Source organism: Coregonus clupeaformis, chromosome 14 (assembly GCF_020615455.1).
Source record: "Coregonus clupeaformis isolate EN_2021a chromosome 14, ASM2061545v1, whole genome shotgun sequence".
Lineage (NCBI taxonomy): Eukaryota > Metazoa > Chordata > Actinopteri > Salmoniformes > Salmonidae > Coregonus > Coregonus clupeaformis.
In genome coordinates this window covers 13,808,962-13,880,325 of record NC_059205.1, presented here as the reverse complement: position 1 = coordinate 13,880,325, position 71,364 = coordinate 13,808,962, and the positions used below count along the sequence as shown (strand labels likewise).

General features: G+C 45.8%; 2 protein-coding genes, 2 long non-coding RNA genes and 2 pseudogenes across 6 annotated transcripts; 4 read left to right on the top strand and 2 right to left on the bottom strand.

Moving 5' to 3' along the window:
- Positions 1–1,238: 1,238 nt before the first annotated feature.
- prmt5 (protein arginine methyltransferase 5) lies at positions 1,239–14,900 on the bottom strand. Of its 2 annotated transcripts, none has more exons than XM_041896516.2 (16): positions 14,685–14,900; positions 11,344–11,462; positions 11,096–11,181; positions 10,684–10,818; positions 10,448–10,560; positions 10,160–10,209; positions 9,895–10,058; positions 9,629–9,790; positions 7,249–7,326; positions 5,504–5,562; positions 5,267–5,389; positions 4,836–5,011; positions 2,769–2,972; positions 2,521–2,631; positions 2,355–2,425; positions 1,239–2,253 (listed from the first exon to the last, which is right to left on the bottom strand). In XM_041896516.2, the coding sequence occupies exons 1-16, from the start codon at positions 14,783–14,785 to the stop codon at positions 2,101–2,103; spliced, it is 1,905 nt and encodes a 634-aa protein (XP_041752450.1). In that variant the 5' UTR covers positions 14,786–14,900; the 3' UTR covers positions 1,239–2,100. The 2 variants fall into 2 exon arrangements, with proteins under 2 accessions (XP_041752450.1, XP_041752451.1); XM_041896517.2 differs by having other exon boundaries at positions 2,355–2,419; positions 14,685–14,897.
- Positions 14,901–17,974: 3,074 nt separating this feature from the next.
- Positions 17,975–18,800, top strand: LOC121581121. Its single transcript, XR_006003166.2, has 3 exons — positions 17,975–18,234; positions 18,340–18,461; positions 18,576–18,800. It is a non-coding gene; the product is annotated as an uncharacterized LOC121581121 (long non-coding RNA).
- Positions 18,801–21,446: 2,646 nt separating this feature from the next.
- Positions 21,447–25,954, top strand: LOC121581120 (G2/M phase-specific E3 ubiquitin-protein ligase-like). 2 transcript variants are annotated; one of them, XM_041896512.2, is made up of 8 exons: positions 21,448–22,179; positions 22,259–22,326; positions 22,448–22,537; positions 22,637–22,950; positions 23,097–23,275; positions 23,507–23,679; positions 24,800–25,014; positions 25,090–25,954. In XM_041896512.2, the coding sequence occupies exons 1-8, from the start codon at positions 22,105–22,107 to the stop codon at positions 25,323–25,325; spliced, it is 1,350 nt and encodes a 449-aa protein (XP_041752446.1). In that variant the 5' UTR covers positions 21,448–22,104; the 3' UTR covers positions 25,326–25,954. The 2 variants fall into 2 exon arrangements, with proteins under 2 accessions (XP_041752449.1, XP_041752446.1); XM_041896515.2 differs by lacking the exons at positions 23,097–23,275; positions 24,800–25,014; positions 25,090–25,954 and having other exon boundaries at positions 21,447–22,179; positions 23,507–23,594.
- Positions 25,949–26,468, bottom strand: LOC121581122. Its single transcript, XR_006003167.2, has 2 exons — positions 26,379–26,468; positions 25,949–26,284 (listed from the first exon to the last, which is right to left on the bottom strand). It is a non-coding gene; the product is annotated as an uncharacterized LOC121581122 (long non-coding RNA).
- A 14,103-nt stretch (positions 26,469–40,571) lies between these two features.
- LOC121581339 lies at positions 40,572–44,244 on the top strand (annotated as a pseudogene).
- Positions 44,245–45,924: 1,680 nt separating this feature from the next.
- LOC121581338 lies at positions 45,925–71,058 on the top strand (annotated as a pseudogene).
- The last annotated feature ends 306 nt before the right edge of the window (positions 71,059–71,364 follow it).

The following is a 71,364-nucleotide window of genomic DNA, read 5'->3' as shown; positions in this document are numbered from 1 at the left end:
GACTTAATAAATGAGGATCGGATGTCGTCAATCTTTTCAAAATGGTTGACGAAGTCATCCACAGAGAGGGAGGAGGGAGGGGGAGGAGGAGGAGGAGGAGGATTCAGCAGGGAGGAGAAGGTGGCAAAGAGCTTCCTAGGGTTAGAGGCAAAGGCTTGAAATTTAGAGTGGTAGAAAGTGGCTTTAGCAGCAGAAACGGAGGAAGAGAATGTAGAGAGGAGGGAGTGGAAAGATGACAGGTCCGCAGGGAGTCTAGTTTTCTTCCATTTCCGCTCGGCTGCCCGGAGCCCTGTTCTGTGAGCTCGCAATGAATCGTCAAGCCACGGAGCAGGAGGGGAGGACCGAGCCGGCCGGGAGGATAGGGGACATAGAGAGTCAAAAGATTCAGAGAGGCAGGAGAAGGAGGGTTGAGGAGGCAGAATCAGGAGATTGGAGGGAGAAGGATTTAGCAGTGTTTTGTCTATTTCTCTTGGACCTGATCCCTACATGACATGTGCAGTTTAGCTACCAACTAAAAAAATTAAAATAAGATGTTTTATTGTCATGCACCGGATAGGTGCAGTGAAATGTGTTGTTTTACAGGGTCAGCCATTTAGTACGGCGCACCTGGAGCAAATTAGGGTTAAGTGCCTTGCTCAAGGGCACATACAGATTTTTCACCCTGTCGACTTGGGTATTCGAACTAGCACATTTTTGGTTACTGGCGCAATGCTCTAACCGCTAGGCTACCTACCGCCCTTTTGATAGGTTTACCTCTAATGCACATTACATTCAATGCCAATATGGCATCCTGCCCTCTCCTATGGTGACACCTACTGGACACTACACAAAACAGTAGTACATTCCATTTTTTAAAACATTTTAGTCATTTAGCAGACGCTCTTATCCAGAGCGACTTAAAGAAGCAATTAGGGTTAAGTGCCTTGCTCAAGGGCACATCGACATATTTTTAATCTAGTCTCCTCGGGGATTCGAACCAGCGACCTTTCAATTACTGGCCCAACGCTCTTAACCACTAAGCTACCTGCCTGCCACAGTCTGTTGAGAAGACACTTTAGGATGAGGAATACATATAATTTATTTTATAGACATACATTTCTTTGTGTACAAGCATGCATTCAAGTTTTAGATTCCAAATAGCTTTTGATATTTGCTTGGCAATGGAATAGGGACCTTGTCACATGCTAAAGTAAGTAAATGCAAGAAGCACATACACAAACGGTGCAGAGAACAGCAAGTATCTAGTAGTTTTGCCTTTATTGATAACATGGTTCAGACAGAAACAGTAACAAAACAAAGAAAATGAACAACTGAAAAACATACAACCTGAAAAGCCCGTCTCCTACACCCTGCTGTATCGGAGTTGTAACCAGTTAAGTGTTGAGTGACAATTTAGAGCCATCTCATCCGAGTTGTAGCTTGGAACGTGTGCTCAGCAGATCTAGATCAAATAAATACTTGTACTCTTTCAGATACTTGCAGTGCGCTTGATTTAGTTTGCTCAGAATGCCAGAGTTCACATTTTTTAACTATTCAATTGGGTCGTGCACGTTAAATCAAGCGCACCTAAAGTATTTGAACGAAAACATGTACGTTTGACCCAGGTGTGGTAGTCAGTAAGGCAGAGGTCCTGTTGGTGAATGTGTCTGTGACTACGATGCCAGGTGACTGACAAACAATATAAAAACAAAAATTCTCTTCAGAGGGAGGATGGATGACGACCCACATAAACAGAAAAGGCTGACATCTTTAGAGTGGATCTCAGAGGGTATCTTGACTGCCTGCTATATAAGTAACTTCAACTCAGTAAACATTGTATGTGAATGATAGTCCATGTCTGAAACTGACTCCTACCTATCCTGTAAAATAACAGAGTCAAAATCGGTCCCATCTAAACCATTGATTGGATTCTCATTTGCAGATCTAAAGCTTCACTGTGACTCTGGTCTGTATGTTTCATGGTATGAGCAGGCTCATTATTACAGGCCAATTGGTAAAATGCTGGACATTTTATGAGCAAGACTACCTCCACTTCATTAGCAACTAAGTGCCTGTTTAATTGTTTGTGTATATGCGAGTATGAGAGTGTGTGCGAGGTCTTCACAGGCCGATGGTGTAGGATCGTCCTGCTGGGTTGTGGATAGCGGAGCATGAGGGCTCTGTCACGGCCCACTCATACCACACCTTCTTCCCATTGTTACACCTCCAGAACCTCACCACGACATCATCATCCCGCATCACAGGGATTGGTTGCTGGGGGGGAGAAAAGGGTCAATACACTACATTATATTGGGTAATAAAATGTGCTAAATGTAAAGTATACATTTTACATGACTGTATGACAGTCAACTTACTTTGAGAGGGAACAGGATGGGGAACCAGGAGAACATTCCGGGAGAGTGGGTCTCTGGCTTGATACCTTGACCAAACAAACACACACATTGATGTTAATGATATCCATCCCATCCATGATATCCATTTCATATTTCAAACATCACCATCCCCATTCTTGGTACTTACTGAGTGTGACATCTCCGTAGAGTGTGGTCTCAAAGTATCCAGCAAAGCCGTGCAGCACTGTGTTACATCCCACAGAGAATCTAAGGCACTGATACCTGTTGTTGTTCATATCTAAAGGAAAGGAAAGATAAGTGCATTTATTACATATCTTGTGTGATTGTTAGCTGTGTTTGCTAGGGTGTGTGTATTACCTATGGTGGGATGTGTAAGCACTAGCCATGTAAGGGTGTTTGATGCGTGTATGTTACCTGTGGTGGGGTGTACGAAGGTGAAGCAGGCCTTGGGCTCAGCCAGCTGGTGGAAGTTGTGGAGTCTGACGACGTAGGGGGTCTCGAAGTGGCATTCAGGGTCCTTGTCCCGCTCCCTGCACCCCCTAACCTCATTATACAGCTTGGAGGAGGAGAGGGGGGCCAGGAAAGAGGTGTAGGAACAGGGGATGCTAACCCCACCATCTGAGAGAGGAACAAAATAATTGGGACAAGTTTGGATGAGCGAGGGTAGAGGCAAAAAAGGGCATTGAATGACAATTAAAATGATATACAGTACCAGTAAAAAGTTTGGACACACCTACTCATTCAAGGGTTTTTCTTTATTTTTTACTATTTTCTACATTGTAGAATAATGGTGAAGATATAAAACTATGAAATAACACATATGGAATCATGTAGTAACCAAAATTGTGTTAAACAAATCAAAATATATTTTATATTTGAGATTCTTTAAAGAACCCTCCCTTTGCCTTGATGACAGCTTTGCACACTCTTGGCATTCTCTCAACCAGCTTCATGAGGTAGTCACCTGGAATGCATTTCAATTAACAGGTGTGCCTTGTTAATTTGTGGAATTTCTTTCCTTCTTAATGCGTTTGAGCCAATCAGTTGTGTTGTGACAAGGTGGGGGGGTGCTTTACAGAAGATAGCCCCTATTTGGTAAAAGACCAAGTCCATATTATGGCAAGAACAGCTCAAATAAGCAAAGAGAAACGATAGTCCTTCATTACTTTAAGACATGAAGGTCAGTCAATACGGAAAATGTCAAGAACATTGAACATTTCTTCAAGTGCAGTCGCAAAAACCATCAAGCACTATGATGTAACTGGCTCTCATGAGGACCGCCACAGGAAAGGAAGACCCAGAGTTACCTCTGCTGCAGAAGATGAGTTCATTAGAGTTACCAGCCTCAGAAATTGCAGCCCAAATAAATGCTTCACAGAGTTCAAGTAACAGACACATCTCAACATCAACTGTTCAGAGGAGACAGCGTGAATCAGGCCTTCATGGTCGAATTGCTGCAAAGAAACCACTACTAAAGGACACCAATAAAAAGAAGAGACCTGCTTGGGCCAAGAAACACGAGCAATGGACATTAGACTGGTGGAAATGTGTCCTTTGGTCTGGACTCCAAGTGTTATGGTGTGGGGGTGCTTTGCTGGTGACACTGTCTGTGATTTATTTAGAATTCAAGGCACACTTAACAAGCATGGCTACCACAGCATTCTGCAGCGATACGCCATCCCATCTGGTTTGGGCTTAGTGAGACTATCATTTGTTTTTCAACAGGACAATGACCCAACACACCTCCAGGCTGTTTAAGGGCTATTTTACCAAGAAGGAGAGTGATGGAGTGCTGCATCAGATGACCTGGCCTCCACAATTCCCCGACCTTAACACAATTGAGATGGTTTGGGATGAGTCGGATCGCAGAGTGAAGGAAAAGCAGCCAACAAGTGCTCAGCATATGTGGGAACTTTCCAAGACTGTTGGAAAAGCATTCCAGGTGAAGCTGGTTGAGAGAATGCCAAGAGTTGAGCAAAGCTGTCATCAAGGCAACGGGTGGCTACTTTGAAGAATCTCAAATATATTTTGATTTGTTTAACACTCTTTTGGTTACTACATGATTCCATGTGTTATTTCATAGTTTTGATGTCTTCACTATTATTCTACGATATAGAAAATAGTAAAAATTAAGAAAAACCACGGAATGAGTAGGTGTGTCCAAACTTTGACTGGTACTGTATATCGTCACTGTCGGGTGAAAACCTCTCATCTCAAAAACAGAAACTTTTCAGTAAATGGAGAAAAAAAAGTCACATTTTTCCATTAACGAACATACAATTATGACATTTCAGAAGCTATTTTTTAATTATTGTTCTTGGTCCTAGTAATGAAATGTTCAGAGTACATTGAGGGGAGTTACTGCTTCCGAGGTTTTCATCTGACAGCGACGATATGGCCCTTTCACAGCTTTAGTAAGTACAGTGTGACATTTCAATATCAACGAGGTACACTGCAGAGGTGCAATGAGTTTACCCCTACCTTTGAGAAAGTGCTGTGCTCCATCTAGACACTCTGGGGACAGTTCGTTGTCCCCGAAGGACCCGAGTAGCTCGCTGACGATGATGTCCGCCTTCTCAGGTGCCGCCCACTCCCTCATGTCACATGACACCACGGTCACCTGATCGCCCCACTCCTCAAATTTCCAGTTCTGAAGCCTGGGAGAGAATGGCAGGATCAGTCTCACAGACAGACAGGAGGGTGGAGCTCAATGGAGATTAACGTTGCCAACCCTCCCATTATTGTCTTGTAATTTACCTGCCAGAAACTATTAAACCTAACCGGGGAGAATACTTGTAATACCTGAATTAAATGATTATATTAATGAAACTATGTTGAAGGAGTTCTATAATCTCCTGGAATGAGGTTGGTGAAAGTTAGAAACCCCATTAGAGATCAGAGTTTTCACTCACGTGACGACAGCGTTGGGGTTCTTTTCCACAGCGTAGATACGGAGCTTCCGGTCAGCCTGCTTGGCAGCACGCAGGGAGGCATTGACCAGAGGACCTCTCCCAGCCCCCAGCACCATCAAAACTCTAAGGTTACAGAGAATACATACTGTTACACACCAGATACAGAGGGGGAAGGTCATTGTCAGGAGAATAGATACTAACAGAGATGACAGACCGGTAGGTATTGGAGCTACTCACTGTGTATTGGTCTCCTTCTGCTCCTCCGGGACTCTGTCGAGCAGACACTTGTACACAGCCTGCAGAAAGATCAGGAGACCCCAATCAGTACTTAATTATACACTGCTCAAAAAAATAAAGGGAACACTTAAACAACACAATGTAACTCCAAGTCAATCACACTTCTGTGAAATCAAACTGTCCACTTAGGAAGCAACACTGATTGACAATACATTTCACATGCTGTTGTGCAAATGGAATAGACAACAGGTGGAAATTATAGGCAATTAGCAAGACACCCCCAATAAAGGACTGGTTTTGGAGGTGGTGACCACAGACCACTTCTCAGTTCCTATGCTTCCTGGCTGATGTTTTGGTCACTTTTGAATGCTGGCGGTGCTTTCACTCTAGTGGTAGCATGAGACGGAGTCTACAACCCACACAAGTGGCTCAGGTAGCGCAGCTCATCCAGGATGGCACATCAATGTGGCAAGAAGGTTTGCTGTGTCTGTCAGCGTAGTGTCCAGAGCATGGAGGCGCTACCAGGAGACAGGCCAGTACATCAGGAGATGTGGAGGAGGCCGTAGGAGGGCAACAACCCAGCAGCAGGACTGCTACCTCCGCCTTTGTGCAAGGAGGAGCAGGAGGAGCACTGCCAGAGCCCTGCAAAATGACCTCCAGCAGGCCACAAATGTGCATGTGTCTGCTCAAACGGTCAGAAACAGACTCCATGAGGGTGGTATGAGGGCCCGACGTCCACAGGTGGGGGTTGTGCTTACAGCCCAACACCGTGCAGGACGTTTGGCATTTGCCAGAGAACACCAAGATTGGCAAATTCGCCACTGGCGCCCTGTGCTCTTCACAGATGAAAGCAGGTTCACACTGAGCACGTGACAGACGTGACAGAGTCTGGAGATGCCGTGGAGAACGTTCTGCTGCTTGCAACATCCTCCAGCATGACCGGTTTGGCAGTGGGTCAGTCATGGTGTGGGGTGGCATTTCTTTGGGGGGCCGCACAGCCCTCCATGTGCTCGCCAGAGGTAGCCTGACTGCCATTAGGTACGGAGATGAGATCCTCAGACCCCTTGTGAGACCATATGCTGGTGCGGTTGGCCCTGGGTTCCTCCTAATGCAAGACCTCATGTGGCTGGAGTGTGTCAGCAGTTCCTGCAAGAGGAAGGCATTGATGCTATGGACTGGCCCGCCCGTTCCCCAGACCTGAATCCAATTGAGCACATCTGGGACATCATGTCTCGCTCCATCCACCAACGCCATGTTGCACCACAGACTGTCCAGGAGTTGGAGGATGCTTTAGTCCAGGTCTGGGAGGAGATCCCTCAGGAGACCATCCGCCACCTCATCAGGAGCATGCCCAGACGTTGTAGGGAGGTCATACAGGCACGTGGAGGCCACACACACACTACTGAGCCTCATTTTGACTTGTTTTAAGGACATTACATCAAAGTTGGATCTGCCTGTAGTGTGGTTTTCCACTTTAATTTTGAGGGTGACTCCAAGTCCAGACCTCCATGGGTTGATACATTTGATTTCCATTGATAATTTTTGTGTGATTTTGTTGTCAGCACATTCAACTATGTAAAGAAAAAAGTATTTAATAAGATTATTTCATTCATTCAGATCTAGGATGTGTTATTTTAGTGTTCCCTTAATTTTTTTGAGCAGTGTATTACCCTACCAGCCACAGCACCAATGCTAGTTGTTACATGTATTATAATGAGAGTACATGTGTGTCAAAGGCAACTTACCTGCTGGTACTGGGAGTATTTGATGGGATCCTTCTCAAACACTTCATATGTCTGAGACTCCAGATTGTCCATGAGGGGCTAATGGGAAGAGAAGAGAACAATTAGAGACAAAGAATCCAATGCATACACACAAACAATATAATATGGCTGGGAATTGCCAGGGACCTCCCGATACGATATTATCACGATACTTAGGTGCCGATATGATATGTATTGCGATTCGATAATGCGATTTTATTGTGATTTGATGTTACAAACATATCGCTCTCTATATGTCTGCTGCAGAGACGAGAGAGCATGAGAAAATGAGTTTTGATCAGTCATGGAAATTAAAGTGCTGAAAACATGTTGGCTCACTATTTAAAAAGACTGAGAACAAGCTATAGGATGAAAAATACCTACGTTTTGGCGCAGGTACAGCCGACTAGCGCTAGCTAACGCTACCTAGCTACAAATAATTAAATTGACTTTTTATTTTGACAAATCGATACTTGGGAGTCAAAGTATCAATATAATATCGTCCAACTATCGATTCCCCGCCCATCACTACAATATACAGCTCTGGAAAAAATTAAGAGACCACTGCAAAATTATCAGTTTCTCTGGTTTTACTATTTATTGTTATGTGTTTGGGTAAAAAAAACTTTTTTGTTTCATTCTATAGACTACTGACAACATTTCTCCCAAATTCCAAATAAAAATATTGTAATTTAGAGCATTTATTTGCAGAAAATGACAACTGGTCAAAATATAGTCCCGTGTAGCTCAGTTGGTAGAGCATGGCGTTTGCAACGCCAGGGTTGTGGGTTCGATTCCCACGGGGGGCCAGTATGAAAAAGAAAAATGTATGCACTCACTAACTGTAAGTCGCTCTGGATAAGAGCGTCTGCTAAATGACTAAAATGTAAATAACAAAAAAGATGCAGTGTTGTCAGACCTCGAATAATGCAAAGAAAATAAGTTAATGTTCATTTCTAAAAACAACACAATACTAATGTTTTAACTTAGGAAGAGTTCAGAAATCAATATTTGGTGGAATAACCCTGATTTTCAATCACAGCTTTCATGCGTCTTGGCATGCTCTCCACCAGTCTTTCACATTGATGTTGGGTGACTTTATGCCACTCCTGGCGCAATAATTCAAGCAGCTCGGCTTTGTTTGATGGCTTGTGACCATCCATCTTCCTCTTGATCACATTCCAGAAGTTTTCAATGGGGTTCAGGTCTGGAGATTGGGCTGGCCATGACAGGGTCTTGATCTGGTGGTCCTCCATCCACACCTTGATTGACCTGGCTGTGTGGCATGGCGCATTGTCCTGCTGGAAAAACCAATCCTCAGAGTTGGGGAACAATGTCAGAGCAAAAGGAAGCAAGTTTCTTCCAGGACAACCTTGTACGTGGCTTGATTCATGCGTCCTTCACAAAGACAAATCTGCCCGATTCCAGCCTTGCTGAAGCACCCCCAGATCATCACCGATCCTCCACCAAATTTCACAGTGGGTGCGAGACGCTGTGGCTTGTAGGCCTCTCCAGGTCTCCGTCTAACCATTAGACGACCAGGTGTTGGGCAAAGCTGAAAATTGGACTCAGAGAAGATTACCTTACTCCAGTCCTCTACGGTCCAATGCTTTTGGTCTTTTGCAAACCTCAGCCTGGCTCTTCTTTGCTTCTCATTGATGAAGGGCTTTTTTTCTAGCTTTGCACGACTTCAGCCCTGCCCCTAGAAGCCTGTTTTGAACCGTCCTCGCTGTGCACTTCACCCCAGCTGCCGTTTGCCATTATTTTTGTAGGTCACTTGATGTCATCCTACAGTTGCTGAGTGACATTCGAATGAGTTGGCGGTCATCCCGGTCAGTAGAGAGTCGTTTTCGCCCTCTGCAGCTTTGTTGTCCCCAATGTCTGCTGCTTGACCTTGTTCTTATGAACCGCCGTCTTTAAAATTTTAAGGATGGAAGCAACCTGACGCTCACTGTATCCCTCTGCCAGTAAAGCCAGAATTGAACCCTTCTTTTCCTCACTCAAAACTTTCCTTTTCAACTCTTTTGGCATGGTCAATAGTTATTTTTTGATTAATATTACTTTTGAGGTACTATTAGCACTGTTTTTACCATCCAGCTGGTCCCATTGCAAGAGGATAGTGATGACCACAGCAGTGGTTTTTATACTTTTCCTCATTAAATAAGATTTGGTTCAGGTGAACACCTAATCAGTGCCTAATTCAGTAGAATGAGGTGTGCCTGTGCTGGAATTCAACAGACACTGGAATGGAATGGCTGTCATAACATGTAGAGATGCTGATTTAAGAAAAATCTGCAGTGGTCTCTTAATTTTTTCCACAGCTGTAGGTATGACTATTCCCAAACCTCAGTAACACACACACCTGGAGAGGAGACTGTAGGTAATCCTCGTAACCCTTGGCAAACAGTTCATAGGCATTGGGGACAGGGCGGTTCTGGTTGAGGTATTCAAGGTACTGCAGGTAGGAGCGGAAGTCCTTCTCACTGTGACGACTGGTGCCAGTGAAGATGAACTGGGCTTCAAGCTGGGAGAAGAGAAAATATTTTGTAAAATACACATTCAAGGACAGAGTGAAGAAAAATAGTTTTATTTGCTATAACAATTGCCATAGCCTAGAATTTACAGTACCTTGAAGAGACGGAAGATGATTTTCTGGTGGGCTTTTGACAGGACTGGGAACCCTTTCTTATTGGTCAGAAAGATGCTGGTGGGAAGAACAGCTGCTTTGATAGGCTCCCCAAGCCACTTGTCAATCACAGCATCGGAGGGCATGTTTTCTCCAACCTCAATGGCTTCAGCGAAAGGAAGGGAAGACAAATCAGGAACAATTGTGACCAAAACAATTCCTTATCAGTTTGTCAACACTACCCCAACCATGTTTCCCTGCCCTTACCTAAACAGATTCTCTTGTTGTAGTCACAAAGAGTTCTGAATGAATGCCACCTGAAAAAGGAAAAACCGAAGGTAGCTTAGTGGTTAAGAGCGTTGTGCCAGTAACCGAAAGGTCGCTGGTTCTAATCCCCGAGCCAACTAGGTGAAAAATCTGTCGATGTGCCCTTGAGCAAGGCACTTAACCCTAATTGCTCCTGTAAGTCGCTCTGGATAAGAGCGTCTGCTAAATGACTAAAATGTAAAAAAAACTAGCAAAATCTGCAGGCCCTGGGCACAACACAATACTTACCAGGCCCAGGTCTTCTCGTCATCACTGCCATCATCTGTGCGTTTCGTAGGCTCGTTCTCGATGATGTCATCCCGCATGTTGTCAGTGGAAATCAGGGGGACGCGGATCCAAAACTGATATGAAACGTAGTTTTAAGTTAACCGATTTACCTTAATATGGCTTGTATTGTGACTGGCTAAGAATTAGTTATAATTCTTATATGCTATAGATAGAGAATTCTTGTGTGCTGTAGTTACCATGCAGGAGTGGTGTCCCGTCTGGATGTGGTTGAGCAGCACGCGGGCCAGGTTGGCACAGTGAGGGCCCTTCAGAGGGACCATGAAGGCTGGCAGACCCAGATATGCTGAGAAGTTCAGCTCCTGGACAAGGGCCTGAGACAGGACAGAGGGATGGAAGGACAGAGCAACAATTCAACTTGTGGCGAAAAATTTTAAAACGTTCTGCTTGAGCGTTTCTTAGTTCACGAACAAGGCCAGGGGAGTATTTACTCAAACAAACAGAACAAAATGGGGAGGGATCTCCCAGAATTTTTCCAATAGAAACAGTCATTCTCATTGCAAAAAGTTATTTTGTGAAATGTTTTGGAACTGTTTGCTACGGTGGAAGTTAATGAACACACCCCAAGTCTGATCATGATGTCCAACTCACCGCTTCTGAATTCCTGCGTTCTGTCTCCACCTCTGAGTCGGTCTCGATCCATGGAGAAAGCTTTCCAACAACCAGAGTGTTCCAGTCTGGGTAAGGAGGAATTGAAATTCTTAATTAAATATACATACTGTAGAGCCATTAGATGGCCCTGTAAGTAGATGCTCCTTTGCTCAGTGGAACTGGGCATGTGCATGAACTGTCTACCATTGAGGCCACTAGGCCAGTATGAATACAGGTAGCCTCCTCACCTCTCCCACAGAGCAGAAGGTCAGAGCGTGTATGTGCTCCTGATCGGACTTTGGCGGGGTCCAACTCAAACTCCCTCCTGAACCTCGGGTGGAAGAGGGGCATGCACAGGAAGTCAAACCTGAAAGAGAAAGTCACAAGTGGGACACAGTTTGATCTAACATTAGTTTAGTTTATTAGGATCCCCATTAGCTACTGCACATGCAGCAGCTACTTTTCCTGGGGTCCACATAAAACGTACAAATACATGAAAAAGTACAGAACAGGCATAGACAAGAACATCAAAAGATATTACAATAAATTCAATAAAAATAAAACTTATGATGAAAAGACACGGAGACAACAAAAATTATATTTACACTATTCATATATACAGTACTGTTAAAGTAAAGAGGCACTGTGATACAAGATGTTGTTTTAAAGCTAAACTTGTTTTTTTGCCTGAGTAACCTCTGGTGGCAGAGCATTCCATGATGACATGGCTCTATACATACAGTTGAAGTCGGAAGCTTACACACACCCAGGTTGGAGTCATTAAAACTCGTTTTTCAACCACTATAGTTTTGGCAAGTCGGTTAGGACATCTACTTTGTGCATGACACAACCAGTATGAAAATGTATGCACTCACTAACTGTAAGTCGTCCTGGATAAGAGCGTCTGCTAAATGACAAAAATGTAAGTAATTTTTCCAACAATTGTTTACAGACAGATTATTTCACTTATAATTCACTGTATCACAATTCCAGTGGGTCAGAAGTTTACATACACTAAGTTGACTGTGCCTTTAAACAGCTTGGAAAATTCCAGAAAATGATGTCATGGCTATAGAAGCTTCTGATAGGCTAATTGACATAATTTGAGTCAATTGGTTGTGTACCTATGGATGTATTTCAAGGCCTACCTTCAAACTCTGTGCCTCTTTGCTTGACATCATGGGAAAATCAAAAGAAATCAGCCAAGACCTCAGGAAAAAAATTGTAGACATCCACAAGTCTGGTTCATCCTTGGGAGCAATTTCCAAACGCCTGAAGGTACCACGTTCATCTGTACAAACAATAGTACGCAAGTATAAACACCATGGGACCACGCAGCCATCATACCACTCAGGAAGGAGACGTGTTCTGTCTCCTAGAGATGAACGTGCTTTGGTGCGAAAAGTGCAAATCAATCCCAGAACAACAGCAAAGGACCTTGTGAAGATGCTGGAGGAAACAGGTACAAAAGTATCTATATCCATAGTAAAACAAGTCCTATATCGACATAACCTGAAAGGCCGCTCAGCAAGGAGGAAGCCACTGCTCCAAAACTGCCATAAAAAAGCCAGACTACGGTTTGCAACTGCACATGGGGACGAAGATCGTACTTTTTGGAGAAATGTCCTCTGGTCTGATTAAACAAAAATAGAACTGTTTGGCCATAATGACCATCGTTATGTTTGGAGGAAAAAGGGGAACGCTTGCAAGCCGAAGAACACCATCCCAACCGTGAAGCACAGGGGTGGCAGAATCATGCTGTGGGGGTGCTTTGCTGCAGGAGGGGCTGGTGCACTTCACAAAATAGATGGCATCATGAGGAAGGAAAATTATGTGGATATATTGAAGCAACATTTCAAGACATCAGTCAGGAAGTTAAAGCTTGGTCGCAAATGGGTCTTCCAAATGGACAATGACCCTAAGCATACTTCCAAAGTTGTGGCAAAATGGCTTAAGGACAACAAAGTCAAGGTATTAGAGTGGTTATCAGAAAGCCCTGACCTCAATCCTATAGAAAATGTGTGGGCAGAACTGAAAAAGCTTGTGCGAGCAAGGAAGCCTACCAACCAGCTCTGTCAGGAGGATTGGGCCAAAATTCACCCAACTTATTGTGGGAAGGTTGTGGAAGGCTTCCTAAAACGTTTGACCCAAGTTAAACAATTTAAAGGCAATGTTACCAAATACTAATTGAGTGTATGTAAACTTCTGACCCACTGGGAATGTGATGAAAGAAATAAAAGCTGAAATAAATCACTCTACTATTATTCTGACATTTCACATTCTTAAAATAAAGTGGTGATCCTAACTGACCTAAGACAGGGAATTTTTACTAGGATTTAATGTCAGGAATTGTGAAAAACTGAGTTTAATGTATTTGGCTAAAGTGTATGTAAACTTCCGACTTCAACTGAACAAAGTATTACATCGGGTTTTGGTACAGTGAAGAAACCCATAGCGGCGTGTCTGCTGGGGTATGTATGTCTGTTTGAAGTGTATGCAAATAGATTATACAAGTTAAGAATTTAACACAAATGTTTCTTAAAAAGACTAGAAGAGAAGTAGGGCAGCAGGTAGCTTAGTGGGTAAGAGCGTTGTGCCAGTAACCGAAAGGTCGCTGGTTCTAATCCCCAAGCTGACTAGGTGAAAAATCTGTCGATGTGCCCTTAAGCAAGGCACTTAACCCTAATTGCTCCTGTAAGTCGCTCTTTAACCCTAATTGCTCCTGTAAGTCGCTCTGGATAAGAGCATCTGCTAAATGACAAAAAAAAAAGTCAATTTCCCCTCAACCATGAACTACTATCATGCATGTTGTTGATGTTAGTTATTTGTGTGCAGTTAAGGGCAAGGTGTGCTGCTTTGTTTTGAGCCTTTACAATATCTTTCTTTGCTGCACCTGACCATTACTGGTCAGTAATCAAGATGAGACAAAATCAGAGCCTGAACAACTAGTACAGCTGATCTGTGTCCAAAAATATTTTTATAAACATACCTCGCCCCATCTTCACAACAACTTTGTCAATATGACTTGACCATGATAACCGGCCATTGAGATACAACTTGTTTGACGCTCTTGCACAAAGTTGACTGTAGCTAGGAACATTGCTGAAGCTACAAAAATGTTAGGTTATTTAGTTGGATAATAAATTCAAGTAACGTCATGGCTCCACAGTCAAATGTATTCTCATCAAATCATATTGAGGTCGTGGTAAGGAGGAGCATTTAATTGTCAGCCATTGTGATGGTGCACGTGCTAATTCACCATCACCGGCAAATTCACCTAGCTAACCAGCTAGCGAGTTACTACTAGCAAAATAGCTAAAATACCTAGCCAGTGACATTTTACATTTTAGTCATTTAGCAGACGCTCTTATCCAGAGCGACTTACAGTTAGTGAGTGCATACATTTTCATATTGGCCCCCCGTGGGAAACTAACCCACAACCCTGGCGTTGCAAGCGCCATGCTCTACCAACTGAGCTACAGGGTACATCACATGCAGAAATGAAGCCGAAGGGTATATAGCCTTGTCGGCTCCTGTATTTACCTCCACCTCCCCCCAAATAACTGCTGGAGCGAAACAGTTTACTTACCCAAGTTTAGCCACTGCCGCAAGTGTGTCAGCAACCTCGGGCACACAATTCAAATCTCTCCCGCAGGACACCCTGCCTCCTGTGCTGTGGGACGCCATCATTAGCCGAGTGAATGGGAAAGAGGAGAGTTGCAGTTTAGTAAAAGGGAAACTGACGCCATTTTGGCTCTGGTCAAGTATTTGCTATCATTGGAGCTGAGACTCAAAATGACTTCCTCTAGAATGCAGTTTCGAGAACTGTCGCGATACTTGCACGTCCAGTGAGATTATGGTAGTTTGAGGCCGTTGTTGGAAAATCATTTGGGATCATCTTGATCACCTATGCTGCGTTCAAACAACTGTGAGCTCGGAAATCTTCGAATTCATTGCGTTCAAGACAACGGAACACGGAAAAAAACGACCTCCGACTGCGAAAAATCGTTTTGAATGGTCATCCAACTCGGAATTCCAATTCGGTAACTCAGGCCTCTTTCTAGAGCTCAGACCAATGACTGTATATATGAGTTCCCATGACATGTTCAAAACAACTGGGAACACGGAAAAATACAAGGTCAAATCATGACGTCAGTGAAAGAGTTCTCGAGTTGGAATTCCGAGTTGGATGATCGTTCAAATCGATTTTTCCAGGTCGGAGTTGTTCCCAGTTGTTTTGAACGCACTGAAGATGGAAGTCTGAGATTTCCAAGTTCCCAGTTGTTTTGAACGTGGCACCAGTTGTCTTGAAAGCACCAATAGAGATGGTTGGCTGACAATGTCACGAAAACGATGGCAGGCTTCAATGGGGCAAAAGGCAGTGGCCGTGTTCGAGAGGATCAAAACTGCAATGTGTCATGGGTAAATTGTGACTGACTGACTGATCTACAAATAATAATGAGTCCTTATTTATGATGCAAGGTGATTTGTAGATCAGTCAGTCTGCAGTCGTTTTGATGCTCTCAAACACGGCCGTTGTGTTGTTGTGATTCTGGATGGCAATGTAGCTAGCAACAATGACAATAATTAGTTGATGTTGCTCTACGTGGTCCAACACGTTCATAAAAGCGTACTGAACAGAAGACCAACGGCACGCTCTGATAATCAAAGCAACTAGATCACATGCATTTGACTGACTGGTCATAATAGCTCACAGTGTAGAACACCTAGCTCCTCATAATTGTTGCAGATTGTGGCAAGGGTTTGAATCCCACATTCGTTTTTTTCCCCCTTTAAAATGTAGAATTACATTTATTGTGTTAGTGTGTTGAATGGATAAATGGCGCTGGAGGGAATAGCAGCTGTTTTACGGGCTCCTAACCATTTGTGACTGAAAAGAGCTTCTGGACATCAGAAAAGCGATCACTAACCTTGATTTGGATGAGGATTTGTACTTCAATGAGTCGGAGGCGGAAGATATACTGCTCATCCCGGACAAGGCCCAAATCCCCGACACTCGGAAAAGGAAGAGGCGGCATTATAGAGGCCGGCGTGCGGGATACCTGATGAGACTACGTCAGTGAGTGGATAAAACGCCTTTACCCTCCGTTCTATTGGCGAACGTGCAATCACTGGAGAATGAACTGGACGAACTCCGTTCGAGACGATCCTATCAACGTGATCTGAAGATATCCTATGTTTCTCCAATTCGTGGCTGAACAAGGACATGGAAAATATTTTTCTATACATCGGCAAGACAGAACGGCAGTGTCGGGTAAGTTCAGGGTTGGTGGTGTGTGTATCTTTGCTAACAACAGCTGGTGCTCGATCTCTAATATTAAGGAAGTCTCAAGGTTCTGCTCGCCTGAGTTAGAATTCCTCCCGATAAGATGCAGACCATACTATTTACCAAGAGATCTTTTCATATATATTTTTTGTAGCTGTCTATTTACCACCACAAACTGATGCTGGCACTAAGAACGTACTCAACGAGCTGTATAGGGCCATAAGGAAACAAGAAAATGCTCACCCAGAGGTGGCGCTCCTAGTGGCCGGTGATTTTAATGCATGAAAACTGAAATCCGTTTTACTTCATTTCCACCTGTGCAACTACAAGCGAAAAAACTCTAGATCACCTTTACTCCACACACAGAGACGCATACAAAGCCCTCCATTTTGGCAAATCTGACCATAATTATATCCTCCTGATTCCTGCTTACAAGCAAGAACTTAAACAGGAGGTACCAGTGACGTGCTCAATACGAAAGTGGTCCGATGAAGCGGATGCTAAGCCACAGAACTGTTTCGCTAGCACAGATTGGGATATGTCCAATGACATTGAGGAGTTCACCACATCAGTCACCAGCTTCGTTAATAAGTGCATCGACGACGTTATCCCCACAGTGACCAACCAGAAGCCATAGATTACAGGCAACATCCGCACTGAGCTAAAGGCTAGAGCTGCCGCTTTCAAGGAGCAGGACACTAATCCGGACGCTTAGAAGAAATCCCGCTACATCCTCCAGCGAAACCATCAAACAGGCAAAGCGTCAGTACAGGACCTAGATCGAATCCTACTACACCGGCTCTGACGCTCGTCGGTGTGGTTGGGCTTTTAAACTATCACGGATTACAAAGGGAAACCCAGCTGTGAGCTGCCCAGTAACACGAGTCTACCAGACGAGCTAAATGCTTTCTATGCTCGCGTCGAGGCAAGTAACACTGAACCATGCATGAGAGCACCAGCTGTTCTGGACGACTGTGTGAACATGCTCTCCGTAGCCGATGTGTGTAAGACTTAGAAACAGCTTAACATTCACCGCAGGCCTCAGGGCCAGTGGGGAAAAAAGTACCCAATTTTCATACTTGAGTAAAAGTAAAGATACCTTAAGAGAAAATGACTTAAGTAAAAGTGAAAGTCACCAAGTAAATTACAACTTGAGTAGAAGTCTAAATGTATTTGGTTTTAAATATACTTCAGTATCAAAAGTAAATGTAATTGCTAAAATAAAAGTAAAAGTATAAATAATTTCAAATTCCTTATATTATAAACCAGACGGCACTATTTTCTTGTTTTATTAATTTACTACGGTGGCCGGGAAGTGCAAAGCAACATTACAAAGAATGAAACACTTTTACAAAGCTCGAGACAAATTAACATTTTGGAAAACAAATTAACATTTTATAAAACAAATTTACATTTTATAAAACAAATTTACATTTTATAAAACAAATTAACATTTTATAAAACAAATTAACATTTTAGAAAACAAATTTACATTTTAGAAAACAAATTAACAAGACGCAAAACACTTTTACCAGTCCCGAAACAAATTTACAAATGACAGATTCTTCACGGAAAGGGAACGTACCACATACTGGAAGTGACACGGAAGTGATGAGCGTGGTCTTTTCGTGTTGTTGTTGTGGAGTTTATGGCGTCAAAGAAGTTTATGGTGACCGCCCGAACATGGACTGCGGCCGAGGGATGTTTTGCCCGTTTTGTGGCAAACACATGAACAGCTTAACGCGGTTTTGCTTTACGTGTGGTCGGTGTTTGGAGTTTTTAAAGGACGCGGACAAGACGGAAACATTGGAAACACAGGGGACGTCTCGACAGCCGGACAGTGCTATGCAAAGTAAGTTTAGCAAAACCAAAACGCTAGCTATCCAAGGACAGTAACGCTAATGATTTTTTGAGCGGCTTCTAACTTTCTGTTTCGGAACTCTGTCCATTTCTGCAGAACAACCATGCCCATCATACAAACAGTTCATGGAGTACAGAAGCTCGAAATCAAAAGAACGACAGTCTTTTAACTATGGGCCAAAAGGAAGATATAGGCCTAAAGAAAGAAAACACGTCCAGGTAAGGTGTACTGACCGTCCTATACAATTTTGCAATGCTCTATATGTATTTGTGTGTTTGTGTATATTTATTTTACCTATGTATACATTAATTATATCTTTGTTATTTTACTAGATAAACGTAGGATTGATGGTGCCAAGTGGAACTGCTTTGCTTTATCTTGGCCAGGTCGCAGTTGTAAATGAGAACTTGTTCTCAACTGGTTACCTGGTTAAATAAAGGTTAAACAAAAAAATAAAAAAAATAAAAACCTCTAAGAGGGAAAAACATTACCGTTATTTACAGACCCAGAGGTAGCAGCACCTGATCTACTGAAACAAGCTGTCCAGAAAATGACAACATTTAACAAGGACATGCACGAAGGACCTTATGTCCTTTTGTATCCAGACTGCTCAGAGGTGGTTCATGTGCCTGGGTCAGAAAGGCCATTCAAATTGGCAGAATATAAAAAGGAAATAGGAAAGGCATATTCCAGGATCACTTTTTTCATTTGCCTAGAAAAACACTATAAAAGAGGTTAGTGGATCTCATGATTCAATATTTTTACATATTTAGATACTCTGCTGGAGGATAGATAATGGTTGTTTGAATTATTTTTTTCAGTGGATGATACCTCAGACTCTGATTCTGAAATTGTCATCACAACAAGGAGCACAGCTGAACTCAATCGTGCTGACACTTTGGTACATCAGTTATTTCTCTTTTTTTAAATATTTATGTATGTTTGTATTTATTCATTTTCATATAATTTATTAATTAGATGTACATTGGATTTTAAGCATAAAATCAATGTCCTGGTCAATATTTTAGTGGAAAAAGGCTTGTTTTGATTATTTTGCAGTAACTATTTTACAGTAACACAGACAACCATTCAGCATTGATATATACTGTATGTGGTAATGGAAAAATAATGGAACCTGTTGAAAGTTGTTGATCATTTTATCCGTTTCCTCTCAGGTTTTTGAACCACAAAATCGAAGTACTCCCAAACACAAGCTGGACGATGAAAGGTACAGTGGGGGAAAAAAGTATTTAGTCAGCCACCAATTGTGCAAGTTCTCCCACTTAAAAAGATGAGAGAGGCCTGTAATTTTCATCATAGGTACACGTCAACTATGACAGACAAATTGAGATTTTTTTTCTCCAGAAAATCACATTGTAGGATTTTTTATGAATTTATTTGCTAATTATGGAGGAAACTAAGTATTTGGTCACCTACAAACAAGCAAGATTTCTGGCTCTCACAGACCTGTAACTTCTTCTTTAAGAAGCTCCTCTGTCCTCCACTCGTTACCTGTATTAATGGCACCTGTTTGAACTTGTTATCAGTATAAAAGACACCTGTCCACAACCTCAAACAGTCACACTCCAAACTCCACTATGGCCAAGACCGAAGAGCTGTCAAAGGACACCAGAAACAAAATTGTAGACCTGCACCAGGCTGGGAAGACTGAATCTGCAATAGGTAAGCAGGTTGGTTTGAAGAAATCAACTGTGGGAGCAATTATTAGGAAATGGAAGACATACAAGACCACTGATAATCTCCCTCGATCTGGGGCTCCACGCAAGATCTCACCCCGTGGGGTCAAAATGATCACAAGAACAGTGAGCAAAAATCCCAGAACCACATGGGGGGACCTAGTGAATGACCTGCAGAGAGCTGGGACCAAAGTAACAAAGCCTACCATCAGTAACACACTACGCCGCCAGGGACTCAAATCCTGCAGTGCCAGACGTGTCCCCCTGCTTAAGCCAGTACATGTCCAGGCCCATCTGAAGTTTACTAGAGTGCATTTGGATGATCCAGAAGAGGATTGGGAGAATGTCATATGGTCAGATGAAACCAAAATATTACTTTTTGGTAAAAACTCAACTCGTCGTGTTTGGAGGACAAAGAATCCAAAGAACACCATACCTACTGTGAAGCATGGGGGTGGAAACATCATGCTTTGGGGCTGTTTTCTGCAAAGGGACCAGGATGACTGATCCGTGTAAAGGAAATAATGAATGGGGCCATGTATCGTGAGATTTTGAGTGAAAACCTCCTTCCATCAGCAAGGGCATTGAAGATGAAATGTGTCTGGGTCTTTCAGCATGACAATGATCCCAAACACACCGCCCGGGCAACGAAGGAGTGGCTTCGTAAGAAGCATTTCAAGGTCCTGGAGTGGCCTAGCCAGTCTCCAGATCTCAACCCCATAGAAAATCTTTGGAGGGAGTTGAAAGTCCGTGTTGCCCAGCGACAGCCCCAAAACATCACTGCTCTAGAGGAGATCTGCATGGAGGAATGGGCCAAAATACCAGCAACAGTGTGTGAAAACCTTGTGAAGACTTACAGAAAACGTTTGACCTGTGTCATTGCCAACAAAGGGTATATAACAAAGTATTGAGAAACTTTTGTTATTGACCAAATACTTATTTTCCACCATAATTTGCAAATAAATTCATTAAAAATCCTACAATGTGATTTTCTGGATTTGTTTTCCTCATTTTGTCTGTCATAGTTGACGTGTACCTATGATGAAAATTACAGGCCTCTCTCATCTTTTTAAGTGAGAGAACTTGCACAATTGGTGGCTGACTAAATACTTATTTTCCCCACTGTAGGTGTTGCACACTTGGACACGAAGGAATTTTCACACGTGCAATAATAATTCATATTTTGTTGGGCTACAGTGCTTTCACTACCAGGTAAAGTGCAATTTCACCTTTTTTTTTTTATTTAACTCACAAAACTGATAAAACTACTAGAAGATATTTCACTACTTATTCACATACACATTATACATACATTTATATTGCTGCACATAAGCTCAACGTTGCTACATGCTATCAGCTGTTTCTGTAACTGACTGCGGTGCCCCCTCGCTCCCTACCTAAAGGACCCACAGCTGCCTGTGTGAGCAGAGCTTTACAGAATAAACCCACTGAAATACAGTTGCTCTTGCAGTTAAATAAACAAAAATTAACCAAACCATTAAAAAAAACACGTGAGAATGAAGTGGGAGGTATCCACTGTCCATTCATATGTCCCACATCACTGTCGATCCTGCATAGGTACTATAGGCCTTTACTGAAGTGGCACGGTCATCCAGAACCAACTTAAAGAACTCCAACACGTTTCGGCATCTAGCCTTTGTCAGGGAGTCAAATAGATGTAATGAGAGACACTGGGTTTTTTCTAGTGGTAATCCACCAATAGGAAACATGGGACACATCCATATACATAATGTTTACATGATTTGACTATTGTAGGCCTGAAGGACACCTACTGGTTTTAAGATGTCTACAACACCCACTCTAGCCCAGAACACCTTGGACACTAGAAAAGACCCATTGTCTCTCATTTCATCTGTTTGACTCGCTGACGAAGGCTAGATGCAAAAACGCATTAAAGTTCTTTTAAATTGGTTCTGTATGGCTTGGCCACTTGCAATACAAGCATTTTAATAGTTAAAAAATAGTAGTTTGAGCTTTATTTTATTTTATACCTTTTCCATTAAAAAAGAAACTCAAACTAACTCAGATTTGAGTCCAGGAAGCGCTCCTATCCACATGTTCTCAAAATAATCTTTTTTTTAAATACATCTTTCTGTTCCCTCTACTACTACATGCTACTCAAAGCTACATTATAGCCTTTATCATGGAGCTAATCATTTTAATATGTTTTATCATGTTTCAGAGATGCACAGGACAATCAACAACTCAGCCAGGACAGGTAATAAGGCAGACTGTGGCAGCATGACATTTCTTGCTTTCAGTGTTGTTGTTTCAGACATTTTAATCTTTTTTTTCAGATAGTAATATCTGATGCTGAGGATCTGGATCCACCGGAAGCAAATCCAGAAAAAATGTCTTGCTACAGGTAAGTAAAAAAAAAAGAAAAGATAATGACTGACATAATTTAAATGTATTGAACTGATTACATGGGGAAGACATTTTTATTTGTAAGATGTTTTAACATGGAAATGGCAATTTCCCAACAGTAAATACACAGACCTGTATTCACCAAATGTTGAGCAGGAGGACGAAGAGCCGGTTGCTGTCAATGTGAAGAATTTCCAACACACAGCAATGTAATATGATTTTGACTATAGCACTCCAGTTTTTTCACTGTACAATAGTTCTTGTATATCTGGAATATCCACAAATGAATTAACTTTTTGTCATTACAGGGAGGAGACGGACATTGCATTACCTGACATCGTAGCAAACCTGTCTCTTCCTATTGATCATAAAAAAGTCAGCCGGTTTAACATCTCAAGGGCTAATGTTTGGGATGGGGCAGTCAGAGGTTTCAAGCGTACAACATATTCTGAAACCTGTGACATGCTGGTGAAATTTACTGATGATACTGGTGTTCTGGAAGAGGGAATTGACACTGGTGGTCCAAGACGAGAGTTTTTAACTCCACTGATGAAACACCTAAAAGACCGGCCCATTTTTGATGGACCAGAAGGACATCGGTTCTTGGTCTACAATGCAAAGGGTATGCATATTGGTTGGATGTGTACTATAGGCTACTAATGGTTGGTTAATACTCATTGACCATATATATCACATGACATATGCTTGCATATTACAGTATATACAGTAATGCATTGTTTTAATTTTGCAATATGAATTCATTCACAGCTGTTAGGGAGGATGAATACTACTTGGCAGGAAAGATGATTGCTGTGCCAGTTGTGCATGGAGGTCCAGGACCCCATTTCCTGTCAGAAGATCTTGTACATTATCTTGCAGGCCAGCCTTCATTCAAAGCAACAAATAATTTAATAACTGATGAAGAAATAGGGAAAGCTTTGCAAGAGGTGAGAATAGCATAAGGGTATGGTAGGGCAGAGTTTTTCATACTTACTGCAGTGTTATTTTGAGACAACGTTTACTTCCTATATCACGTGCGGAATATATTTAATTAATTTATTAGTTTTTGATAGTGTAAGATTACACCTTGCTATGTACGTTATTAAAAAAATAGGCAAGGAGATACAGTGCATACAGTTATTGACTGGGGTGTTTTTGCCCATTTTCATGTCTTTCAGATTGAGAATGCTGCTTCATTGGATGCTCTGCAAGAATGTATGATGAGACACAGCACAATGTTACAGACAGCAGGTTGTCTGAGACATGTGGCTACTGTGGAAGAAAATAAAGAAATCGTGTCAGACTACCTCCAATGGTATATCATTGACTGCAACTCATCTGTAATTGACAGGTAAGATGATATTTGTAGTGAATTTGAAATGCCTCATGGTCCCCATCTTTGGTTTATGCAAGTATGTATATCTGTTATCAATTTGTCCTTAATCAGAATTTGTACCTTAGTGTATTTCAACGGATATGTGATGTCACTTCATTCTGTGTCAAACTACAGTGCCTTCATTAAGTCTGCACACCTTTATAGATTCAATTTAAAATATATTTAAATCCTTTTCCTCATCAATCTACACACAATACATCATAATGACAAAGCAAAAACAGAAATTAGATCTTAGGTTTCTCCTCCTGACTAACTCTTCCATAGAGGAAAATCAGTCCAGTTACCCCTTAAAGTGATCCATCCACCTCTGCTGCACATCTGGCAGCAGAGTGATGGTTTGAGGCTCACTTTACCCATCAAACCCTTGATGACTTGCTGCTGTTTATCCAACCACCTGCTCCATACTGTAGCAGTGTCATTTACATATGGATCTATTTCTGCCCTCAGTTCTCATAGAGATCCTGACATGCAGAGAGGTTTTAGTATCTCTTGTAAATGTCCCTGAAAATCAGATATAAAGAATGTGGTGATGTTGTGTGTAAAGCCTGTAGCTTCATACACTAGGAATACAGGCTGGAATTACTTCCAAAGGTGCTTCAACAGTGTACTGAGAAAATGGTTAATTAACTTGTGCGAATGTGATATTCCAGTTTTTAATTTTTATTAAATTTGCTACAATTTCTAAAAACTTGTTTTTGCTTTGTCATTATGATGTATTGTGTGTAGGCTGATGAGGAAAAAGATTAATATTACTATTTTAAATTGAATCTATAACGAAACAAAGTTGTGAAAAAGTGCAATGGGTGTGTAGACTTTCTGAAGGCATCGTGTGAGTGCTCAAGCCACCCATCCGTCTGTGTCATTCCAGTCTTTTGTTTCTGTGTGTTATACTTACAGTTTGTAACAATTAACGTTTAATGTGCAATGCAAAAATAGGGTTTTTGAAATCAATTTTCAACTATGTTAAGGTGGATAGTAATTGTAGAGAAGATAATATTTAATAGTTTTCTTTAGATAATTTTAAATTCAATTGGCACTACACAGCAGTGAAACAATGTTTGTGTTCACTCTGTAGATTCAGAGATGGTCTTTCAACCCTGGAGTTTTTGACTGCACTACAGCAACACCCTACTTTGCTGGCCCCTGTCATGTGCCACTCTGAAAGGCGACTCACTGCTTTTGAACTTGAGAGACTCTTCAAACCTGACCTCAGTCCTTCGGGGAGTAATCGAAGACTTAAAGAAAGTCAAACCATGGCCTACTGGGCAGACTATCTCCTTGATTGTGAAGGTTTGTTAGTTTGTTTTTTATAACTAGTTAAGAAAACACATGGCAGTGATGTATCTGAATTGTTTTTCTTTGCAGAAGGCCAGGCTGCTGTGTCTGTGGAAGATGTTTTGATGTTTGCTACTGGGCTGTCTTCACTTCCCCCATCTGGCTTGGAACCACTGCCACAATTAGAGTTCCTGGAGGACTCTGCATTCCCAATGGCAAATACATGTTCAAACTCCTTGAGATTACCACTCCTAGACTCATACACTTTGTTTAAGTCACAAATGGACTTTGGAATTCAAAATAGTCCAGGATTCGGCTGTTTCTAAGCTATATGATGGATGACCCCTAGAGTTAAGACTCTGAAAAAGTTGTTGTTGTTAAAGGTTAGGGTTGGACATCATTTAGATTTTAACGATTCTGATTCCAATTCCGATTCTTCCTTTTGATTCCGGTTCTTATCGATTCTCGATTCCGATTCTTTGAGTGGTGGAGTTGAAACGGGTCACATGCTTATTTCACAAATAAGAGGAAAGTTTTATTTTGATTCAAAGGTGGGTTGCAGTTTGACGGGGCTTTTTCGATGTAAAATAAAGCCACACTAGAGCACCGCTTACTGTGCTCCATGGCTGCAACACAACAAGCACCTGGCCGCTACAGAAACCAAAACTTACGCATGTTAAATTTGGAACCCATGATCAGATTTGAAACCCAATCCTCCAAAACGATTCCAATAAAGAAACAATTCCGATGGAATCGTAATTTTTAACTATTCCAAGTAGGAATTGGTTCTTGATGCCCAACCCTATTAAAGGTGCACTTTTAAAGTGCAGTTGCCAAAGTTGTTTTTATAATGTTACTGTATGTGAGCATGTTCTTTTCTCACAGTAAACATTTTGAAAATGTTTTAGATCCATTACTCTCAATACTACAAAAGTGTAATAAATACTGATTACTATTTTTGATTAATTTACTTCACACTTAAAAACAATTAAGCTTTGGGTGACAGATTCATAAATATTGTGTTCAGACAGACAGCAGTATTCCACCACTACAAAAAACCCTCCCTTTTTGATCATTTCATAGCTGAGCCATTTCTTTTAGTTTCATGTACAGTTCGGATGCAGACTCCCAGTTGTCTGGCTTCTGTAACTGATTGTGTTCCATGGCAAAGTCCAAGTACTCCTGCATGTTTGGGTCCCCACAAGGAGTCATTGACAGGCTAGCCTCAGGAAGGGCATCCAGTTCAGCTTGTTCACTTTGAAATCCGCAGTCTCTGGAGCCAAACCTATGTTAAATAGAATACATAATTGCATTTATTTTCATTTAAGCTAAAACATTACATTAATGCTTTTATCTGTTTATTATCACCAATGTATCACCTGTGTGGTAAGTAGTAGAGTTCATTGGGCACTCCTCCTGGACATGCTGCTGTTCTGGAAGGGCGAATCCTGTGGCTGTTCCACAGTCTCACACACAAGTCCTTCTGAATAACATCACCAAAGCAATATCTCAATAGGCATTGATGCTCATGACTCCCGTTGAAGTATCCGGCATCTCTAAGGTCGGCAAATAACTCCATCCAGAACTGAGACCTATAGAAATGGATACAAATGTTTAGTTATACTATAAATAATAAAGGTTAGTTATAATGAAATGTATGGTGTCACAGTCCGGGTTAGAACTCCGGTCTCAGAAGTGTAGAGCTGGGGGTACTACCCTTAGCCACAGAGGAGATGTTGTAGGACCCAAATGAAACACCAAGGCAATACTCCAGGTAAGTAGATTTAATGTTCACAAAACAGGAGGCATAAACAAAACAACTCCACGAGGGGAGAAAACAAACTAAAGATAACTTCAAAAACTTACTAGGACAGACACGGTGAGACAAAGCAGGAGACACACAGTCAGGACGCAATAACCAAGTGACAAACAAGGGGAAAACACACAGCTAAAATACACAAGGGGAAACAAGGCACAGGTGACCTGGATAAGCTAATTAGGACACATGAGGAAGAACTAAGGCAAAGGGGAACACAGCTGACCTCTAGAGGCCAGGAGACAAACAGGGGAAGCAGGAAGCTGACAGGACCCCTCCTCTAGGAACGACTCCTGACGTTCCTTCCAGAAACACCCTGGCCCCAGGGTGCGAAAATCTCGGATCAACCCTGGGTCCAGGGATGTCCCTGGCTGGAACCCAGGAGCGCTCCTCTGGCCCGTAGCCCTCCCAGTCCACCAGATACTGCAGAGAGTTCTGGACCCTCCGGGAGTCCAGTATCCGGCGGACTGTGTAGGCTGGCTGGCCGTCTATGATCCTGGGAGGTGGCGGGGGTCTGTGTAGGGGGGCAAAAGGAGAAGACAAGACAGGTTTAAGGAGTGAAACATGAAAAGTGGGGTTAACTCTAAGGGAGCGAGGCAGAACTAAACGATACGAAACAGGGTTAACCTTTCTAGCAATGCGGAAAGGGCCGATGTATCTCTGGGGAAAGCTTCTTGGATTCGACCCGGAGGGGCAAGTTCTTAGTGGCCAACCAAACTCTCTGACCAGCTCGGAAACTAGGGGCCGTCCGGCGGTGGCGATTAGCCTGACTTTGGTATCTCTGGGAGGTCCGGAAGGAGGGTACACCTGGCCTTCTTCCAGGTCCGCCTACAGCGTTGGACAAAGCGCTGGGCCGAGGGAACACCAACTTGCGCCTCTTCCTCTGGAAATAATGGAGGGTTGTAACCGAACTGGCATTCGAAGGGGGACAATCCGGTGGCTGAGGACTGGAGGGTGTTGTGGGCATATTCAGCCCAAATGATATAGGTGGCCCAAGACGTGGGATTACTGGCCGCCATACACCGCAGGGTGGTCTCCAGATCCTGATTAATCCGTTCCGTTTGGCCATTAGACTCTGGATGGAATCCTGACGATAGGCTGGCTGTGGCCCCAATAAGCCTGCAGAAGGCCCCCCAAAACCGGGACGAGATTGGGGACCTCGGTCAGAGACCACGTCCAGGGGAATGCCAAATATCCGGAAGACATGGTTCATGAGGAGCTCAGCAGTCTCCTTAGCCGAGGGCAGCTTGGGCAGGGGGAATAAACCGGGCAGCCTTCGAGAAACGGTCTCACCACCACAAGGATGACGGTGTTGCCCTGGGATAGAGGAAGTCCCGTAACAAAGTCCAGAGAAAGGTGTGACCATGGCCTTCGAGGAACAGGTAAGGGATGGAGCAGTCCCTGGGGTCGCTGGCGTGTCGACTTTCCCTGGTTGCACACAGGGCAGGCCTCAACATAGACCTGCACGTCCTTCTTGATGGACGGCCACCAAAACCGCCGTCGGAGGAACTCCAGTGTGCGAGCACTGCCAGGATGGCATGTCAAGGGGCGACTCATGACCCCACTGCAAGACGCGGGCCCGAACCGAGAGAGGAACGTACAGGCGACCGGCAGGACCACCGCCTGGATCGGGCTCATGGGCAAGAGCTTCTCGTACCCCTCTTTCTAGTTCCCACTGAAGAGGTGCGACGATCCTAGACCTCGGAATAATCGATGCCAAGGGCTTCTCTTGTACCTCGGGAGAATAGACTCGAGACAGAGCATCCGGCTTGACGTTCTTGGTGCCAGGTCGGTAAGTCAGGAGGAACTGGAATCGATTAAAGAAAAGGGACCATCGTGCTTGCCGAGGGTTCATCCGCTTTAGCCTGTTGGAGATATTCCAGGTTCTTGTGGTCTGTGAGAACCTGGAAAGGGTGCTGAGCCCTCAAGCCAATGGCGCCACTCTTCCAAGGCCAGTTTTACCGCAAGCAACTCTAGATCCCCCACGTGGTAGTTGCGCTCGGCCTCAGACAGGCGGCGAGACATGAAGGCACACGGGTGTAATCTCCCATCCGCACCCCTCTGTGACAGGACGGCTCCCACCCCCCACCTCTGAGGCGTCCACCTCCACCACGAAAGGTCTCTCTGGGTCAGGGGTCACCAGAATCGGAGCAGAAGTGAAGCGGCGCTTGAGATCCTCGAAGGCCCCTGCTGCTTCGGACCCCAGTGAATCTTGGTCCCTCCTCCCTTGGTAAGCGTCGTCAAGGGGGCTACCACCGAGCTGAAATTCTTGATGAACTTCCGATAGAAGTTAGAAAAGCCAATGAACCGTTGAACCTCCTTGACCGTGGCAGGTGTGGGCCAATCGTGGACCGCCTTGACCTTCTTGGGATCCATCTCTAGGTGCCCGGGAGTGACAATAAACCCGAGAAACTGAGTCTGAGAAACATGAAATTCACACTTCTCGAGGCTTAACGTGAGGTGATTGTCAAGGAGCCTCTGGAGAACCCGGCTAACATGCCCCTCATGTTCCTTCAGTGACCTCGAGAAGATGAGGATATCGTCCAGGTCACGAAGACGAACAGATTAAGCCATATCCCGGAGAACATCATTAATCAGGGCTTGGAATACTGCGGGGGCATTGGTGAGCCCGAACGGCATCACCCGATATTCATAGTGTCCCGTGGGCGTGTTGAACGCCCGTCTTCCATTCGTCTCCTGGCCGGATCCGCACGAGATGGTAAGCATTGCGGAGATCCAGCTTAGTAAAAATGGAAGCCCCTTGAAGCAGCTCAAAAGCAGTGGCCATGAGAGGAAGAGGGTGTCGATTCCGAACCGTGATCTTGTTGAGTCCCCGGTAATCAATACAAGGCCTCAGACCCCGTCTTTCTTTTCAACAAAAGAAGCCCGCCTCAGCCGGGGAAGTAGAGGCATAGATGAGGCCGGGCTGCCAAGGACTCCTTAATGTAGGTGTCCATAGCTGCGTGCTCGGGGAGGACAAGGAAAAGATCCGACCTCTAGGAGGGCAGCACCCAGGGAGTAGATCAATGGCACAGTCATAAGTGCGATGAGGCGGTAAGGCAGTAGCCCGGGCCTTGCTGAACACTGCCTTGAACCGATGGTAAACACTGGGGACTCGGGAGACGTCAACAGACGCTTGAAACTGGGTACTAGGGGCTGAGGAACTCTGAAGCATGCAGGTGAGTTGTGAAGTGGGCCCCCAGCTAAGAATGGTGCCAGTAGGCCAGTCGATCTGGGGATTATGTCTGCATAGCCAAGGGTGACCCAGGATAATAGGATACTCGGGAGAGTCAATGAGATAGAAGGTCTCCTCCTGCTGGTGTTGAGAGATGGTAAGTCGCAGGGACTGAGTCGCCTCAGTAACTTTTCCTGGTTCCAGAGGTCTGCCATCTAAGGCTGTAACTGCCTGGGGTTGAGGAAGTAGTTGGGTAGGGATCTTAAGTTCCTTAGCCAAGGTTACATCCATAAAATCACCTGCGGCACCGGAATCGATCATAGCCTGGACCCGATGCTGGTGGCCCTCCCAGGACAGAGTGGCTGGAATAGCTAGGACCGCGTTAGTAGGAGGAGCTCTAATTTTCCCCATCACAACCTCCTGTAGCTGGGCGGGGACAGGCGTTTCCCAAAGCTTGGGGCAAGTGGAGCGGAAGTGGCCGGCAACCCCGCAGTAGAGGCACCGACGGCTCCCTCATGCGACGTTCCCCTCGTTGGAAGAAAGCCTGGAACGGCCTAACTGCATGCTCTCCGGGGGAATCCTGGGGCAGTTCAGGAGCCGGGCAGCTCTGAATGACGGAGTCCAAACAGGAGAAACAGAGCTGCTCAGAGGAACTTGGGACTGAGACACCTGAACGGGAGCCGTTCTCCGCTCTCTTAGACGATTGTCCAGGCGGATGGCCAAGGCTATGAGGGACTCGAGATCTTCAGCTGGTTCACGGGTGGCTAACTCATCTTGAAGGGGCTCAGATAACCCTCCCTGAAAGCAGACCCTCAGCGCTTCATCATTCCATCCGCTCCTTGCTGCCATGGTTCGGAACTCAATGGCAAAATCTGCCGTGCTTGGGGGCCCTGACGGAGAGACAGTAGGCGCTGGAAAGAAGCTCTCATGTCGAATGATCACCGCCAACAGGTCCTGGGAACTGAGTGTTTCTGGGTCCATGATTGACTTGGTTATTCTGTCACAGTCCTGGGTTAGAACTCCGGTCTCAGAAGTGTAGAGCTGGGGGTACTACCCTTAGCCACAGAGGAGATGTTGTAGGACCCAAATGAAACACCAAGGCAATACTCCAGGTAAGTAGATTTAATGTTCACAAAACAGAGAGGCAAAACAAAACAACTCCACGAGGGGGAGAAAAACAAACTAAAGATAACTTCAAAAACTTACTAGGACAGACACGGTGAGACAAAGCAGGAGACACACAGTCAGGACGCAATAACCAAGTGACAAACAAGGGGAAAACACACAGCTAAAATATCACAAGGGGAAACAAGGCACAGGTGACCTGGATAAGCTAATTAGGACACATGAGGAAGAACTAAGGCAAAGGGGAACACAGCTGACCTCTAGAGGCCAGGAGACAAACAGGGGAAGCAGGAAGCTGACAGTATGGTCTGTGCATCTTTTGGTCATTCGATTTTCTTTTCAGGAACAGCTACTTTTCCTGACGGGCAGGATTTGCTTTACAAATTTGTATTGATAATTATTGTGCTCGTTTTTCATTAATCGTTCCTGAGAAGAAAATCGAATGACCAAAAGATGCAATGACCCTTTATGAAGACAACTCACCTTCCCTTTCTAAATATAGACCACCAGGACTCAATACGCTGGTTATTTATAGATGAGCCGTACATGTGGCTGGACGCTCCAGAGTAGTAGTCACTGTGATGGTGGCGTAGGGTACATTGAATTGCAGCCATTATGCCGTTCTCAGTGCCGCAATCAGTCCTCAGTCTCATGGGGATGACACCGAGGTTTCGCACACATGACATGAAATAGTGAGCAATCACTGTTGGGTTATTATTTGTTGGTCCACATTGAAGCCACAATACTTTACGTGAAAATCCATCTATGCATCCCGAAATGGCCAAACCGAATGGCTTAAGTTTGTCATAACCATCTGCGTGCCACATATAGTTAGGTCCCATTGAGTGGTAGGTTCTTCTTGTAAACCTTCTGCGTGCTCTGCTCTCACACCCTCGAGGATTAAGCTCCCCGGAGCAAATTCATCACATCATCTCTCTTCACTCGAAGATTGTACTTTTGTTTAAGTACTTGCCACATCGTGCGGTAACCAAATAGTTGTCCAGGTCCACGAAGTTCAAATCTGATGGCGTTACTCACGGCGTTTGGCGAGGAATAATCCTTTCTGCGGTACAACCCGGCTTCGTTCAGTTTACTTTTAAGTCCTCAAGCTGATGTTTACACCGTGTAGACTTGACATCATGTCCACGATTACAGCGTACGAGTGACCCTCGTTAAAATATTGAACGCAATGATGCAGTATGTCTGGTGTTTCCGTCTGGTCCGCGTCCTTTAAAAACTCCAAACACCGACCACACGTAAAGCAAAACCGCGTTAAGCTGTTCATGTGTTTGCCACAAAACGGGCAAAACATCCCTCGGCCGCAGTCCATGTTCGGGCGGTCACCATAAACTTCTTTGACGCCATAAACTCCACAACAACAACACGAAAAGACCACGCTCATCACTTCCGTGTCACTTCCGGTATGTGGTACGTTCCCTTTCCGTGAAGAATCTGTCATTTGTAAATTTGTTTCGGGACTGGTAAAAGTGTTTTGCGTCTTGTTAATTTGTTTTCTAAAATGTAAATTTGTTTTCTAAAATGTTAATTTGTTTTATACACAAAAAAAAAAATGTATGCACGCATGACTGTAAGTCGCTTTGGATAAAAGCGTCTGCTAAATGGCATATTATTATTATTATTATTTTATAAAATGTAAATGTCAGAAGGGAACCGATGTGGATGTGGTGGAGGAGTCAGGCGCAGGACACAGAGGTTAAGTCCAACAGACTTTAATAATCCAAAGTCAAATGTCCAAAAGTAACACGACCTCGACAAAACAAGAGGCGAGGGAGAATTACGCATACACGCGTAAACACTAAACACAAAACAAACAGAGTGCAAACACGTAGCTCCGAACAGCATGACAGTGAAAACAACACACAATCATACTAGTGCAAAACAAGGAACTTATACGACACGTAATCAACACACAAATGGACACAGGTGTAACAGACAGACAAAAGCAATCAAATAACGAAACATAGAGCGGTGGCAGCTAGTACTCCGGGGACGGCGAACGCCGAAGCCTGCCCGAACCAGGAGGAGGAGCAGTCTCGGCCGAAACCGTGACAGTACCCCCCCCTTGACGCGCGGCTCCAGCCGTGCACCGACCCCGGCCTCGGGGACGGCCAGGAGGACGCGGATCCGGGCGCGTGGGATGCCCACGGTGAAACTCAGTCAGGAGGGATGGATCGAGTATGTCCCTCCTGGGCACCCAGCACCGTTCCTCCGGACCGTACCCTCCCACTCCACGAGATACTGGAGACCACTCATCCGGCGCCTCGAGTCCAAGATGGTCCGGACTCTGTACGCCGGGGCCCCCTCGATGTCCAAAGGGGGCGGAGGGGTCTCTCCTATCTCATCTTCTTGGAGTGGGCCAGCTACCACCGGCCTGAGAAGAGACACATGGAACGAGGGGTTAATATTTTTATACTCTATAGGCAGTTGTAACCTGTAACACACCTCGTTCAATCTTCTCAGGACTTTGAAGGGCCCCACAAACCGCCGACCCAGCTTCCGGCAGGGCAGGCGGAGGGGCAGGTTTCGGAGTCGAGAGCCAGACTCGATCTCCCGGTGCGTATACCGGTCCCTCACTGCGGTGGCGATCGGCGCTCGCCTTTTGTTGACGGATGGCACGCTGCAGATGGACATGGGCAGCGTCCCCACGTCTCCTCCGAGCGCCGAATCCACTGCGTCCACCGCAGGGGCCTCGATCTGGCTCTCGTGCCATGGTGCCAGGACCGGCTGATAACCTAAAATACACTGGAAAGGTGTTAAATTGGTGGAGGAGTGGCGGAGAGAGTTCTGGGCCATCTCTGCCCAGGGAATGAACCTAGACCACTCCTCCGGCCGGTCCCGGCAATAGGACCTCAAAAACCTACCCACATCCTGGTTGACACGTTCCACCTGCCCATTGCTCTCTGGGTGATACCCCGAGGTAAGGCTTACCGAGACCCCCAACCGTTCCATGAACGCCCCCCAAACTTGGGAGGTGAACTGGGGACCTCGGTCAGACACTATATCTCGGGGACCCCATAGTGCCGGAACACATGGGTAAATAGGGCCTCAGCGGTTTGTAGGGCAGTAGGGAGACCCGGCATGGGAAGGAGACGACAGGCCTTGGAAAACCGATCCACAACGACCAAAATGGTGGTATTCCCCTGGTAGGGGGGTAGGTGGGTTACGAAATCCACCGATAGGTGGGACCATGGTCGTTGTGGAACGGGCAGGGGATGTAGCTTACCCCTGGGCAAATGTCTAGGCGCCTTACACTGGGCACACACCGAGCAGGAGGAGACCTAAACCCTCACATCCCTAGCTAACGTTGGCCACCAGTATTTCATGCTAAGACAGTGCACGGTCCGGCCAATACCTGGATGTCCAGAGGAGGGTGATGTATGAGCCCAATAAATAAGACGATCACGAATCTCGAGCGGCACGTACGTCCGCCCCACAGGACACTCGGGGGGAGTAGGGTCGGTACGCAGTGCCCGCTCGATTTCCGCATCGACCTCCCATACCACCGGAGCCACCAAACAAGACTCCGGCAATATGGAAGTAGGCTCGTTGGACCTCTCCTCTGTGTCATACCGCCGGGACAGGGCGTCTGCCTTACCATTCTGGGACCCAGGGATGTATGTGATCTTAAAAACAAACCGGGTTAGGAACATGTTCCACCTAGCCTGACGAGGGTTCAATCTCCTAGCTGCCCGGATGTACTCCAGGTTACGGTGATCAGTCAGAATGAGGAAAGCCCCCTCAAGCCAATGCCTCCACACCTTTAGGGCCTGGATTACGGCTAACAGCTCACTGTCCCCAACATCATAGTTGCGCTCCGCCGAGCTGAGCTTCTTGGAGTAGAACGCACAGGGGCGGAGTTTAGGTGGCGTGCCGGACCGCTGTGACAGAACTGCCCCAATACCGGTCTCGGACGCGTCTACCTCTACTTGGAATGGCAAAGAGGGATCCGGATGCGCCAGCACAGGAGCCGAGGTGAACAGGTTCTTTAGTTTGACAAATGCCCTGTCCGCCTCAGCCGACCACTGCAAACGAACCGGACCCCCCTTTAGCAGGGACGTAATGGGAGCTGCAACCTGTCCAAAACCCCGAATAAACCTCCGGTAGTAATTAGCAAAACCCAAGAACTGCTGCACCTCTTTTACCGTTGTTGGAGTGTGCCAATTACGCACGGCCGATACCCGGTCTACCTCTATCTCCACACCAGACGCGGACAACCGATAACCCAAAAAGGAGACGGACTCCTGGAAGAACAGGCATTTCTCTGCCTTGACATACAAGTCATGCTCCAACAGTCTTCTCAACACTCGGCGCACCTGGGCTACATGCTCGGCTCGTGTAGAAGAATACACTAGGATGTCGTCGATGTAAACTACTACACCCTGCCCATGCATGTCCCGGAAAATCTCGTCAACAAAGGATTGGAAGACTGAAGGAGCAGTCATTAACCCGTATGGCATGACGAGATACTCGTAATGACCCGAGGTGGTGCTAAATGCTGTTTTCCATTCATCCCCCTCCCTAATGCGCACCAGATTATACGCGCTCCTGAGATCCAACTTTGTGAAGAACCGCGCTCCGCGTAACGATTCCGTCATCGTCGCAATCAGTGGAAGTGGGTAACTGTATTTAACTGTGATCTGATTGAGACTACGGTAATCAATACACGGGCGCAATCCCCCGTCCTTCTTCTTCACAAAGAAGAAACTCGAGGAGACCGGGGAAGTGGAGGACCGTATGTATCCCTGTGCCAAGGACTCGGCTATGTAAGTCTCCATAGCCGCTGTCTCCTCTTGAGACAGGGGATACACATGACTCCGTGGCAGAGCCGCTCCTGTTTGGAGATTTATCGCACAGTCCCCCTGTCTATGAGGAGGTAGCCGTGTTGCCCTCGATTTGCTAAACACAAGTGCTAAATCCTCATACTCAGGGGGAATGCACAGTGCGGGCACTTGGTTCGGACTCTCTACCGAGGTCGCCCCTACGGAAACACCTAAACATCTCCCTACACACTGGGCAGACCACTCCATAAGAGCTCTCTGTTGCCACGCTATGGTAGGATCATGGGTGCTTAACCAGGGAAGGCCCAACACCACGGGGTACGCAGGAGAGTCAATCAGATAAAACTGAATGATCTCCTCATGACCCCCCTGCGTCGTCATCGTCAGTGGTGCTGTGACCTCCCTGATCAGGCCCGACCCCAACGGCCGGCTGTCTAATGCGTGGACAGGAAATGGAGCTTCTACCGGCCGAAGGGGAATTCCTAACCTACAACAAAATGCCCGATCAATAAAGTTCCCAGCTGCGCCTGAATCTACTAGCGCCTTATGCTGGGAATGAGGTGCCACCTGTGGAAATTTCACAGGAATACTCATGTGACCAACAGAAAGCTCTGGGTAAGTGGGGCGCCTGCTCACCTGAAATGACTCCCCAGTGCGTGGCCTGTTGTCACCTCTCCCAGGAGACCCTCCCCAGCACCTGGCCGCGGTGTGTCCTCCACGACCACAGGTGGTGCAGGGGATGGCCCCCCTCGGGTTACCTCTCCTCCTCTCTCTAGCGCCAGCACCCCCGAGCTCCATGGGAATCGGCTCGGAGGTGCTGGAGGGCGGAATGGACGACCCCCATTCGGGACGTCCGCGGGTAGCCAGCAGGGTGTCTAGACGGATGGAAATGTCCACCAACTGGTCGAACGACAGGTTGGTGTCCCTGCAGGCCAGCTCACGACGAACGTCCTCTCGTAGGCTACACCGGTAGTGGTCGATGAGGGCCCTCTCATTCCACCCCGCATCCGCTGCTAGTGTCCGGAACTCCAGTGCGAACTCCTGTGCGCTCCTCTTCTCCTGTCGGAGGTGGAACAGACGCTCCCGCCGCTTTCCCCTCAGGTGGATGATCGAAGACAGCCCTGAAGCGGCGGGGAGAACTCCGCGTAGGTGATGGTTGCGCGTCTATTCCCCTCCATTCGGCGTTGGCCCACTCCAACGCCTTGCCGGATAGACAGGAGATGAGGGCGGAGACGCTCTCGTATCCCGAGGGCGCCGGGTGTATGGTGGCCAGGTAAAGTTCCACCTGCAGGAGAAATCCCTGACACCCGGCTGCAGAACCGTCATATGCCCTCGGGAGCGAGAGCCGAATGCCACTGGGTTCCGGTGCTGAGAGAGGAGGACTGGCTGTTGGTGATGGGATGTTGTAAGAGTGCGTGGGCACCTCTCGATTCACCAATCGGCGCAGAGTGTTGGACACATCCTCCATGGCGCCCCCGAGTTGCCGGATCATGGTGTCCTGGTAGTTGATCCGGTCTTCCAGGGATTCGGGTGCCGCCACTGTTCCTGCTGACTCCATGTTGGTGTGTTGTTCTGTCAGAAGGGAACCGATGTGGATGTGGTGGAGGAGTCAGGCGCAGGACACAGAGGTTAAGTCCAACAGACTTTAATAATCCAAAGTCAAATGTCCAAAAGTAACACGACCTCGACAAAACAAGAGGCGAGGGAGAATTACGCATACACGCGTAAACACTAAACACAAAACAAACAGAGTGCAAACACGTAGCTCCGAACAGCATGACAGTGAAAACAACACACAATCATACTAGTGCAAAACAAGGAACTTATACGACACGTAATCAACACACAAATGGACACAGGTGTAACAGACAGACAAAAGCAATCAAATAACGAAACATAGAGCGGTGGCAGCTAGTACTCCGGGGACGGCGAACGCCGAAGCCTGCCCGAACCAGGAGGAGGAGCAGTCTCGGCCGAAACCGTGACAGTAAATTTGTTTTATAAAATGTAAATGTGTTTTATAGAATGTAAATTTGTTTTATAAAATGTTAATTTGTTTTCCAAAATGTAAATTTGTCTCGAGCTTTGTAAAAGTGTTTCATTCTTTGTAATGTTGCTTTGCACTTCCCGGCCACCGTAATTTACAGATAGCCAGGGACACATTCAAACACTCAGACACAATTTACAAATGAAGCATGTGTGTTTAGTGAGCCAAGATCAGAGGCAGTAGGGATGACCAGGGATGTTCTCTTGATAAGTGCATGAATTGGACAATTTTCATGTCCTGCTAAGTATTAAAAAATGTACGAGTACATTTTGGTGTCAGGGAAAATGTATAGAGTAAAAAGTACATAATTTTAATTAGGAATGTAGTGAAGTAAAAGTAAAAGTAGTTAAAAATATAAATAGTAAAGTACAGATACCCCAAAAAACTACTTCACTGACATTTTCAACCTCTCCCTGACCCAGTCTGTAATGCCTACAAGCAGTCCACCATAGTCCCTGTGCCCAAGAATGCCAAGGTAACCTGTCTAAATGACTATTGCCCCGTAGCACTTACATCTGTAGCCATGAAATGCTTTGAAAGGCTGGTCATGGCTCACATCAACACCATCATCCCAGACACCCTGGACCCACTCCAATTCGCATACTGCCCCAGATCCACAGATGACGCAATCTCTATTGCACTCCACACTGCCCTTTCCCATCTTGACAAAAGGAACACCTACTTGAGAATGCTGTTCATTGACTACAGCTCAGCGTTCAACACCATAGTGCCCTCTAAGCTCATCACTAAGCTAAGGACCCTGGGATTAAACACCTTCCTCTGCAACTGGATCCTGGACTTCCTGACGGGCCACCCCCAGGTGGTAAGGGTAGGCAACAACACATCCGCCACGCTGACCCTTAACATGGGGCCCCCTCAGGGGGGCATGCTTAGTCCCCTCCTGTACTCCTTGTTCACCCAAGACTGCGTGGCAGCACATCTCCAACACCATCATTAAGTTTGCTGATGACACAACGGTGGTAGGACTGATTACCGATGACAATGAGACACCCTACAGGGAGGAGGTCAGAGACCTGGCAGTGTGGTGCTAGGACAACAACCTCTCCCTCAACGTAAGCAAGACAAAGGACCTGACCGTGGACTACAGGAAACGGAGGGCTGAGCACGCCCCCATTCACATCGACGGGGCTGTAGTGGAGTGGATCGAGAGCTTCAAGTTCCTCAGTGTCCACATCACTAAGAACCTATCATGGTCCAAACACACCAACACAGTCGAAGAGCGCACGACAACACCTCTTCCCCCTATATATATGTTTATTATATTCTGGACTCTGACATTGCTCTTTCTGATATTTCTTAATTCCTTTATTTTTATTTTGGGGATTTGTGTGTATTGTTTTGTATAGGTATTACTGCACTGTTGGAGTTAGAGCTAGAAACAGAAGCATTTCGCTGCTCTCATGCATGGTTCAGTGTTGCTTGCCTCGAAGCGAGCATAGAAGGCATTTAGCTAGCCTGGTAGGCTCGAGTAACTGGGCAGCACGCGGCTGGGTTTCGCTTTGTAATCCGTGATAGTTTGCAAACCCTGCCACATCCGACGAGCATCTGAGCTGGCGTAGTAGGGTTCGATTTTAGTTCTGTATTGACACTTCTCCTATTTGATGGCTCGTCGGAGGTCGTAGCGGGATTTCTTATAAGCCTCCAGATTAGTGTCCCGCTCGTTGAAAGCGGCAGCTCTAGGCTTTATCTCAGTGCGGATGTTGTCTGTAATCCATGGCTTTTGGTTGGGATATGTACGTACGGTCACTGTGGGGATGAAGCCGGTTACTGATGTGGTAAACTCCTCAATGTTATCGAATGAATCCCGGAACATATTCCAGTCAGTTCTAGCGAAACAGCCCTGTAGCTTAGCATCCACTTCATCGGACCACTTCCATATTAAGCGCGTCACTGGTACTTCCTGTTAGAGTATTTGCTTGTAAGCAGGAATAAGGAGAATAGAGTTATGGTCAGATTTGCCAAAGGGAGGGCGAGGGAGAGCCTTGTATGCGTTTCTGTGTGTGGAGTAAAGGTGATCAAGAGTTTTGTCGCCTCTAGTTGCACAGGTGACATGCTGGTAAATATGAGGTAAAACGGATTTCAGTTTCCCTGCATTAAAATCACCGGCCACGAGAAGTGCCGCCTCTACATGTGCATTTTCTTGTTTGCTTATGGCCCTATACAGCTGGTTGAGTGCAGTCTTGGTTTGTGGTGGTAAATAGACGGCCACAAAAAATAAATATTAATATTTCAATAAATATTATGGTCTGCAGCTTATCATGAGGTATTCTATCTCAGACAAACAAATCTCAAGACTTCCTTAACATTAGAGATCGCGCACCAGCTGTTAACAAAGAGACACACCCAGTGGTGTAATGCAATTTTTTTAGGTGTGGGAGTGCAAAAACCAATGTAAACGATGTCATCATTTTGCAATCAAAGTTTGTACAGACAGATGTAGCCTATTGAATATCATCAGGGGCGCAACTTTCACTGGGGACGGGGGGGTCCCCCCCCGTCCCCCCACACACACACATTCTGAAATTGCATCCCCCCCAGTTTTATTATTGCATTGTAATACAAAAAGTGTCATCAGTGTGCTTTAGGACCATGCGGACGCCTCAGAGCGGTCGGGTAAACTGTTTGGTGATGTCAGCTAGCTGAATGTCTTGAGTTAATAAGTATTAAACCCCTTTGTTATGGCAAGCCTAAATAAGTTCAGGAGTAAAAATTAGCATAACAAGCCACATAATAAGTTGCATGGACTCACTCATGATTTTTGAATGACTACCTCATCTCTGTACCCCACACAATTATCTGTAAGGCCCCTTAGTCAAGCAGTGAATCTCATACACAGATTCAACCATAAAGATCAGGGAGGTTTCCCAATGCCTTGCAAAGAAGGGCACCTATTGGTAGATGGGTATACATAAAAAAAAGCAGACATTGAATATCCCTTTGAACATCGTGAAGTTATTAATTACACTTTATTTCATACACCCAGTCACTACAAAGATACAGGTGTCCTTCCTAACTTAGTTGCCAGAGATTAAGGAAACCGCTCAGGGATTTCACCATGAGGTAAATTGTGACTTTAAAACAGTTACAGAGTTTAATGGCTGTGTTAGGAGAAAACTAAGGATGGATCAACAACATTGTAGTTACTTCACAATACTAACCTAATTAACAGAGTGAAAAGAAGTAAGCCTGTACATCATACAAATATTCCAAAACATGCATCCTGTTTACAATAAGACACTAAAGTAAAACGACAAAAAATGTGGCAAAGCAATTCACTTCATGTCCTGAATACAAAGCATTATGTGTGGGGCAAATCCAACACAACACATCACTGAGTACCACTCTTCATATTTTCAAGCATGGTGGTGGCTGCATCATGTTATGGGTATGCTTGTCATCGGCAAGGACTAGAGAGTTTTTTAAATAATACGAATAAACTGAATATAGCTAAGCACAGGCAAAATTCTAGAGGAAAACCTGGTTCAGTCTGCTTTCCAACAGACACTGGGAGACAACTATACCTTTCAGCAGGACAATAACCTAAAACACAAGGCCAAATATACAGTGAAGTTGCCTACCAAGACGACATTGAATGTTCCTGAGTAGCCTAGTTACAGTTTTGAATTAAATCGGCTTGAATATCTATGGCAAGACTTGAAAATGGCTGTCTAGCAATGATCAACAACCAACTTGGCAGAGCTTGAAGAATCTTTTAAAGAATAATCTGCAAATATTGTACAATCCAGGTGTGCAAAGCTCTTAGAGATTTACACAAAAAGACTCACAGCTGTAATCGCTGCCAAAGGTGATTGTAACATGTATTGACTCAAGGGGTTGAATACTTATCTAATGAAGATATACAGTGTATTTGTGTTTTTTTAAATATATTTTTATTTTTTACAAATGTTAGAATTCTTCTTCCACTTTGACAGTAGAGTATTTTGTGTAGATCGTTGACAAAAAATGACAATGAAATCCATTTTAATCCCACTTTGTAACACAACAAAATGAGGACAAAGTCAAGGAGTTTGAATACTTTCTGAAGGCACTGTATATGCTTTATATGTGGTTCTGTTTTGTAAAATACAAATTAAACATTATATGATCTTGCGAGACATTGATTTGGCTTCAGAATACATTTTCCAGAAATATTTTTACCGGATCCATTATATTCTCAAATTGAAAAAAGTGAAGGAGCGCTGCTCCTTGACACACCCCTCCCCCCTTCATCTTAGCCGAGGCTGTCGTCCGGTCTAGACAATGCATGGAAAAACCAGCGAGATGTATACTGAACAAAAATATTAACGTAACAGTTCATACTGTATAAGGAAATCAGTCAATTGAAATAAATAAATGAGGCCCTAATCTATGGATTTCACATGACTGGGCAGGGGTGCAGCCATTGGTGGCAATACTCATACAAGGCCGTAAAAATGGATTCCACTGGGAGAAAAATAGAACAATCCTAAGGACAGTTTCTCTGGATTTTGGGTTTCTCTGAGCTGTAAAATTTTACTGCCTCTCCTTGTTAAGAGATTGCACTGAGCATCAACCTTTTACTCAAACTCAAGGGACAGTGAATCTGTTTTGTTGGGACTGTCACGTATACTCCCCTTCTGGCCTCTAGGTGACCAGTCAACTCCTGATCCCTGGGATCGTCCCTTTGGTCGGTGTCCTGCGGCTGGAGCCGCGCGTCAGGGAGGGGGTACTGTCACGTATACTCCCCCTCGGACCTCTAGGTCACTAGGCTGCTCTTTATTATGCACACTTGTCACCATCGTTACGCGCATCAGCGCCTCATCAGACTCACCTGGACTCCATCACCTTCCTGATTACCTCCCCTATATATGTCACTCCCTTTGGTTCCTTCCCTAGGCGTTATTGATTCTGTTACTCTGTTCCTGTCTGTACGCTACTCTTGTTTTGTTCCATGTTTTACTTTATCATTAAACATTAAATGCACTCCCTGTACTTGCTTCCCGACTCTCAGCGTACATTGTTACAGGGACACAGAGTCTGTTTTGTGATCAACATTTATTGCATTGATGTCAACCACAATCCGTCCGCCAGATACAATCACAATGGCTTTACAATACTTCTGTGGTTTTCAGGATACCCCAATGTCTCAAAGGTGGAACACTCCTGCCTCACTCTCTAGGCCTATGGGAGATATCACTCCTATCCTGGAGATGGCTGATGAAAGGAACATTGGTTGGGGTGGATTTAAATCATCTGAGAGAGATGGAGGGGTCCTTCTGCATTTTTTCATACCTACCCCTCAGAGCTCTGTTCCTTTCTGCTGTGACAACAGACACCGTCCCTTTCCTCCCTGTCCACCTCTCCATCACCGCCCACCTGCCGCCCATTCCCTTTGTCTCACGGAACCACTACCCTGGCCTTTGTGTTCCAAGGAGGTGTTATAGCAGCAGCAGACACGTGCCAGCTGCTCAGGGCTTGCCTCCTGTCCCTCTGCCCAGAAGATACTGCCCATCCACTCCCATTTACTGGTCACCACTTCAGGCAGTGGTGCAGACTGCATGCTATGAGAGAGAATCCTGGCCAGAGATCCGCCTTTACCAGCTACGCCACGGCCGCCGCTTGTCAATCACTGGCTCTGCCAAGCTCGTCTCTCATATGCTGCACCCATTTAAGGGGACTGATGTGTGTGTGGCAGCCACTCTGTGTGGCTGGGATGTAGAGGAGATTAGGGTGGAGAAATTCAGGGGACAAAAAGTTGATAGGATGGGATCAGGCAGAGACAGCATCTCTCCAGCAAAAGTACCCCTTGAAGAGACAGGAATGTCTGCAAGTGATTATTGTAGTCAGGATGACTTGACTGGCAGTGCCAGTGACTGAACAAGACATGCAGTAACTGACGGGAACCTGACAATATCCCTTGTCAGCGATCGTTGTGGCTGAAAGCTGTTCTATGTGTGCAGTGATGGCACCCATCTGCAGGGAGAGCTCTTCTCAGTGGGCTCAGGTTCGCCCTATGCCTATGCTGTACTGGATGGAGGGGTCCAGTGGAGCCTGTGAGGAGGAGGCAATTTCATTGGCCAGAGAAGCTGTGTACAGGGCCACACACAGGGATGCATATTCAGGGAACTGTGTGGACCTCTTTCACATCACTGCCCAAGGATATAGCCGCAAAGACAGGGAGGATCTGAGAGAGGAGTACCAGAGAGAGAGGGAGACGGTGCTGAAGATGGTGAAAGAATGAATGAGAGAGGAGGAGAGGGAGGAATATAGGAAATTTGAATAGGGAAAGATACATGGGGAAAGGGAGGGATTAGGGCTGGGGAGAGGGTTGCCTGACAGACTGTGATACCTTTGGTTGTTGTTAGGAACATTTCCTCTCACAAGCTCTACAAGCCAGAATGTTGAATCAAATCTAATTTGAACTTACTCTACCAGTTGTCTGTGCGGTGGGTAGGAATTTGAGAAAAAATATCCATAGGAAAGTATTATTAAACCGACTTTCCAAATACTGGTACTGCCGTTGAGATTTCTATCACCTGGCACATGCGCAAAACAATTTAAACAGCTGCATTACTTTGGTTAGTACACGTGCATTGCTTGCATGTACTTCTATCTTGTGCGCGTGCCTTAGATGATGAGCAAACAAATCGTGATAGCCACACACAGAGACCCGTGTTTTATAAGTCGGTTTAATAATACTTTCCTGTAGATATTTTGTCTCACATTTCTACCCACAAAAGGACAAAGTCAGCGTAGAGTAAGTTCAAATGGAATTTTAGTCAACATTCGGGACAGACAAGGGATGACAATACAAATGACCTTGACTATGTTGTCCAAGGGACAGCATAGGAACATCAGGGCTAGGGAGAGGGTAGGAGTAGATTAGAGAAAATAATGTGTGTCAAAAGAGGATCGAAAAGATGGATGACTGGCCACTTTATGGGGGAGAGAAAGTAAGACGCATGCATGCATGTCTGAGCACTTGAATCGTAATGTAATGCGTGTATCAAAAAAAGTCATTTCTGTCATGTAATATTATGCATAAAAGTACCATGCATGTACATTTACATTTACTTGTAACAATTCAGTTTCACTTATTAGAAAAATGCTACATTCTCAGACTCCCCCCATCCTCACGTACGTCATGCCCCCTCTAAAATAATGGGTGCATGACGTACGTGAGGATGGGGGGAGTCTGAGAATGTAGCATTTTTCTAATAAGTGAAACAGATTTCTTATGAAATCTAGAACATAATCATTATGCTTAATTCTATGTACAAAAAAAAAGAATAATGCGTAGGTTATCTAAGCATTCAATTGTCATTATTTATTTTTTTAAACGTTTATGCCTTTTTGAATTTTCGATGAGGTGTGTTGACGTCAACCACCTGTATTCAATGGCGTGAGATGCTTTGCTATGCTATGCTTAGAGCGTCTCGAATTTCAACAGGGACTACTCCAATATAAAGTGTTTTTTTGCCGGGATGTCACGTGCATCACACTTATATCAGTACACTCGTAACAACCTAATCATTACCAATCTTCGACTCAATCAAACAATCCTCACGTATCAAAATAGCAATTCATTTTTATCTTGACTACATTCGAAACTCTCATTGCCCCCATTCAAAAACTCCTCACTTGGCGGTGTGCCAAGTTATTTTCATGTCGACAGATTTTGACGAGTAAACCAACTCTCGCTCTGCCTCTTCCTCTCTGGTAGAAAGGAGATGAGGGCTGCCACAGTTTGCCAGTGGCCGATCACTTCAATAAGAGTTTTGTGTGGGGAGGTGAACAGAGAGAGAGAGCTGAAGGTTTTCCCCCTCAACGGGAGGAGAACAGCTTTGAGTTTGGGGGTCGTTTTTCTGTGTGTGGCCACTGCTCATGCTCTCAAAATGTTGTCGCCCGGAGAAGACACGTTTCCGAGGTGAGAAGGACGTTCATGAGATGGAGTTACATCGGGATGCCACCGGCCCGCAAGCAAAGTTGGGAGAAGAGGAATATTGGGACAGGGACACAGAAGGGTAGATTTCTGAGGAATGGAGGGGAAAAAGAGGAAGAAGAGGTTGAAGAGAATGAGGAAAGCAGAGGTTGGATTAGAATTGAGGAAGATGGCAATAAAAATGGAGATGGGGTGTCGAAGAAGAGTGGTGTCAAGTGTAAACAGAGTAAGCCGTGTGCCAGACCGAGATCTGGAGGTGAAATGGAAGTGAATGAGGGCAAGTTAAGTGAGGTGGAAGGTGTGGAGAAGAGCTCGGAACCCGAGCCTGGCATCAAAGAAGAATCTGGTCAAGTAGGAGCTAAATTTTTTGAGAAAGTGGATCCTTGACTTTTGGCGGATCCATTTGTGGTGTCTAGGGTGGATGGGAAAGGAGTTGGGTAAAGTTGAATCATACGTTTTTTTTCTCTCTCGCATATGTATATATATATATAGTTGAAGTCGGAAGTTTACATACACATAGGTTGGAGTCATTAAAACTTGTTTTTCAACCACTCCACACATTTCTTGTTAACAAACTATAGTTTTGGCAAGTCGGTTAGGACATCAACTTTGAGAATGACACAGGTAATTTTCCAACAATTGTTTACAGACAGATTATTTCACTTATAATTCACTGTATCACAATTCCAGTGGGTCAGAAGTGTACATACACTAAGTTGACTGTGCCTTTAAACAGCTTGGAAAATTCCAGAAAATGATGTCATGGCTTTAGAAGCTTCTGATGGGCTAATTGACATCATTTGAGTCAATTGGAGGTGTACCTGTGGATGTATTTCAAGGCCTACCTTCAAACTCAATGCCTCTTTGCTTGACATCATAGGAAAATCAAAAGAAATCAGCCAAGACCTCAGAAAAATAATTGTAGACCTCCACAAGTCTGGTTCATCATTGGGAGCAATTTCCAAACGCCTGAAGGTACCACGTTCATCTGTACAAACAACAGTATGCAAGTATAAACACCATGGGACCACACAGTCATCATACCGCTCAGGAAGGAGACGCATTCTGTCTCCTAGAGATGAACGTACTTTGGTGCGAAAAGTGCAAATCAATCCCAGAACAACAGCAAAGGACCTTGTGAAGATGCTGGAGGAAACAGGTACAAAAGTATCTATATCCACAGTAAAACAAGTCCTATATATCGACATAACCTGAAAGGCCGCTCAGCAAGGAAGAAGCCACTGCTCCAAAATCGCCATAAAAAAGCCAGACTACAGTTTGCAACTGCACATCGACCATTGTTAAGTTTGGAGGAAAAAGGGGGTTGCTTGCAAGCCAAAGAACACCATCCCAACCGTGAAGGACGGGGGTGGCAGCATCATGCTGTGGGGGTGCTTTGCTGCAGGAGGGACTGGTGCACTTCACAAAATAGATGGCATCATGAGGAAGGAAAATTATGTGGATATATTGAAGCAACATCTCAAGACATCAGTCAGGAAGTTAAAGATTGGTCGCAAATGGGTCTTCCAAATGGAGAGTGACCCCAAGCATACTTCCAAAGTTGTGGCAAAATGGCTTAAGGACAACAAAGTCAAGGTATTGGAGTGGCCATCACAAAGCCCTGACCTCAATCCTATAGAAAAGTTGTGGGCAGAACTGAAAAAGCGTGTGCAAGCAAGGAGGCCTACAAACCTGACTCAGTTACAGCAGCTCTGTCAGGAGGATTTGGCCAAAATTCACCCAACTTATTGTGGGAAGCTTTTAGAAGGCTGCCCGAAACGTTTGACCAAAGTTAAACAATTTAAAGGCAATGCTTCCATATACTAATTGAGTGTATGTAAACTTCTGACCCACTGGGAATGTGATGAAAGAAATAAAATCTGAAATATATATTTCTCTCTACTATTATTCTGACATTTCACATTCTTAAAATAAAGTGGTGATGCTAACTGACCTAAGACAGGGAATCTTTACTAGGATTAAATGTCAGGAATGTGAGAAAAAAATTAGTTTAAATGTATTTGGCTAAGGTGTATGTAAACGTCTGACTTCAACTGTATATATATATATATATATATATATATATATATATATATATATATATATATATATATATACATTGAGGGAAGAAAGTATTTGATCCCCTGCTGATTTTGTACGTTTGCCCACTGACAAAGAAATCAGTCTATAATTTTAATGGTAGGTTTATTTGAACAGTGAGAGACAGAATAACAACAAAAAAATCCAGAAAAACGCATGTCAAAAATGTTATAAATTGATTTGCATTTTAATGAGGGAAATAAGTATTTGACCCCCTCTCAATCAGAAAGATTTCTGGCTCCCAGGTGTCTTTTATACAGGTAACGAGCTGAGATTAGGAGAACACTCTTAAAGGGAGTGCTCCTAATCTCAGCTTGTTACCTCTATAAAATACACCTGTCCAAATAAGCAATCAATCAGATTCCAAACTCTCCACCATGGCCAAGACCAAAGAGCTAGGATGTCAGGGACAAGATTGTAGACCTACACAAGGCTGGAATGGGCTACAAGACTATCGCCAAGCAGCTTGGTGAGAAGGTGACAACAGTTGGTGCGATTATTCGCAAATGGAAGAAACACAAAAGAACTGTCAATCTCCCTCGGCCTGGGCTCCATGCAAGATCTCACCTTGTGGAGTTGCAATGATAATGAGAACGGTGAGGAATCAGCCCAGAACTACACTGGAGGATCTTGTCAATGATCTCAAGGCAGCTGGGACCATAGTCACCAAGAAAACAATTGGTAACACACTATGCTGTGAAGGACTGAAATCCTGCAGCGCCCGCAAGGTCCCCCTGCTCAAGAAAGCACATATACTGGGCCGTCTGAAGTTTGCCAATGAACATCTGAATGATTCAGAGGAGAACTGGGTGAAAGTGTTGTGGTCAGATGAGACCAAAATCGAGCTCTTTGGCATCAACTCAACCCGCCGTGTTTGGAGGAGGAGGAATGCTGCCTATGACTGCAAGAACACCATCCCCACCGTCAAACATGGAGGTGGAAACATTATGCTTTGGGGGTGTTTTTCTGCTAAGGGGACAGGACAAATTCACCGCATCAAAGGGACGATGGACGGGCCATGTACCGTCAAATCTTGGGTGAGAACCTCCTTCCCTCAGCCAGGGCATTGAAAATGGGTCGTGGATGGGTATTCCAGCATGACAATGACCCAAAACACACGGCCAAGGCAACAAATGAGTGGCTCAAGAAGAAGCACATTAAGGTCCTGGAGTGGCCTAGCCAGTCTCCAGACCTTAATCCCATTGAAAATCTGTGGAGGGAGCTGAAGGTTCGAGTTGCCAAACGTCCGCCTTGAAACCTTAATGACTTGGAGAAGATCTGCAAAGAGGAGTGGGACAAAATCCCTCCTGAGATGTGTGCAAACCTGGTTGTCCAACTACAAGAAACGTCTGACCTCTGTGATTGCCAACAAGGGTTTTGTCACCAAGTACTAAGTCATGTTTTGCAGAGGGGTCAAATACTTATTTCCCTCATTAAAATGCAAATAATTTATAACATTTTTGACATGCGTTTTTCTGGATTTGTTTGTTGTTATTCTGTCTCTCACTGTTCAAATAAACCTACCATTAAAATTATAGACTGATCATTTCTTTGTCTGTGGGCAAACGTACAAAATCAGCAGGGGATTAAATACTTTTTTCCCTCACTGTATATATACATATACACATACATATACACATACATACATATATGTACATATACAGTGCCTTGCAAAAATATTCATCCCCCTTGGCGTTTTTCCTATTTTGTTCCGTTACATCCTGTCATTTAAATTGATTTCTATTTGGATTTCATGTAATGGACGTACACAAAATAGTCCAAATTGGTGAAGTGAAATGAAAAAAATTACTTGTTTCAAAAAATTCAAAAAAATAAATAACGGAAAAGTGGTGCGTGCATATGTATTCACCCCCTTTAATACGAAGCCCCTAAATAAGATCTGGTGCAACCAATTACCTTCAGAAGTCACATAATTAGTTAAATAAAGTCTACCTGTGTGCAATCTAAGTGTCACATGATCTGTCACATGATTATATACACCTGTTCTGAAAGGCCCCAGAGTCTGCAACACCACTAAGCAAGGGGCACCACCAAGCAAGCAGTACCATGAAGACCAAGGAGCTCTTCAAACAGGTCAGGGACAAAGTTGTGGAGATGTACAGATCAGGGTTGGGTTATAAAAAAATATCAGAAACTTTGAACATCCCATGGAGCACCATTAAATCCGTTATTAGAAAATGGAAAGAATATGGCACCACAACAAACCTACCAAGAGAGGGCCGCCCACCAAAACTCACGGACTAGGCAAGGAGGGCATTAATCAGAGAGGCAACAAAGAGACCAAAGATAACCCTGAAGGAGCTGCAAAGTTCCAAAGCGGAGATTGGAGTATCTGCCCACAGAAACAGTACCCCATCCGGAGAGATGCCGAGATAGCTATAGGAGAGGATGTGGCAGTTTTGGTGAAACAGGCAAGCTGCTGTAAAAGTCCTATGTTTCCTGTAGCGAAGGGTGAAGGATATAGGCTAACAGTTTACCTTAGGGGTGTGACCAATAGAGCTAAAAAAGTAGCACCCATAGTAGCTGACCCTTCCACCATTCTGTCTTCCATCCCACCATCTGCTAACATTTTCTCAGTAATTGATTTGAAGAACGGTTTTTGAACTCACAACATTAGTTTGCGTTCGTATGCAATAACGAGCAGTATTGTTTTCGCCGTTTGCCAACGGGGTATGCTTCTGCCCCTGCCCTGTTTCACAGTGCCGTTAAGAAAGCTCTGGAGAACTGTCAGTTCACGGGAGGTTGCACTATGGTTCAATATGTGGATGATTTGTTATTATGTTCAGATTCTCAGACAGCCCATGAAAAGGATCTTTACATCCTCTTGAGACACATAACAAAAGTTGGTCTGAAGAAGTCCTGTGAAAAGGCACAAATTGCACTCCCAGAGGTAACATACCTGGGACACACTATCTCTCAGTGCAAGAAAACTCTGACGGTTGGCCGAAAAGACGCAATCCAACGACTGCCAATTCCAACAACAATTAGAGGGGTTAAGAAAACACTGGGACTATTCGGTTATGTCCGCAGTTTTATACCGTCATTCTCATTAATGGCTGCACCATTAAATGCTTTAACGGTAGCGGGGAAACAGGGACATGACCCGGTATAGTGGACACCAGAGTGTGAAGAGGCATTTGAAAGATTGAAACAAGCGCTATGCAAAGCCCCAGCACTGGGAATTCCAGATGTAAGCACACTCACTACAGCCGGGAGACGAGGTGTACTTGAAGGTCCATCAACCGGGTACCTTTCAGCCCAGGTGGACCGGACCCCACACTGTCCTACTTGTGACTGACACAGCAGTGACGGTGTCAGGAAGGAAGGCCTGGATCCACGTGTCCCAGGTGAAAGCTGGCACCAACACCTACTGACTTGGGAGAGGCCAAGCAAGATGGAGAGGCTAGAGCAGGTTTTGAAAGAGGAGGTGATGATGGAGAAGAAGGAGTGTAGATCACACTGTAAAAGGGCAATAATGTGGGGCATAGGGACATTTTTAGTTGGGGTAGTGGTTGTGGCGGCTACTATAATCACTACCACTCCAAGGGGAGAAAATCAAAGAACACTTTATGTAGAGTGGATAGCTCGAAACAAAGATACTCGTGTTCATTGGGAGAGGGTAACATCAAAAGTTGCTGAAGCCGTGAGCGTAACTAATCATAAGGGCATGGTGATATGGGTGTCTCCATTAGAGTATAGGTCTAGGGTCCTAGATGTAGAATGTTCTGATAAGGGGATGATTCTCTTACAAACAGGAATTTGGAAAGAACGCAATGGAACAGATAGTTTGAGGAATTAAACCAGATTCTCGTCCCTCTCTCAACTTGGCATTGTGTGCGATAGACTCCAGTTAAAAGAACAGCAGTTACTAACCTTCAAGTTAGTGTGGGCGGAGGACAAAACTTCTGAGAGTTCTACGACACCAGACGTCAAGCCAGGTGAAGCTACAGACACGAAGGAGAGGGGATTATATTGGAGCAAGAGGTTTCACATACCTGTCACTCCGTATTACCCAACACCAATAGGAATGAAATGGTCTGGGAAGATTTTAGATAGTGAGAGACCGAGGACCTGAGGAGAAATAGCTTGTTGGGGCAATCAGACCCTGGACAATATTATGCGACGAGAGTATAATGACCAAATTGTCCTTGTCGTTAAACTGCATGGGGAAAGCGAGGGATATGAGCAGATTAAGGCTTATTTACAGGCTCGGTTAGGCCCTACTTTAGTTCATGAGACAAATATACACCAATGTCTGTGGCAGAGTGGGGGAAGTACAGGACATTCCTATGGAGTATTGGTGTCGGATTTATAAGTCCTCTCAAGGGTATCTCGAAAACCAAGGCCATAGTCTTTACTGGGACAGGAAATATAGGAATAAATGTGACAAAGGTGGAGGGATGCCTCGCCTATAAATTAAGAAATGGGTGATAGACTCATTAGAGAATGATACCACTCCACTGTGTATGGGCCCCGTGTAGCTCAGTTGGTAGAGCATGGCGCTTGCAACGCCAGGGTTGTGGGTTTGATTCCCACGGGGGGCCAGTATGAAAAAAAAAGTATGCACTCACTAACTGTAAGTCGCTCTGGATAAGAGCGTCTGCTAAATGACTAAAATGTAAAATGTAGAGTTATACAGGGAATAGTGCGCAGTGTGGGAAAGACAGTGGTCTATGCAGAGTGGAAGGACTACTATGAGGATAAGCTCAACATGGAGGACTCTAGGAGGGCGATCGTAACCGTCGCTGAAATAGTCTTATCATTTCAGACTTTAATAGCCACATATGGAGAAGGTTTTACTGATGAGGGAACAACAATTGAGAGGGTTGCCACAGACCCATGTATACAAGAAGCTGTATTCCCAGAGAAAAAGCTTGCAGTAGTGGTGGCAGCTCATCTGTTGAAGGGGACGATCAGGAAGCATGTGACCCAGAGATATGTTGAACTGAACACTCTCTCAACCCCACTGCTCTCTCCTCCATATCAAAGGGCAGATAATCAATTGACCTACCTCCCAGAGACCTGGGACCAAGCCACGGTAACAGGAATTTGTTGAGGGATTGCGGAAAAACAACCTTTAGTCCCTAAAACCTATGTCACATATAGGGTTTTCACAGGGGGGTGGGGGATGGGTATGCCGTGGGATGAGAGATGTGATCCAGATCTGAGTAACGGTAATTATTACCCGCCAGTCCCTACTGTAGCACAACAGAAGGAGGCAATAGATAAGCTGGTCAGGAAAACGTTAGGAGAGGACTGGGAAAAGGGTAGAGAATATGTTACAAACTCAATCATAGATCTAACGGTAAAGCCGGTGATGTAAGTCACTGAGAGTGACAGAGTTAAAACGGGAGCAATAATTACTGCTGTTACATTGGGGGTAATAACAAAATAGACTTTTAAGGTTGTGGGAGGTGCTGTAGGAACAGCATGGTATTGGACTATTGATCAAATAAGGTGGATTTTGGAGTAGGCAGCATGGGCAGTGTTGGCAGTTACGGGGGTAGCTCTGGTGGCATTGTTAGGATTCCATACAGTAAAATCTTTGTTGTTGAAATGCATCTATAGTGCGGATCTGCCACAAGAGGAGGTGAAATTGATTCAGGCTACGGCTCGTGTCTTTAGGGTAGCGTTAGGAGGTGAACGCAGTGAGGAGGGCTTGGCTGAAAAACATCTATTGTAATCCTGTAGCCCTTGATGGAAGACTGAGGAAAAGCATTATGGGGATATTTAGAGCCCTACTTCTTGTGGACCTTAGCAGAAGAGCATGTCAGTGGGCATAGTGTCCAGGGGTAGCAGGAGATTGTGTCAGTCGGGTTCCTCAAGCTGTGTTCAGAGATTTACTTTATAAATGTATCTACATAGAAGCTTATGATAATCAATAGAATTTAGGATTGTTTTAACTCATGAGCGTTTTATTATTTTTTCTAGTATTTTCTATTTTCTCTATCTATCAAGTCTGTTTCTATTACACTCTCAGGTCTAGAGAAAACCAAAGAAGAAGGAAGTCTACAGCAGGCAGGTGAAATGATTGTTTAGTGTTTGTATTCTGTTTAGTGAATGATTACTGTGAGTATTAATGGAGTTTAGGCCATGAAACTGTGTGTATGCTAATTTGGAAAGGTTTACCTAATCAGATAAGACGAAATTGCCTCGGATCAGGGAGCAGGGTCAGGCCCAGGACAATGAAGATGGACGGGGTGTGATTCAGACATCTAGCTAACCAAAGAGAGGACCATGGACATTCCACAAGTGAGATAAGGGAAACTCATTGGAGTCATTGTCACGTTCGTCGAGGAGTGAAGGAGACCAAGGCGCAGCGAGTGAAAAGAACATGTTGACTTTATTTACTTAAAGCAACCAAAAACAACAAACCAAAGCGACGAATGTGAAGTCCAATAGTGACAATGACTAAACAGGAACAAAAACCCACCACCCCAAGGTGAACAATGACAGTTTAAATATGGCTCCCAATCAGAGATAACGAGCCGACAGCTGACACTCGTTACCACTGATTGGGAGTCACTCAACCAAACACAGAAACAACCAATAACCACCCAACCAACCCAAACACAACAATACTTAACACACTCTGGCTAAAATACCAAGTCCCGGAACCAGAGCGTGACAGTCATAAAATGTTTAGCTCGGGAGGTGACACCTACAAGAGGGTGGTGACCAAAAGGAGGGAAGAGTATAAGATGTGTTGTGAACTTTCTAAATGTATGCACTCAGCTGACGGCATCCTTGGTAATAAACACTTGAAACTTCTCGAGCTTTTGGTCTCAATTCCTTATTGCAAAGAGGTTGCAATAGCATTTCTCTTTTTAACAATGGTAAATGAAGCATACTCACAGATTTATTTTCAATAATCACAGATTTCTCAATAGTTTAACTATTTGTGACTCGTTTCAGGAAACTAGGCGTATGTTGCGGGTCAATGTAGCTAGCTGGACTATCTTACCCGCATACATCATGGATGGATACGTCACCCTGTCACGGATGCCACGGTTACCCTTAGTTTGAAGATGTAATCCGGAGACAGGTGTTTTCTCCATCTCTTTAGCTATCATACTCTAATTCCACTGATTTCAAAACTCGATCCTCCAGAAAGTGGAGAGCAACACTTATGCCGCTCCACTACACGATACATTTAAAAGAAAGCTGCGTTAGACAGGATTACCTACACATACTGACCAGCTCAAATAGACAGAAGCGTGCTATTTGGCAGACCAATCCAAACTCCACTCTCGGCAATTCCAGCCCACTCATTATCTCAGCCAATCATGGCTAGTGGGAAGGTTGCTGTCTTTTTCTGTGGCTTAACCAACTAGGCTCGTAATTTAACAATTGTATTAGTATTTACAGATGGCATACAAGTTTGTTATTAAGGCACATGAGAGTTCACGTGTTCCAGAAGGCATTTTTGCCAAAAAAACGCATTTTGATTAAAAAAACAAGTTTACGTTCAAATGGCTCTCCTGTGAAGTAGTGACCCGCGACATACGCCTAGTTACCAGAAACGAGTCACAAATAGTTAAACTAGTGAGGAATGTGATTATTGAAAAAATCTGAGTTTGCTTCATTTATTATCATCCTAAATTAAGATACACTGCTCAAAAAAATTAAGGGAACACTAAAATAACACATCCTAGATCTGAATGAATGAAATAATCTTATGAAATACTTTTTTCTTTACATAGTTGAATGTGCTGACAACAAAATCAAACAAAAATTATCAATGGAAATCAAATGTTTCAACCCATGGAGGTCTGGATTTGGAGTCACCCTCAAAATTAAAGTGGAAAACAACACTACAGGCTGATCCAACTTTGATGTAATGTCCTTAAAACAAGTCAAAATGAGGCTCAGTAGTGTGTGTGGCCTCCCTACAATGCCTAGGCATGCTCCTGATGAGGTGGCGGATGGTCTCCTGAGGGATCTCCTCCCAGACCTGGACTAAAGCATCCTCCAACTCCTGGACAGTCTGTGGTGCAACGTGGCGTTGGTGGATGGAGCGAGACATGATGTCCCAGATGTGCTCAATTGGATTCAGGTCTGGGGAACGGGCGGGCCAGTCCATAGCATCAATGCCTTCCTCTTGCAGGAACTGCTGACACACTCCAGCCACATGAGGTCTAGCATTGTCTTGCATTAGGAGGAACCCAGGGCCAACCGCACCAGCATATGGTCTCACAAGGGGTCTGAGGATCTCATCTCGGTACCTAATGGCAGTCAGGCTACCTCTGGCGAGCACATGGAGGGCTGTGCGGCCCCCCAAAGAAATGCCACCCCACACCATGACTGACCCACCGACAAACCGGTCATGCTGGAGGATGTTGCAGGCAGCAGAACGTTCTCCATGGCGTCTCCAGACTCTGTCTGTCACAGTTCCCTCAGCCAGAACCCAGAAGCAGACCAGGACAAGGAGAGTCGAACGAAAGTGAGGGTTTATTCAGATAACAAAAAGGTGCAGAATAATCCAGGGACAGAGCGGGCGGCGTGGTTGAGTAGTTGGGGGTGCAGTCTGGGTCCAGTGATGGCTCGGCAGCCGCCGACCATCAGGCAGAGGTGGGGTGAAGGTTCCGGACGTGTGACTGCAGGTGGAACAAAAACGGAGGTAAGGACACAAAAACTCAACAAAGTACAAAATAACAAAACTCACGCTAGAACGCTCAACTGATACACAGAACACCTACTGTTCATGGCTAACGATCCGGCAGGAACTGGATGTTGGGCCAGAGCCTAAGAAAGGTGCTGATTAGGCCCAGGTGTGCAGATTGCTAACAGGAATCAGGTGCGGAAACCAGAGCGCTCCCGGAGCGTTCCCGAACCCTCGGGAAACTGGAGATTACGACCAGACCCCGACTCAGACAGCCGGGATCGTTACAGTACCCCCCTCCGACGAACGCCACCGGGCGGACTCCCGGAGCGCCAGGATGGAGGCGGTAAAAGTCCCTGATGAGATCCGCATCTAGGACCTGTCGCCGCGGAATCCAACTCCTCTCCTCCGGACCATACCCCTCCCAGTCCACGAGATACTGGAAACCCCGGCCCCGCCGTCTGGCATCCATAATGTCGACGCACCGTGTAGGCAGGACCACCTCCGATCATCCGAGGAGGAGGAGGAGGAGGCGGAGGAGGCAACAGAGGACTGAGGAAGACAGGCTTGAGGCAGGAGACATGAAAGGTGGGATGGACTCTGAGCGTCCTCGGTAGTTTGAGTCGCACTGCCACTGGATTGATCACCTTCTCCACCACAAACGGACCAATAAACTTCGGTAACAACTTCCTAGACTCAGTCCGTAACGGAAGATCCCGTGTGGCCAACCAAACCCTATCTCCGATGGTATAGGTGGGAGCGGGGATCCGGCGACGATTCGCCTGGAGCTGATACCGGTCCGAACCTCTAAGGAGTGCCTTTCTGGCCCGATGCCAGGTCCGGTGGCAACGACGAATATGGGCCTGAACAGAAGGCACTGAGAGCTCCTTCTCCTGAGAAGGGAACAGGGGAGGTTGGTAGCCATACAGGCACTGGAAGGGAGACATCCCAGTGGCCGATGTAGGGAGAGTATTGTGGGCATACTCAACCCAAGGCAACTGAGAGGCCCAGGAGGTGGGGTTGGAAGAGACCAGACAGCGTAGCGTGGATTCCATCTTCTGGTTGGCTCTCTCCGCCTGACCATTGGACTGGGGGTGAAAACCAGATGTGAGACTGACTGTAGCTCCAATGGCCAAACAGAAGGACTTCCAGACAGCAGAGGTAAACTGAGGGCCACGGTCGGAAACGATATCACTGGGCAAACCGTGGACCCTGAAAACCTCCCTAACCAGGATCTCGGACGTCTCCGAGGCAGAGGGAAGCTTGGCAATAGGCACAAAGTGGGCGAACTTGCTGAATCTGTCCACGATAGTCAGAACGACCGTGTTCCCCTCAGAAGCGGGCAACCCCGTGACGAAGTCCAGGGCCAGATGCGACCATGGACGCCGGGGAATAGGAAGGGGATGAAGTAGTCCAGAGCTGGGCCGATTGGTACTCTTATTCTGCGCACACACTGGACAGGCAGCAACAAAACCCCGAGTATCCTCGGCCATGGCAGGCCACCAAAAACGTCTGCGAAGAAACGCCATCGTCCGAGCCACGCCGGGGTGACAAGCCATCTTGCTGGCGTGGGACCATTTGAGGACAGCAGGACGAACCGACTCAGGCACAAACAACCGACCGGGTGGACCGTTACCGGGACCGGGCTGAGTCCGAAGGGCCGCCAGCACCTCCTCCTCAATCTTCCACATCACTGCTCCCACGACGCAGTTCCGGGGAGAATAGTCTCGGTCTTGGACCCACTCTCCTCCGTCTTGGAGAACATCCGGGACAAGGCGTCCGCCTTGCCGTTCTTAGATCCAGGTCGGAACGTCAGGGCAAACTTGAATCGTCCGAAAAACAACGCCCACCTGGCCTGACGGGAGTTGAGACGTTTAGCCGATTGCACGTAAGCAAGATTCTTGTGGTCAGTCCAGACAATAAACGGTTGCTCCGCCCCCTCCAACCAGTGGCGCCACTCCTCCAAGGCAAGTTTCACCGCGAGAAGCTCCCGGTTACCCACATCGTAATTCCTCTCCGCAGGCGAAAGGCGACGAGAGTAGTAGGCGCAGGGATGGAGTTTACTGTCCGTGGAGCATCGCTGCGACAGGATGGCGCCAACTCCCACATCAGACGCGTCCACTTCAACGACGAACTGACGGGCCGTGTCCGGTTGAGAGAGAATCGGTGCGTTGGTGAATCGCCTCTTCAAATCCAGAAACGCTCGATCCGCCTCCGGATTCCACTTGAAGGTCCTGATGCTGGAAGTCAAGGCAGTTAATGGAGCGGCCACACGGCTGTAATCCCGGATGAATCTGCGGTAGAAATTCGCAAACCCCAAAAATCTCTGGAGCTGCAATCTCGTACCGGGCTGGGCCCATTCCAGAACCGCTCTAACCTTCTCCTGGTCCATCCTAATCTCACCCCTGGAGATGATGTACCCGAGAAAGGATGTCGTGTGGGCGTGAAACTCGCACTTCTCGGCCTTCACGAACAGGCGATTCTCCAATAATCGCTGCAGGACCTGCCGGACATGCTGGACGTGGTCGGAAGGTTCCTTCGAGAAGATCAGAATGTCATCCAGGTAAACAAACACGAAGAGACCGATCATATCTCTCAGGACGTCGTTCACCATACTCTGGAATACCGCTGGAGCATTGGTCAGTCCAAACGGCATCACCTGATACTCGAAGTGCCCCATCGGTGTATTGAAACCCGTCAACCACTCGTCCCCCTCTCTGATCCGGACCAGGTGATACGCATTGCGAGGTCTAACTTGGTGAACACCGTAGCACCCTGTAAGGAGTCGAAGGCAGAACTCATCAAGGGCAGGGGATACTTGTTCTTGACCGTGATGTCATTCAACCCCCGATAGTCAATACATGGTCGAAGAGAGCCATCCTTCTTACCCACAAAGAAGAATCCTGCCCCCAGGGGTGATGACGAGGGACGAACGAGACCAGCAGCTAGGGACTCCTTGATGTAGGTCTCCAACGCCTCACGTTCAGGTCGGGAGATACTGTATAACCTTCCCTTGGGGTAGACAGCTCCAGGGACCAGGTTGATGGCACAATCATATGGTCGGTGGGGGAGGGAGTGACAGAGCCTTCTGCTTACTGAAAACTTCCCCAAATCGTGATATGTCTCGGGAACCAGGGACAAATCTGGAGGTTTAGCCTCAATCACCTGACTGGGAACCGAATGGGGGCAGGCAGTCTTGAGACAGTTAGCATGACAATCCAGGCTCCAACTCGTTACCTTGCCCGTCACCCAATCGAACGTGGGATTGTGTTCCTTCAGCCAGGGGTATCCAAGGACCAGAGGAACATGGGAAGACGGCAGAATGAAAAAATGAAATCATCTCAGAATGATTCCCTGACAACCGCATCTTAACCGGTTCAGTCCTCATCGTGATACGTGCCAGACTACTGCCGTTCAGAGTGGTCGCTTCAATGGCTTCCGGCAATTGCTCCTTGGAAAGCCCCAGCTGTTCCACCAACTCGGCATCAAGAAAGCTTCCATCGGCACCTGAATCGATAAAAGCGTTAAGCGCTAAGCTCTGATTCCTGTTCACAAGGGTAGCCGGGAAGCGGGGTCTGACAGAGGTACTGAGAGGTTGAAACTGGCTCGCTAAAAGTCCTCCCAACTTTAGCGAGCCGGGCAGTTTGACGACCGCCGGGAACAGGTGGAGATGTAACGTCCGAGCGACCACAGTAGAGGCAGCAGTTGGTCTTACGTCTATGTTGACGCTCCTCCTTGGTTAACCCGTGCCGCCCCACTTGCATGGGTTCAGAATCGGGAGAGAGGTCCTCTCCACTAATCCTTAGTGGTGGAGAATGATCGACGTGTTCTGGTCCACCACCCGACCCGACTGGGAACTGAGAAGCTGATCGATTGGACGGACCCCATTGCTTCTCCCTCCTTCGCTCTCGGACTCGATTATCCACCCGAATAGACAAGGCTACCAAGCTGTCCAGGTCACTAGGCTCCGGATAGGAGATCAACTCATCCTTGAGCTGCTCCGACAGGCCCTGGTAAAAGGCCGCTTGCAAAGACTCCTCGTTCCACCCACTCTCCACAGCCAACGTCTTGAACTCGATCACGAAGTCGGCCACGCTGCGAGTTCCTTGGTGAAGAGAAAACAGACGCCTAGCTGCGTCCCTCCCTCGGACGGAATGGTCGAAGAGCTTCCTCATCTCGGCCGTGAACCCCTGGTATGAAGCCATGCAGGGATCCTGTCGTTCCCAAACGGCTGAAGCCCACTCCAGCGCTCGACCACGCAGCAACTCAATCAAAAAGGCTATCCTAGCCTTGTCAGTGGCATAAGAGTAGGGCTGTAGATCGAACACTAATCCACACTGCATAAGGAAGGAACGGCATCTTCCCAGCTCCCCCTCATATTTCTCCGGCGTGGGAACCTTGGGCTCACGGAGGGACACAACTTCAGAAGCGGCAGGCGAGATGGGTGAACCCGGTAGTGGGTCCTCCACCGGACACTGGCGTTGGTTCTGGACCTCCGTCAGGCCGGTAGAAAGGTTCCGAACTGACAACGCGATCTCCTGTAGTACCATGCTATGATGGCCCAACATCTTCTCCTGCTGGGTAATGGCATGGCGAACAGAGTCCAGGTCCGCTGGGTTCATATTTGGCCGGATCGTTCTGTCACAGTTCCCTCAGCCAGAACCCAGAAGCAGACCAGGACAAGGAGAGTCGAACGAAAGTGAGGGTTTATTCAGATAACAAAAAGGTGCAGAATAATCCAGGGACAGAGCGGGCGGCGTGGTTGAGTAGTTGGGGGTGCAGTCTGGGTCCAGTGATGGCTCGGCAGCCGCCGACCATCAGGCAGAGGTGGGGTGAAGGTTCCGGACGTGTGACTGCAGGTGGAACAAAAACGGAGGTAAGGACACAAAAACTCAACAACGTACAAAATAACAAAACTCACGCTAGAACGCTCAACTGATACACAGAACACCTACTGTTCATGGCTAACGATCCGGCAGGAACTGGATGTTGGGCCAGAGCCTAAGAAAGGTGCTGATTAGGCCCAGGTGTGCAGATTGCTAACAGGAATCAGGTGCGGAAACCAGAGCGCTCCCCGGAGCGTTCCCGAACCCTCGGGAAACTGGAGATTACGACCAGACCCCGACTCAGACAGCCGGGATCGTTACACTGTCACGTCTGTCACATGTGCTCAGTGTGAACCTGCTTTCATCTGTGAAGAGCACAGGGCGCCAGTGGCGAATTTGCCAATCTTGGTGTTCTCTGGCAAATGCCAAACGTCCTGCACGGTGTTGGGCTGTAAGCACAACCCCCACCTGTGGACGTCGGGCCCTCATACCACCCTCATGGAGTCTGTTTCTGACCGTTTGAGCAGACACATGCACATTTGTGGCCTGCTGGAGGTCATTTTGCAGGGCTCTGGCAGTGCTCCTCCTGCTCCTCCTTGCACAAAGGCAGAGGTAGCAGTCCTGCTGCTGGGTTGTTGCCATCCTATGGCCTCCTCCACATCTCCTGATGTACTGGCCTGTCTCCTGGTAGCGCCTCCATGCTCTGGACACTACGCTGACAGACACAGCAAACCTTCTTGCCACAGCTCGCATTGATGGATGTGCCATCCTGGATGAGCTGCACTACCTGAGCCACTTGTGTGGGTTGTAGACTTCGTCTCATGCTACCACTAGAGTGAAAGCACCGCCAGCATTCAAAAGTGACCAAAACATCAGCCAGGAAGCATAGGAACTGAGAAGTGGTCTGTGGTCACCACCTGCAAAACCAGTCCTTTATTGGGGGTGTCTTGCTAATTGCCTATAATTTCCACCTGTTGTCTATTCCATTTGCATGTGAAATGTATTGTCAATCAGTATTGCTTCCTAAGTGGACAGTTTGATTTCACAGAAGTGTGATTGACTTGGAGTTACATTGTGTTGTTTAAGTGTTCCCTTAATTTTTTTGAGCAGTGTATTTAATGATTTTCCTATATCTCATTAATTTATATTACGCTACTCTCCATGATGTGGACAGTAAGTGTTACTATATATGTATATATATATATATATATATATATATATATATATATATATATATATATATACAGTGGGGAGAACAAGTATTTGATACACTGCCGATTTTGCAGGTTTTCCTACTTACAAAGCATGTAGAGGTCTGTCATTTTTATCATAGGTACACTTCAACTGTGAGAGATGGAATCTAAAACAAAAATCCAGAAAATCACATTGTATGATTTTTAAGTAATTAATTTGCATTTTATTGCATGACATAAGTATTTGATACATCAGAAAAGCAGAACTTAATATTTGGGACAGAGACCTTTGTTTGCAATTACAGAGATCATACGTTTCCTGTAGGTCTTGACCAGGTTTGCACACACTGCAGCAGGGATTTTGGCCCACTCCTCCATACAGACCTTCTCCAGATCCTTCAGGTTTCGGGGCTGTCGTTGGGCAATTCGGACTTTCAGCTCCCTCCAAAAATGTTCTATTGGGTTCAGGTCTGGAGACTGGCTAGGCCACTCTAGTACCGTGAGATTAGTTGCCCTGGCTGTGTGTTTCGGTTCGTTGTCATGCTGGAAGACCCAGCAACGACCCATCTTCAATGCTCTTACTGAGGGAAGGAGGTTGTTGGCCAAGATCTCGCGATACATGGCCCCATCCATCCTCCCCTCAATACGGTGCAGTCGTCCTGTCCCCTTTGCAGAAAAGCATCCCCAAAGAATGATGTTTCCACCTCCATGCTTCACGGTTGGGATGGTGTTCTTGGGGTTGTACTCATCCTTCTTCTTCCTCCAAACACGGCGAGTGGAGTTTAGACCAAAAAGCTCTATTTTTGTCTCATCAGACCACATGACCTTCTCCCATTCCTCCTTTAGATCATCCAGATGGTCATTGGCAAACTTCAGACGGGCCTGGACATGCGCTGGCTTGAGCAGGGGGACCTTGCGTGCGCTGCAGGATTTTAATCCATGACGGCGTAGTGTGTTACTAATGGTTTTCTTTGAGACTGTGGTCCCAGCTCTCTTCAGGTCATTGACCAGGTCCTGCCGTGTAGTTCTGGGCTGATCCCTCACCTTCCTCATGATCATTGATGCCCCACGAGGTGAGATCTTGCATGGAGCCCCAGACCGAGGGTGATTGACCGTCATCTTGAACTTCTTCCATTTTCTAATAATTGCGCCAACAGTTGTTGCCTTCTCACCAAGCTGCTTGCCTATTGTCCTGTAGCCCATCCCAGCCTTGTGCAGGTCTACAATTGTATCCCTGATGTCCTTACACAGCTCTCTGGTCTTGGCCATTGTGGAGAGGTTGGAGTCTGTTTGATTGAGTGTGTGGACAGGTGTCTTTTATACAGGTAACGAGTTCAAACAGGTGCAGTTCATCCAGGTAATGAGTGGAGAACAGGAGGGCTTCTTAAAGAAAAACTAACAGGTCTGTGATAGCCGGAATTCTTACTGGTTGGTAGGTGATCAAATACTTATGTCATGCAATAAAATGAAAATTAATTACTTAAAAATCATACAATGTGATTTTCTGGATTTTTGTTTTAGATTTTCTGGATTTGTTTAGGATTTTTAATGAATTTATTTGCAAATTATGGTGGAAAATAAGTATTTGGTCACCTACAAACAAGCAAGATTTCTGGCTCTCACAGACCTGTAATTTATTCTTTAAGAGGCTCCTCTGTCCTCCACTCGTTACCTGTATTAATGGCACCTGTTTGAACATGTTATCAGTATTAAAGACACCTGTCCACAACCTCAAACAGTCACACTCCAAACTCCACTATGGCCAAGACCAAAGAGCTGTCAAAGGACACCAGAAACAAAATTGTAGTCCTGCACCAGGCTGGGAAGACTGAATCTGCAATAGATAAGCAGCTTGGTTTGAAGAAATCAACTGTGGGAGCAATTATTAGGAAATGGAAGACATACAAGACCACTGATAATCTCCCTCGATCCGGGGCTCTACGCAAGATCTCACCCCGTGGGGTCAAAATGATCACAACGGTGAGCAAAAATCCCAGAACCACACGGGGGGACCTAGTGAATGACCTGCAGAGAGCTGGGACCAAAGTAACAAAGCCTACCATCAGTAACACACTACGCCGCCAGGGACTCAAATCCTGCAGTGCCAGACGTGTCCCCCTGCTTAAGCCAGTACATGTCCAGGCCCGTCTGAAGTTTGCTAGAGTGCATTTGGATGATCCAGAAGAGGATTGGGAGAATGTCATATGGTCAGATGAAACCAAAATAGAACTTTTTTGGTAAAAACTCAACTCATCGTGTTTGGAGGACAAAGAATGCTGAGTTGCATCCAAAGAACACCATACCTACTGTGAAGCATGGGGGTGGAAACATCATGCTTTGGGGCTGTTTTTCTGCAAAGGGACCAGGACGACTGATCCGTGTAAAGGAAAGAATGAATGGGGCCATGTATCGTGAGATTTTGAGTGAAAACCTCCTTCCATCATTAAGGGCATTGAAGATGAAATGTGGCTGGGTCTTTCAGCATGACAATGATCCCAAACACACCGCCCGGGCAACGAAGGAGTGGCTTCGTAAGAAGCATTTCAAGGTCCTGGAGTGGCCTAGCCAGTCTCCAGATCTCAACCCCATAGAAAATCTTTGGAGGGAGTTGAAAGTCCGTGTTGCCCAGCGACAGCCCCAAAACATCACTGCTCTAGAGGAGATCTGCATGGACGAATGGGCCAAAATACCAGCAACAGTTTGTGAAAACCTTGTGAAGACTTACAGAAAAAGTTTGACCTGTGTCATAGCCAACAAAGGGTATATAACAAAGTATTGAGAAACTTTTGTTATTGACCAAATACTTATTTTCCACCATAATTTGCAAATAAATTCATTAAAAATCCTACAATGTGATTTTCTGGAAAAAAAAATCTCATTTTGTCTGTTATAGTTGACGTGTACCTATGATGAAAATTACAGGCCTCTCTCATCTTTTTAAGTGTGTCACGCCCTGGCTCTGGGGACACTTGTATGTTGAGCCAGGGTGTGCATTTCATTTGTTTATCGAGTATGGGTATTTCTATGTTGGCCTGAGTGGCTCCCAATCAGAGGCAACGAGTGTCAGCTGTCGTTGGTTGTCTCTGATTGGGAGCCATATTTAAACTGTCTGTTTCCCATTTGTGTTTGTGGGATCTTGTTTCAAGTCGGTTTATGTTAGACCGTGAACTGTCACGTATCGTTTGTTGTTTTGATCGTGTCTCTATTAAAGAGTATGTTTGCCTGCAACGCTGCGCCTTGGTCCTCATCTCTGGTCGACGACCGTGACAGAAGATCCCACCACAACTGGACCAAGCAGCGAGTCGAGGAGCCATCGCCAGGGAAATCCCTAGCAGATCTCCGTGGCAGCCTCGACTGGGTCAAGCCGAGTGAAGAGCAGAGAGAGTGGACTTGGGAACAATGGAGGAAGAGCTTCGACTGGGTCAAGCCAATTGAGGAGCTGAATAGCGGGAGTTGGAGGCAGAAGAGCGAGAGTTGGGCGAGAACTATAGAGGCCTGGCCCACGGGGAAGAGAGACCCCCAGAAAATTTTTAGGGGGGGTTTAACGCCGTGGACGACGGGGCAGCAGGAGGCCGCCAGGTTACGGGAGTCACTGGTCACCAGGGGGAAGGAGGATGTAGAGGCACGGCGAGAGGTACTGGCGTGTGTTGCCAGTCCGGTCCGGCCTGTTCCTGATCCCCACGTAGGGCCAGTGGTGTGTGTTCCCAGTACGGTCCGGCCTGTTCCTGCCACTCGCACCAAGTCAGTGGTGCGCTTCGTCAGCCCGGCACGGCCCGTTCCTGCTCCCCGCACCAAGTCAGTGGTGCGTTTCGTCAGCCCGGCGCGGCCCGTTCCTGCTCCCCGCACCAAGTCAGTGGTGCGCGTCGTCAGCCCGGTCCGGCCCATTCCTGCTCCCCGCACCAAGTCAGTGGTGCGCTGCGTCAGCCCGGTCCGGCCCGCTCCTGCTCCCCGCACCAAGTCAGTGGTGCGTTTCGTCAGCCCGGCGCGGCCCGTTCCTGCTCCCCGCACCAAGTCAGTGGTGCGTTTCGTCAGCCCAGCTTGGCCCGTTCCTGCTCCCCGCACCAAGTCAGTGGTGCGCTTGGTCAGCCCGGTCCGGCCCGCTCCTGCTCCCCGCACCAAGTCAGTGGTGCGTTTCGTCAGCCCGGCGCGTCCGCTCCTGCTCCCCACACCAAGCCAGTGGTGTGCGTCGTCAGTCCGGCACGGCCCGTGCCTGTTCCACCGGTGGCTGGTCCGGCACCGGTCAGATGCTTCACGCCGGAGCTAGAGCAATCCGCTCCACCAGTGTGCAGTCCAGCTCCGGCCAGCGGGGCCAGACCCGGACCAGGGGTACTTTGGGGGGGTTGGAGAGGAGCGGGATCAGGCCCGAGCCGGATCCGCCGCCTAAGCGGAGTGCCCACCCGGTCCCTCCCTTGTGGTGTTTGGTGGGCGCGGTCGGAGTCCGTGCCTTTAGGGGGGGGTACTGTCACGCCCTGGCTCTGGGGACACTTATATGTTGAGCCAGGGTGTGCATTTCATTTGTTTATCGAGTATGGGTATTTCTATGTTGGCCTGAGTGGCTCCCAATCAGAGGCAACGAGTGTCAGCTGTCGTTGGTTGTCTCTGATTGGGAGCCATATTTAAACTGTCTGTTTCCCATTTGTGTTTGTGGGATCTTGTTTCAAGTCTGTTTATGTTAGACCGTGAACTGTCACGTATCGTTTGTTGTTTTGATCGTGTCTCTATTAAAGAGTATGTTTGCCTGCAACGCTGCGCCTTGGTCCTCATCTCTGGTCGACGACCGTGACAAAGTGGGAGAACTTGCACAATTGGTAGCTGACTAAATACTTTTTTTCCCCACTGTATCACACTTGCGTAAAAAAAAAGTCTAAAATAATGAACTTTGACTCATAGTAAAGCATTCATGGAAAATTTACTTGGGTTTGGCAAGTCCTTTGCCCTTCTCTGTCTCCTAATAACATTACTGGGGTGGCCCCTTGATTCTGAAGCGCTATGGCTATGAAGATGTTGTGTACGGATTGTAGAAGTGTTATACTTGACTCTTCTGCATTAAAATCCTTATTGGTTATACATAAAAGACCATGTAGTATTGGTATTTTTATTAGGATCCCCGTTAGCCTTTGCAAAAGCAGCAGCTACTCTTTCTGGAGTCCAGTGAACATTATAATACAATCATAATAATAAGTGTACATGTTTTTTTCTGTAGGATTCCAGTTTTGAAGAGCCACAGACCGTCCAGGGGCACAGACAGGGCTGCAGAAAGAATTGGACAGGAAGACCTTGAAAGGCTGCCCGACTGCAAGAAGAGAGGCTGGCCGAGAGGAAGGTTAGTAAAAGTCTTTCACCTGTGGTACTGTTTACCTGTTTGACAACATTTATAATTCTATCATACAACATTTGGCTGCATTGTGTAATTTCATCTTGCAAGAGCTGTCCTTTGAAGAAAGGGAAGAGGTGCTGGAGCTGGCTGCTTCCCATCTACCTGGAGTGATTTTTGACATGATTGAGTACCGGAGAGCTATCCCAGGGTCTCTGGACAACCTTGCTGGTGCACTTGCATGAATTGCAGGGAGACACCTGCACCTTACAACACACAACTGCTGCCATTTCGCTACTGCAATATTCCATTTATTACCAAGAATGTTTACATAACAGGTTAACACTTTCCACGACTACACTATACTTTATTCTTCATTTGGATCCCTCAATTTGGGGATATCTTTGTAAGTCGTTTTGTGTGACTTTTACCATGGTCTGGGTGATAGTACTTTATCAGAATGTTTCCCTTACACTGTGCTTTTGTTATTCTGATGAAGGTTACAGAGAATACCTTGTATTCTTGTTTATCTCCCTTATAAAACTATTTGACCTGATCTGTGTAATCGGACTGACTTGTTTTGTACTGTATTTACACCAGGGTAGTCCATCTGTCCTCCTGGATATCTACCCACCTGTAGGTCTGCTAATTTGAAGTGTAAACCGTCAAGAGCATGGATCTCCAGGAAAAAAAACAGTTTAGTAAATCATTCTAAAACCATTCCAAAAGTACAATGATGACCACAGCATGGTGGTGGCAGCATCATGCTGTGTGGATATTTTTCAGCAGCAAGGACTGGGAGACTAGTCAGGATCGAGGGAACGATGAACGGAACAAAGTACAGTGAGATCCTTGATGAAAACCTGCTCCAGAGCACTCAAGACCTTAGACTGGGGCGAAGGTTCACCTTCCAACAGGACAACGACACTAAGCACACAGCCAAGACAACGCAGGAGTGGCTTCGGGACTAATCTCTGAATGTCCTTGAGTGGCCCAACCAGAGCCCGGACTTGAACCCAATCGAACATCTCTGGAGAGACCTAGAAATAGCTGTGCAGCGACACTCCCCATCCAACCTGACAGAGCTTGAGAGGATCTGTAGAGAAGAATGGTAGAAACTCCCCAAATACAGGTGTGCCAAGCTTGTAGCGTCATACCCAAGAAGACTCGAGGCTGTATCTCTGCCAAAGGTGCTTCAACAAAGTACTGAGTAAAGCATCTGAATACGTGATTTTTCAGTTTATTTTATTTTTAATTCATTTGAAAAATTTCTAAACCTGTTTTTGCTTTGTCATTATGGTGTATTGTGTGTAGATTGATGAAGGGCAACAATTGAATCCATTTTAGAATAAGGCTGTAATGTAACAACACGTGGAAAAAGTGAAAGGGTCTGAATACTTTCCGAATGCACTGTATATCTTACCTTTTCAGCAGAAAGAAAATCTAATTCTGGGTCGGTTTTGAATCCCTTCAACTCCCTTCGTTTTCTCCACTGTTTGAGCGCAAATCCAAGGTTTACTCTCGTCTTGGCCCGGGCTATCGCTTTCCCTTTTTGCCTGTCTGCTCTCCAAATTTCTCAGTTTCTTTAGCTTAGATTGAGGAGTAGTTGCTGCTGGGTCAGGTCGTTTGCCCCTCGCGTCTGCCATGTCTGTCAGCTAGCAATCTCCGCTAGCCATTAGCCAAGTGTTGGGCATGGGCTCAACTAACTAGCTATCACACCGCCTCCTCACTAACAAAAAACACGTCTCTCATTGTGCGCGCCACAAAATCTGGCGGGAAAGTCTGACTCGACTGGGGAAAATGAATACCAGTGAATACAGTGATTCTCAGGCAGGCTAGGGGCGCACTATTGTTACTGTTGCATCACATTGGATGACCACTAGCGACCTATTGGAGATTTTTAACATTTAAGAAAATACCAAAGGTTACATATTGCAGCTTTAAGTTTTAGGAATTTAAATTGACCTTTCAACATTCATTTCCAATGGTATTGTACTTAATCTGCTGAATGAGTCCAAAAACGTGCTGCAATTGATTTATTTTGATGATATACTAGAAATCACTAGATCGGGTTTGCCCTGCCTAGTTAGTTTAGCTAGTGTAAAGCTTCGGCAGCAATTTTTCAACTAACCTTTCTTTACATGGCGATAGTTTTACTTCCTCAACTTGGAAGTTATCGGTGTATTCTAATCTCCCATTGCTAGTTGCAAATGCAAATTTTCCGTTATTAAATAAAATAAATGTTTGCACCATTAGATTATCCAACAATGTGTATGCTTCCATATTGTCCATTTCAGATATTTTCTCATTGCTCAAGACCGGTGAGTGTCATTCAAAGCGACGCTTGATTTCTGAGTCGCGCTCATGATGTGCATCACTTTGGGGTGAGACCCACCTGTCTCGAGCAATGAGAGAAGCAATAGACAATATGGCGGCGTAGACATAGACAGGATTACCTCATGGAGCAAAAATTGCTGCAGAGGCATTACACTCGCTAAGCTGTAATGGGTATGGAGCATTCACATATCACGTTAGAATTATGTAGCCACTAGCTACATGGTCCTGTCCAGGGCTAACGTTACCTAAGTATACATTACATACTGGCCTGCACTTTGTTAATGAGAATTTGTAACCTTCAAAAAGTGGATAAAACTCTCACTCTAGTAGAAACAAACCGTCAGCTAGTAAGGCCACCAATCTCAAGTCAAGTGCAGCTGGCCCTCCCTAACTAACCTCGAATCCCATTTGTCATCATTCCACAGTTCCAACATTGCGTCATCGTGGCAGTGGACTCTCGGGCCACAGCTGGCGCCTACATCGCCTCCCAGACAGTGAAGAAGGTGATAGAGATCAACCCCTTCTTGATGGGCACCATGGCTGGAGGTTGCAGCTGACTGCAGCTTCTGTGAGCGCTTGCTGGCCCGCCAGTGTTGCGTCTACGAGCTCCGCAACAAGGAGCGCATCTCTGTGGCACCCGCCTCCAAGCTTCTGGCTAACATGATGTACCAGTACAAAGGCATGGGCCTCAGCATGGGAAACATGGTGTGTGGCTGGGACAAGAGAGGGCCAGGTAAATACACTACCAGTAAAAAAAATTGACACCTACTCATTCAAGGGTTTTTCTTTATTATTACTATTTTTTACAATGTAGACTAATAGTGAAGACATCAAAACTATGAAATAACACATATGGAACCATGTAGTAACCAAAAAAGTGTTAAACAAATCTAAATATATTTTATATTTGAGATTCTTCAAATAGCCACCCTTTGCCTTGATGACAGCTTTGCACACTCTTGGCATTCTCTCAACCAGATTCATGAGTTAGTCACCTGGAATGCATTTCAATTAACAGCTGTGTCTTCTTAAAAGTTAATTTGTGGAATTTCTGTCCTTCTTAATGTG

Bases quoted from the DNA above. Each gene is read 5' to 3' on its own strand.
- prmt5 (XM_041896516.2), bottom strand. From the start codon at position 14,785: ATGATGGCGTCCCACAGCACAGGAGGCAGGGTGTCCTGCGGGAGAGAT. The intron at 11,463-14,684 runs GTAAGTAAACTG...TTTCTCTTTCAG, and splicing joins GCGGCAGTGGCTAAACTTGG to GTTTGACTTCCTGTGCATGC. The intron at 10,059-10,159 runs GTAAGGGCAGGG...CTTTCGCTGAAG, and splicing joins CAACAAGAGAATCTGTTTAG to CCATTGAGGTTGGAGAAAAC.
- LOC121581120 (XM_041896512.2), top strand. From the start codon at position 22,105: ATGGAGCTAATCATTTTAATATGTTTTATCATGTTTCAGAGATGCACA. The intron at 22,180-22,258 runs GTAATAAGGCAG...CTTTTTTTTCAG, and splicing joins CAACAACTCAGCCAGGACAG to ATAGTAATATCTGATGCTGA. The intron at 22,951-23,096 runs GTATGCATATTG...ATTCATTCACAG, and splicing joins CTTGGTCTACAATGCAAAGG to CTGTTAGGGAGGATGAATAC.